This window comes from Phodopus roborovskii, unplaced genomic scaffold, assembly GCF_943737965.1.
Source record: "Phodopus roborovskii unplaced genomic scaffold, PHOROB, whole genome shotgun sequence".
In the NCBI taxonomy this organism is placed as follows: domain Eukaryota; kingdom Metazoa; phylum Chordata; class Mammalia; order Rodentia; family Cricetidae; genus Phodopus; species Phodopus roborovskii.
In genome coordinates, this window is record NW_026126583.1 from 3,611,334 (window position 1) to 3,678,534 (window position 67,201).

General features: G+C 39.3%; 2 protein-coding genes across 2 annotated transcripts in view; one reads left to right on the forward strand and one right to left on the reverse strand.

Moving 5' to 3' along the window:
• The first annotated feature begins 30,612 nt into the window (after positions 1 to 30,612).
• On the forward strand, positions 30,613 to 37,802 carry LOC127236283 (serpin B4). Its single transcript, XM_051203895.1, has 8 exons — positions 30,613 to 30,691; positions 32,438 to 32,614; positions 33,095 to 33,151; positions 34,362 to 34,490; positions 35,202 to 35,319; positions 36,180 to 36,322; positions 36,587 to 36,742; positions 37,398 to 37,802. Exons 1-8 carry the CDS (start codon positions 30,656 to 30,658, stop codon positions 37,800 to 37,802), a joined length of 1,221 nt encoding a protein of 406 aa, XP_051059852.1. The 5' UTR covers positions 30,613 to 30,655.
• A 16,442-nt stretch (positions 37,803 to 54,244) lies between these two features.
• LOC127236285 (serpin B13) overlaps positions 54,245 to 67,201 on the reverse strand; it is an 18,123-nt gene continuing 5,166 nt past the window's right edge. Inside the window, exons 3-7 of the mRNA XM_051203899.1 lie at positions 62,552 to 62,677; positions 62,074 to 62,191; positions 60,550 to 60,692; positions 60,224 to 60,379; positions 54,245 to 54,693 (exon numbers count right to left, since the gene is read on the reverse strand). Of these exons, the coding sequence (XP_051059856.1) occupies positions 54,292 to 54,693; positions 60,224 to 60,379; positions 60,550 to 60,692; positions 62,074 to 62,191; positions 62,552 to 62,677 (945 nt within the window). The 3' untranslated portion in view covers positions 54,245 to 54,291. The remainder of the gene's footprint in view (positions 54,694 to 60,223; positions 60,380 to 60,549; positions 60,693 to 62,073; positions 62,192 to 62,551; positions 62,678 to 67,201) is intronic.

Consider the following 67,201-nt stretch of genomic DNA (forward strand, 5'->3'; position numbering starts at 1 on the left):
GGACCCAGTAAGAAATGAGATATTGAGCTACTAACCAAGCCAGAGCTTACAAACCATCAATTCTGTTGTGTTTCTGGATAAATATCACTTACCAAAATTAAATCAAGAACAGATAAACAATTTAAATAGAACAATATCCCCTCATGAAATAGAAGCAGTCATCAAGTCTCCCCCCCCCCCAAAAAAAAGCCCAGGGCCAGAGAGTTTCACTGTAGAACTCTAGCAGAAATGGAAAGAACAGCTAATACCAATACTCCTTAAGGTTTTCCACACAATAGAAGCAGAAGGGTCATTACCAAACTCTTTTTATGAGTCTACAATTACAGCGGAACTCAAACCACACAAAGACACAACTAAGAAAGATAATTACAGCCCAATCTCTCTCATGAACATTGATGCAAAAATACTCAATAAAACACTGGTAAATCAAATCCAAGAACATATCAGAGAAATCATCCACCATGATCAAGTAGGAATCATCCCAAGCATGAAGGGATAGCAACTAAACACACGAAAATTTATCAATGTAGTCCACCATTTAAACAAACTGAAAAAGAAAAAACATATGAACATCTCACTAGATGCTGGAAAAGCCTTTGACACAATCTAACACCCCCTCATGATAAAGGACTTGGAAAGATCAGAGATAACAGGAACATACCTAAACATAATAAAAGCAATATACAGTAAACAAACAACCAATATCAAACTAAATGGAGAGAAACTCAATGCAATTCCTCTGAAATCAGGGAACAAGGCAAGGCTGTCCCCTCTCTCCATATCTCTTCAATATTTCACTTGAAGTTCTAGCTAGACAAAAAAAAAAAAAAAAAAAAAAAAGGACATAAAGGAGATACAAATTGAAAAGGAAGAAGTCAAACTTTCACTATTTGCAGATGATAAGATAGGTTACATAAGTGACCTGAAAAACTCTACCAGAGAACTCCTACAGCTGATAAACATCTTCAGCAAAGTAGCAGGATAGAAGATTTCAAAAAAAAAAAAAAAATCGGTAGCCCCCTATATAGAGACGATAAATGGGCTGAGAAAGAAATCAGAGAAACATCACCCTTTACAATAGCCACACACAACATAAAATATCTTGGAGTAATATTCACAAAACAAATGAAAAAATGATATAATAAGAACTTTGAGCCTTTAAAGGAAAAAATTAAACAAGATAACAGAAAATGGAAAGATCGCCCATGATCTTGGATAGGAAGGATCAACATAAAAATGGCAACCTTGCCAAAAGCAATCTACAGATTCAATGCAGTTTCCATCAACAACACAGCACAATTCTTCACAGACCTTGAAAAAACAATACTGAACTTTATATGAAAAAATAAAAGACCCAGGACAGCTTAAATGACCCTGTACAATAAAGGAACTTCCAGTGGCAAAGTCACCCCTGACTTCAAGCTCTACTATAGAGCTAAGATCCTGAAAACAGCTTGGTATTGGCACAAAAATAGACAAGTAGACTAATGGAATTAAATTGAAATCCCTGGTATTAACCTACACACCTACAGACACCTGATTTTTGACAAAGAAGCGAAAATTATACAATGGAAAAAAGAAAGTATCTTCAACAAATGATTCTGGCACAACTGGATGCTGGCATGTAGAAGACTGCAGATAGATCCATATTTATTACTGTGCACAAACTGAAGTCTAAACAGATCAAAGACCTCAACATAAACCCAGTCACACTGAAACTCTTAGAAGAAAAGTAAGAGGTACCCTTGAACAAATTGGTACAGAAGACTGCTTCCAGAACATAACACCAGTAGCACAGACACTGAGATCAACAATTAATAAATGGGACCTCCTGCACCTGAAAAGCTTCTGTGATGCCAAGGACACAGTCAACAAGACAAAATGGCAGCCCACTGAATGGGAAAAGATATTCACCATCCCACATCTGACAGAGGGCTGATTTCCAAAATATACAAAGAAGTCAAGAAGGTAGTCACCAAGACACCAAATAATCCAATTAAATAGTGGGGTGCAGAACTAAACGGAGAATTCTCAATAAAGGAATTTAAAATGGCTGAAAGTTACTTAAGAAAGTGCTCAAAATACTTAGTCATCAGAGGAATGCAAATCAAAAAAAAAAAAAAAACCTCTGATATACCATCTTACTCCTGTCAAAATGGCTAAATTCAAATAACACCAAAGACAGTCTTTGCTGGAAAGGATATGGAGAAAGGGATACACTCCTTCACTGCTGGTGGGAGTGCAAACTCATACAGCCACTTTGGAAATCAGTGTAATGGTTCCTCAGGAAAACCGAAATTACTCTACCAGAAGATCTAGCAATTCCACTCTTAGGCATATACCCAAAAGATGCACTTTCATAAAAAAAGGAAATCTGTTCAACTATAATCATAACAGCATTATTAGTAATCACCAGAATCTGGAAGAACTTGGAGGCCACCTAAATGTCCCTCAACTGAAGAATGGATGGAGAAAATGTGGTACATTTACACAATAGAGTACTACTCAGCAGAAAAAAAACCAAAAAAAACAAAACAAAACAAAAAACCAATAGAATCTTGAAATCCACAGGCAAGTGGATAAAACTAGAAGAAACCACCCTGAGTGAGGTTACCCAGTCACAAAAAGATAAACATGGTAATACTCACTCATATATGGATTTTAGACATAGAGCAAAGGATTACCAGCCTACAATCCACACTGCCAGAAAAGCTAGGAAACAAGGACCCTAAGAGAGACATACATGGTCCCCCTGAGAAAGGGAAAGGGACAAGATCTCCCAAACAAATTGGGAGCATTGGGGAAAGGGAGAGGGGATTTGGAGAAAGAGAAGGGGAGAGGAGGAGGGAAGAGGAGGACATGAGGGAGCAGGAAGACTAGAGGAGAGCAAGAAAAGAGATACCATAATAGAGGGAGCCATTATAGGTTTAAAGAGAAATCTGGCACTAGGGATATGTCCAGGGATCTATCTACAAGGGTGACCCCAACTAACAATCTAAGCAATAGTTGAGAGGCTACCTTAAATGCCCTTCCCCAATAATGAGATTGATGACTATCTTATATGCCATCATAGAGCCTTCATCTAGTACCTGATGGAAGCAGAAGCAGACAGACCCACAGCTAAACACTGAGCCAAACTCCAGGAATCCATTTGCAGAGAGGGAGGAGTGATGAGCAAAGGGGTCAAGACCAGGCTAGAGAAACCCACAGACAGCTGACCTGAGCAAGGGGGAGCTCATGGACTCCAATCTGATAGCTGAGAAACCAGCATAAGACTGATCCAGACCCTCTGAATGCGATGTTAGTTAGGAGGACTGGGCAGTCTACAGGACTTCTGGTAGTGAATCAGTATTTATTCGTAGTATAGGAGTGAACTTTGGGAGCCCATTCCACATAGAGGGACACTCCCTCAGCCTAGACACAAGGAAGGCCTCACCCAACCTGTGGAGCAGAAAAGGGATGGGGGCAGTCAAGGGAGCAGAGGATTGAGAGGGAACTGGGATGACATGTAAAATACACTTGTTTCAAATTTAAATTAAAAAAGAAGAAAGAGAAAAAAACCCATCAGCAAACTGCTGTTTCCCAATTGGATGTTTCACAGAGAAGGAACAGACTAGAATTTCTTCCCCTATTTACATAGTGCAGTAAATAGAGATGAGATGTCAGCCCTCACAGTTTGCATTTGCTGGTTGGCTTAAAGAATAAAGAATCTCAAAACAATTAGAACCGGCTCTTGGAGGCTAAACAGTGTTCAGCACTGAGGTTCTGTGATTGTATTTGGACAATAGTTCCAGTTTCCCAAACAACTTCACAGAGAAACGATACTGGTGCTTTTCTGCTAAATCTAAACACATCTGATGTCTTTGTCTCTGGTTACTTATTTCCCCATTATATCGTAGTTATTTATGGTAGATGCTGCCAAAGGAATGTTAAACAACATGAGGACACAATCTGCCTGTTTACCTAATTATCTTTACAGAACCCGATAATTGGCACTGCCTTATTTCCTTTCTGTTGCTGTGACAAATGCCATGACTTGAGTAGGAAAGGGTTTGTTTCCTCTTACAGCTTACAATCATGAAGAAAAGTCATGGCAAGAGCCCAAAGCAAAATCCTGGGGGCAGGGACGGAAGCAAAGACCAAGGAGGAACTCAGCTTGCTGGCTTGCTCCCTGAGGCTCGCTCAGCTCAGGTCCAACTAATCATTAATTCAGAAAATGCCCTCACAGACTTGCCTACAGGCCAGTCTTGCCTACATTGCCAGTGGCCAAGTCAGAGGAGCAGCAAATGGCTTCATGGGACTGGCCTACCAGCATGCAAGGTGATGATGGATAAGTCTCAGATAGGTGAAGCCCCTCCCCCCCAGGGCCACAACCCCAGAATGTCTCTTGCCACCACTGTGATTTACCTGCTTGCCCTCTCCATTTTTCTCTGGTATCTGGTATAATGTGAATGGGTGTAGGGAGATCCTCATTGCCCTTAATGTAATGTAAATATCTCTGGGGAACATCCTATTCTACTGGGCATTTTTACCTATGTCTCATTATAAAGATGACTTCCTCCTAAGCTGTACTATTTAACTGAGGCAATGTTTTTATACAATAATAGTGTTAATTTAAGTAGGATGTTGACGATTGAGGGTCTTTAATAAATATAGTAAGGGTTTATGTTAGAGGTTAGCTTAGTGAGAAAACTCATATAGGTAAAAGCAAGTTATGGTGTTTTACCTGCCTCTGTTAAAGCAAGCACTGCAGAGGATAGAAAAATATCACACAGCTAGTTCTCTTGAGGATCTATACAGACTGTGGCTTATACTAATGATTAAGAAAAACAACTGAGTCCCAGAAACTAAGTTAGCTCCCATTGTTTTAATCTTACTATTGAGAATGCATTCAAGGGCTTCAGTGTGCATCATAGCTAAAAACCAAGCTTTACAATATGACCTAAGGGGGCTGGAGAGATGGCTCAGCCGTTAAAGGCTAGGCTCACAACCAAAAACATAAAATATGACAAGGTTAGATTAAGATGTTTTTGTTAATAGTTTTGAGGTTAGAGGGACTTGTTAAGGTCAGTGGCCAGGAACAAAGCTGTCCAATTGTTATTAGCTGATGTGCCTTTCTCATTAGGATGGGTTGCTGACCAAAGACAATGATTAACTCCTCCTACCCATTTCTTCTCTCAGCTTGCTGATGATACAAGCAACTGTGGCTGAGTAGGTATGCACCCTGAGGATTTAAAGTAAGGCTGACTGTTTTTCTTCTATAAAAGTTTAGATTTGTGATTCTTTGAAGATTTTTATATAAGATTGCCTTTTGAGATAAGAAATAAAATAACTGATCCTTTCTTTGTAACCACAAAATGCAGCCTGCCAGTAAAAGAACTGGCTGAGGAAAAAAATACCTTGTTTGCATATGCTCTATTAACCTATAACAAATTGCTTGGGCATGGATGTATGTGGGGGTCTCAGGACAACTTGGTTTTCACCTGTAACCTGTAAAATGTGTACCAATGTAGGGGATATGGAAAACATGCTTTACTTGTATTCATTGTAATAACTCACTTGAAGAATAGAATGTAAACACGTTGTAATTTTTGTAGAGCTTAAAGGAGTCTACTGGAATATCTAAGCTGTAGGGGAAAAATAAAGGCATGAAAGAAGGAAAACACCAGGAGAGACATAGAAGGAAGGCATCAAGAGAGACAGATGGGAAACATCAGGGTAGAAGACGAGAACAGAAAAGAAATAGAGAAGAACAAGCAATGGAAAGAATGATAAAATGAAGAACTAAGCTTTGACCCTCAGAAAAGTCCTCGTGTTTCTGTTTGTCTGTCCAATAGCTGTTCCGCATCTCCTTTTCAGTTTCTCTGACCTGCTGAAGTCTTGCCATTCATCAGTACCGTAGGTAAGATCCTGTCGTGTTGGTGATGTGTGAGTGAGTGTGCATGTGTTCTTCCCTTTTTTGTATGTATGTATGTGTGTGTGTATTTGTGTGTCTTCTTCCCTTTTGTATATATATATGTGTGTATTTGTGTGTGTGTTCTTACGTTTTTCATCCTCCCCCAGAGAGTTAAGTTTAGCACCCCCCCCACCAGCCCATGAGAATTACATTTTAATCTCTCAGATAGAAAAGTCAAATTGAGTGATAGTCCTTCTACTTTGCTGGCTCCCCCTCAGACCCTGGTCTGCTGGAGGCTGGTCCTCAAGGCAGTGGTAGAGAATTCATCACTGAAGTTCCTTCTTCCCAAATGACTCTAACTTGTGTCAAGTTCACAAAACACTAACCAGCACAGGCTCAATGCAAGTGTGCAAAAACATATGGTTAGTTAGCAGCAATGACCTGCATAAGCAACTGACAAAATTGTGATTTGAGCAAAATGGGATCCAGTAGAGCTGGTTACACTAACACCAAACCTGGTTGCCTCAATGGTGAGAATTTTCTGGAACAAGCATAGCAAATTCTCTTCACTTACTTCAAGGTTAAAAGGAAGGATTTCAGCTTATAGATGTAGGAGTTTGGAGAGATCCAAAATCCATGGGGACCAGACTGCTCACGTTGCAGAGGGAGGACAGAAGCTTGGATGACTAGATCAGATATGTTGATGAGGGGGCTATCGAGGATGGGATCCAGTGTGGGGGGCGCTCTACCACACCCACTGGGTCTCCCTGACTTGATTAGGTGCTCTGTCTTTTCTTTATAAACACAGATTCTTCTCTCATACAATACATCCCAAGCCCCCTCCACTGCCTTGTTCCCCCCACCTCCCTCTCCCTAAGATCCACACCCTTCCATTTTCTCTTCAGAAAAGGGCACTCTATTTTCAACAGTGCCTGTGTCCAACCAAATACCAACTGTAGAAAGTTGAGGTCATAATCTTTCTCACTTAAAACATTAACACACACACACACACACACACACACACACACACACACACAAAGCCAGGCAGTGGTGGTTCAGGCCTTCGATCCCAGCACTCAGGTGGCGGAATCAGGCAGGTCTCTGAATTCGAGGGCAGAATTTCAGGTCAGACAGGGCTACACATAGTGACCTTGTCTTGAAAAACAAAACAATGTTAAAAAACAAAAAGAAGACATTCTGTGATGTTGTATATCTCATAGTGAAATTGAAGGAGGGACTACAAACCCACTGTTGTAATTTATTATTGGTTGTTTATTTCTGTTCCATCATCATCATCATCATTATTATTATTATTTAGAAACTATCCATAGTCATGATGCTTTTTGAAACCTCTTTTCAAAGTTTATATTGAATGTCAATGTTCAATAAGTTATTTTCCGAATCAAACATTCTGAGTTTTATGCAGTTACTCAGGTACATCAATTACATCAATTTTTTTTTGTTTTTGTTTTTTAATTTTTTTCTTATTTTACATATCGATTCCAGTTCCCTCTCCCTCCCATCCTCCCATGCTTCCCCACAGACCCCCCCCCATTCCAATTTGAGTTTTAAGGAAGTGGGAAGAGTCAGCTATAGAGGGAGACGGGGGTCCATGTGGGTCCATCACATGCTGCTGATATTCTGGATAGTATTGAGTTGTATACCCAGTGGTGATCACACTGGACTCTGCAGCTGAGTCTCACTCAGGCTCACACAGACGGCCCTGATTGAACTCTCTGGAAAACTAAATAAAACCAAAATGAATAAATATGAGAAAGACTCATGGCTGATCAAGGAGAGGTAGAAATGAGAGAGGGGAAGGAATGAAAATACATAGTAGACAAGTATGAAAGGATGAAAGACAAAACACTTACAAATAAAAACATTTTGAACTAGAAAATATGAACCATTGACAGGTACCTGAAAAGGCTATGAATATTTTTTCTCACTACATGATTATGTGAAGCCTGCTTTTTTTCATGTATTTCAGTAAAAAACAACATACTAAAGCAGACTGAATACACATGCATATATGTAAATCCAGTCAGACATTGAACTAAATAAAACACAAAAAAAAAGACTTGCAAAACTACAAAGCATTGCCTCTTTTCCTACTTTTATGTTTGTTTGTTTGTTTGTTTGAGGAAACAAGTTCTTGCAATAAAAACATACATAGTTTACATGCACAAGATGCTTGCGTTATCCCGGTGTTGATATGTTTTAGTCTTGTGTAGTGGCATACAACTGTAATCCCAATACTCAGGAAGCTAAGAAGGATTGAATTAAGTTAGGCTAGACTTTATAGCAGGTTCTGTGTTGGTCTGGACTGTAAGAGACCCTTTCTCAGAATTAGTATGTTATGTTTTAGATACCTTTAATAGATCTATAGTAAACCTTTCTGCTTAAGTTCCTACTACAATGTCTTTTATTAGAAAAATACAAACATGTGGAATGTATACTAGACCGTCACTACTAAGAGAATCCTGAACTTATGATGTTGCATTGTCCATTGCTCTCTTCCCTCGTGGTGCTCTGCATATTACTCTCAAACTTGCCCTCTTCCCACCACCCGCTCTCCTTCGAAGTTTATACACTTTGGTCTAATATTGTTATGATTGTTCTCAACTTTTATATTGTTTTAACCATTTTCCAGCTAGATAACACTTAAATTTGTACCTTAACATGATTGCTTCTCCACATTCTATTCCTGTTAATGCTAGCCACCTAAGTTTTTTCTGTGACTTGAAAACTAAAGCCACACCAAGTGGATGAATCATATGCACACTAAATCCCACCACCTGAATCAGGTGAATCCTTGGAATTTATGCCTAACTTATTAACGACCAGCCTGGGAATGTTTGCTTCTTATCTGCTTCTGGAAGTTCTTGTCTTATCAACCCTCCCATCTACCTCATTAATTAAGAATCTTTTGGTCCACATTATTGCGAACATTCCCAATGGGCTTGCTGCTGCTTGTATTTCCAACCATTTATGGTTACCACTCCAAAATGCAGATCCATTCATGCCCCCCACCTGTTTAACCTGTTCAATAGCCCTGTTCTATAGTTTTCCAGAAGAAAACGCACCTCACCAAGGCACAGGGCATATTTGTCACCGGACAATCTTCTCTCCCAACCTCCTCACCCATCTGAGTATTCCGTCATGCATTTAGAGCTAAACAGAATCATTATTTCTCCTTCTCCTTACACAATATGCATCACATTTCCCTCTGCTGTAATGCATGTCCCTGCCAGACTTATTCATTTGTTGAACTCCAGGTTTCCTACATTCTTCCACAGAAGAGCCTTTGGATAGCTCCAATGCCATCAGTTCCTCACTTTTTATTTATGCAAAGCATCACTATAAGGGAAGTCTAGTAGAGGAGTACACAAGGTTTTCTTACACAGTTTTGGGCAACTTCTATGGATCTGCATTTCAATGTTTTGAAGAAGAAGCATAGCTATCTGCATTTTCATCCTATCTGGTTCAGAGCGTTAAGGCGCTTACAGCCAAGTCTTCTGATTTGCTTTCAATCCTGGGAACCATGCAATAGGGGAGAACCAACCCTTGCCAGTTGTCCTCTTACTGCCATGCATGTGCTGTCTTAATTGACTTTCTATTTCTGTGTTACCAAAAATAGTTTGGGGAGGAAGGGTAGCTTTCACTTTATATCTCAGTCCATCCTGGAAGGAAGCTGTGGTGGGAGCTCAAGACAGGATCCTGGAGGTGAGAACTGAGGCAGAACCAAGAGGGGGGTGATGTGTACTGGCTTGCTCCTCATAGCTCACTCAGCCTGCTTCTAAGTTAGAACCAAATCTCTGAACAATCGGATGAGATGGTTTCCATCCAAGACTGTCAATTGACCCTGTCAGCCTCTCTCCCAGGATCAACCCTTTCTTAATAATCCAGGTGCTTCTCCAGTATGGGTGTGGAGGGAAACAGAACCTTGTTCTTGCCTTGCAGTGGACAAAGCAACTTGAGTGACCTCTAAAGCCTTCATTAAAGAATGAACATCTGGAAATGATTGGTATGCACATATCTACACACATACATGCATATAAGGACAGCTGGAGCTCATTCATGGGCACACATAAACATCCACCTCACCTAACTTCTAAAATTTTGTCTGTACTCTCTAACTGTAAAAGTCATGACTTTTAACAAATTGTGAACTCTACCATTTTAAAATAAAAACTACATGTTTCATGTAAGTAAACCCATCTGATATCCATAATGTTAAGACAAATGTAAAGTTCCTTAACATTTGGATGTTTTAATAACTTCAAATTGTTATGTGAACCTATGAGAGTATGCTAAAGGGTCTCAAGAATTCATTTAGCTATGAAGTGGTTATTATCACTCACTGATACAGAAAAAAATAGATTCTGTGCCACCAAATCCAGCTGCTATATCCTGCTGTTCTGCCCAGGGAAGAAAGAAATGAAGGAAGGAAGGAGAAAGAAAGAAAGAAAGAAAGAAAGAAAGAAAGAGAGAGAGAGAGAGAGAGAGAGAGAAAGAAAGAAAGGAAGGAAGGAAGGAAGGAAGGAAGGAAGGAAGGAAGGAAGGAAGACAGAGACAAAGAATGGCCCCTCTCCTTCAACCTTTAAGTGGTTACATAGTAGAGGAGAACCTATCTTGGGCTTGCTGCTCCCAAAAGCCACTGGTTAAACAGATGAAAATTCCACAACAAATTTTAAAGATCTCTGATTTGATTTGATTTGACGTTATGAGACAGGTTTCATTATGTATCAGCCTGGCCTCAAACTCAATATCCTCCTGCCTCAGTATCCAAAATTCTGGAATAACAACTAGAAGATGTTGTATCCCCTGGAACTGGAGTTAGAGAGCTCACATAGTTCTTTTAGGTATATCTGTTTAATTGCATAGTGTTCTCTGGAACCACGGACATTAGACCACAACAAAGAAGCAGATCCATCTGGAATCTTCTAAGTCCTGTGTCCTAAGTGTGCTATGTCTTTGGTATATGGGCCTACCTTCAACCCATAGGAAGTAACCAAGATACATCAATAATCTATGCTGTTTCAGGAGTCACTTGGAGTGCCCTGACCATCCAATCAAACAGCTTTTTCATATCTGGTTCTGGGAATTCTATTAGTCTATGGTTCTTGTGAGGATACTTGTCAGCCCAAATGACTTAACTTGCTTTAAAGTGTGTGTGTGTGTTGTGTAAATATATAATAGTATGATTCCATGAGGCTTTATCAGACAACCTTGGTATTATTTACTCCTAGTCTTTTCCTTCTGTACTGACCTCCATCCCTTCACCCACTTGGAGCCCCTCCCCATTATTCTGTTTCCCACTTCATGTCACCTATACTCCTGCATTCCCCACCCTCCCACCGTCCAACCTTGGATCCTTTATATTTCCTGGTTTCTTTGGCTACTCAGTGTTGTATACGCATATCTGAGGATTTTGAGTGAGGAACCACAGATGAGAAAACATGTGGCTTTTTCTTTCTGGGTCTGCATTACCTCACTCAATATAATATTTTCTAGTTCCATCCATTTACCTATAAATTTTATTATTATATAATAGTATTCTATTCTCTATATGAATGGCATTGTCATTATCTATTCCTCTGTTGAAGGATCCTTAGGTTGTTCCCATTCCCTGTCTATTATGGAGTGGGATATGAAGTCCTTTGGAAGTACGTCAAGGTATGGTATGGCTGGCTTATGTGGTAGCTTTATTTGTGGCCTTTGAGAATGTTTCATTCTCATTTCCAGGTGGTTGCACCAATTTGTATTTCCACTGACAGGGAATGAACGTTATCTTTTCTCCACAACCTCACCAGCATCTCTTGTCAGCTGTTCCAATGATCTTAGCCATTCTGACTGGAGTAGATGAGATTTCAGAAGTGTTTCAATTTACATTTTTCTAATCGTTGATGATGGGGAACACTTATTGAAGTAGCTTTTTGTCATATTTATTTCTCTTATTGAGAACTGTTTAGACCCTCAGTACATTCTTAAAGTGGGTCATGTGTTTCCTTTACTTTGTATCTTTGAATTCTTTGTATGTTTTGGGTATAATCCTCTCAGAGATGTATAGCTGGGAGAGATTCTCCCCCATTCCATGGGCTTCCTCTTCATTTGATTGGTTTCTTAGTTCTACAGAAGCTTTTTGTTTTTATGAGTTGTTCACTTGACTAATGAACTTCTGTTCAGAAAGGCCTTTCCTACACCTGTCTCTTGTAGGGTGCTGCCTAAGTTTTCTTCTAGTGGTTTTGTTTTTTTCAGGTTTCAGACTGACGTTTTTAATCCCCTTGGATTTACTTTTTGTATAAGATGATATGAGTCTAAATTCATTCTTCTGTATGTGGACATCCAGTTTCCCAAGTACTGTTTGCTCAAGGTGTTGTCTTTTATTCCAGTGTGTTTTGACCTCTATCAAATATCAGATAACTATAATTACAAATACTAATACTTGGGTCTTCTATTTTATTTATTGGTCTATATTCCTGTTTTTTTAACCATTTCCACATTTTTAAATTTCTCTATAGCTCTGATGTATCTTGAAGTTGAAAATTGAAACCCCTCTAGGGTTCTCCATTTTCCTCACGATTACTTTGGCTATCTGTGGTTTTATTTTGTTTCTATATGAATTAAGGGATTTTTTTCATATTTCTCTGAAGAATTTGTGGGTATTTTGATTGGGATTTCATTGAATCTGAAGTAGAAGGTAGAAAGGACTAATTATTACCTACTGATTAGTTGATTGGTTTCCATAAAACACTGCTTGTACAGCCCATTTCTAGCCCTGACTTCACCTGCTACTCAAAACAGAATGACCTAGAGAAATAGCTAAAACAATGGGTTGTTGGCCTTAACAACCTGACCACAGAGCTTATACCTGTCAACTGTAATATATGCTTTTAAAACAACCTGCTAATTGCTACGTAGGTTTCTATGTAATTTTGCTTGCCTGTTCATGTTGCCTTGTAATTTTAGAACATAAACTGAGAATGCCAACTGGATGTGGAACGGGGGCCTTTCAGGAGTCCTCCTGGCTTCAGTCCCCTCGTGAATATATCTCCTCTCTTCCGCTCTCATTGTCAGAGTGCTTGTTTCCGAAAGATTCCCACAAAAAGTCTATAATTTGCTTTCAATAGAATGGCCATTTTCACAATGTCAGTTCCGCCAACCCATGATCATAGAATGTCTTCTGCTTTCTAGTGTCTTTCGCAGCCTCTTTCTTCAGAGACCTGAAGTTCTCATTTTAGAAGTCTTTCACCTCCTTGGTTAGGTTTACTCCAATATGTTACTATCTTTGATGCAATTGTAGATGCGAGTATTCCCATCATCTTTTTTTTCCTGTGTGTTTGTTGATGGGGTATGGAAAGTCTACCGATTTTTATAAGTTTATTTCATACCTCGCTATTTTGCTCAAGTTCTTGCTAGAAGTTTCTAGTAGAATTTAGGAGATATATTAATATAATACCATGTCTTATGGATAATTTGATTTCTATTCCTATTTAATTCCTACTCTGGCCTTCTTGATCCAGCCAGTGCTTCCAGCATTATTTTTAAAAGAATGCAAATGGCAGCTGACTCTGTCCTGTTCTTGACATTAATATGATTGCTTTGAGTTTTTTCCATTAAGGATGATATTAGCTGTGAGTTTTTCATATGTAGCTTGAATTATGTGCAGGTGTGTTCCTTGCAGTCCTTGTCTCTATGACTTGAAAACACATTGGACATTGCCAAAGGCTTTAACTCCATCTATTGAGATTATCATGCTATTTTTGTCTTCTAGGCTGCTTATATGATTTACTGTATTTATCGACTTGCATATGTTGAACAAACCTCACATTTCTTTGATAAAACTAACTTGACCATGGTGGTTTGCTAGTATTTTAGTGAAGATTTTTTAAATCTATGTTCATCAAAGATATTGGTCTGTAGTTTTCTCCTTTCCTCTTATTTTAGGGTTGTGTCTTTACCTGGTTTGGGGAATTGATTAATTATGGCTTCATAGAATGAGTTTGGGTGTACTGTTTCTCTTTTTTGCTCTCTTTTTCTTTTTTGATTAATATTTGTATCTTTTTTAAAAATCTATTTATTTATTATGTATACAGTGTTCCACTTGCATGTGTGCCTGTAAGCCAGAAGAGGGCACCAGATCTTATTACAGATGGTTGTGAGCCACCATGAGGTTGCTAGGAATTGAACTCGGAACCTCTGGAAGAGCAATGCTCTTAAACTCTGAGCCATCTCTCCAGCTGCCTCGTCTTTCTTTTTTTAATGGTTAAGATTGATTTTAGTTCTCTGAAAGTCTGGTAGATATCTGCTGCAAATGGGCCTGGGCATTTTTAGGTAGGAAGACTTTGTATTACAGTTTCAGTTGTTTGCTATGTGTCTGTTTATATTGTTCCCTCCCAACCCCTCACCCCAATTTCATATGTAGGGCAATGCCATTCAGGTGGGGTCATGTAGATCTGACAGGTCATTTGAAGTAGGGACTAGGGCTTCTCTCCTGCCTCTAGGTTAAGGCAGTATCCCTCCATGTGGGATGTGTTCGCAAGGTCCTTTTGTGCACCAGGGATACATCCTGGTTCCACTCTCTGAGGTCCCTTAGACTGCTCAGTCCTCTGGCTGAGTCAGTCCCATGCTGGATTCCCAGCTATCAGTCTGGGGGCCCGTTAGCTCCTCCTTCTTCAGGTCAGCTGTCTCTATGTGTTTCTGCAACCTGGTCTTGTCCTCGCCATCTGTATCTGTGTTCTAGTTGGACTCAGTGTTTAGGTATGGGTGTTTGCTTCTGTTTCCAACAGGTATTAGATGAGGGTTCCATGGATAAGTTAGCTGTAGCCTTTCCACGGATGCTCAGATTGTTAGTTGGTGGCAGTCTTATAGGTCTCGAGACCTTTCTTTGGGTTCAGTTTCCTCTTCAAACCAATATTGGCTCCCTCTTTTATGTTCTCTCTCTCTCTCTCTCTCTCTCTCTCTCTCTATCTATCTATCTATCTATCTCTCTCCTGTCTTCTATTCCTACCCTGACTCAATCTTCCTAGTCCCACATGTTTTCCTCTCCTCCCCCTCTCTTTCTCCTTCTTCTCTCTCCATTCACTGCCCCCCTTTTTTATGGTCTCTCTCTCAGTCTGTCTCTGTCTCTGTTTCTGTCTCTGTCTCTGCCTCTCTCTCTCTCTCTTCTATTCCTGCCCTCTCTTCTATTCCTAGTCGCATTGTATTTTCCTCTCCCCCTTGCTTTTTCCTTTCTCTCTCCATTCACTGCCCCCCCACTTCCCCCGTGCTCTGGGGGACTTGTCCCTTCCCGCTTCTGTGAGGGACTTTATATAAATCTCTTAGAATACACCTTGTATCCTAGTTCCTCTGGTAGTGTGAATTATAGGCTGGTGATCCCTTGCTCTAGGTCTAAAGTTCATATATGAGTGAGTACATACTATGTTCCTCTTTTTGTGACTGGGTTACCTCATTCAGGATGGTTTCTTCAAGTGCCATCCACTTGCCTGTAAATTTCAAGATTCCATTATTTTTTTCTGCAGAGTAGTATTCCATTGTGTAGATGTGCCACATCTTCTTTATACATTATTCAATTGAAGGGCATCTAGGTTGCTTCCAGGTTCTTGCTATTACAAATAATGCTGTTATGAACATAGTTGAACACATGTCTTTGTTGCACGGATGTAGATCATTTGGGTATATGCCTAAGAGAGGGATTGCCAGGTCCTGTGGTAAACTAATTCCCATTTTCCTGAGGAACTGCCATACTGATCTCCAAAATGGCTGTATGAGTTTGCATTCCCACCAGCAGTGGAGGAGTGTTCCCCTTACCTCCACATCCTCTCCAGCATGAGTTGTCATCGGTGTTTCAATTTTAGCCATTCTGTCAGGAGTAAGATGGTATCTCAAAGTTGTTTTGATTTACTTTTCCCTGATAGCTAAGGATGTTGAGCACTTTCTTAAGTGTATCTCAGCTTTTTTTTTTTTTTTTTTTTTTTTTTTGATTTCCTCTATTGAGAATTCTTTCTTCAGTTCTGTACCCCATTTTTTAATAGGGTTCTTTGGTGTTTTGTTGACTAGTTTTGGCAACAGACATGGGTCTATCTGCAGTCTTCTACACACCATCATCCAATTGTGCCAGCACCATTTGTTGAAGATGCTGTCCTGGCCCCATTGTATTCTTTTTGCTGTTTTGTCGAAAATCAGGTGTTCATAGGTGTGTGGGTTAATATAAGGATTTTCAATTCAATTCCATTGGTCTACCTATTTTTGTGCCAATACCAGGCTGTTTTCAGAACTATAGCTCTGTAGTAGAGCTTAAAGTCAGGAATGGTGATGCCTCCTGAAGTTCTTTTATTATATAGGGTTGTTTTGGCTATCCTGGGTCTTTTGTTTTTCCATATAAAGTTGATTATTATCCTTTCAAGGTCAGTGAAGAATTGTGGTGGGATTTTAATGGGGATTGCATTGAATCAGTATATTGCTTTTGGCAAGATTGCCATTTTTTACTATGTTTCGCTCTTTGCTATGTGGCCAACTTTAGAGAAGGTTCCATGTAGTGCTGATAGAACATTATATTCTTTTCTGTTTGGATGGAATGTCCTATAGATGTCTGTTAAACCCAATTGGGTCATAACTTCTGTTGGTTCTTTTGTTTCTTTGTTAAGTTTCTGTCTGGTGAGCCAGGTGGTAATGGTGCAGGCCTTTAATCCTAGGACTCAGGAGGCAGAGGCAGGCAGATCTCTGTGAGTTCAAGGCCAGCCTGGTCTACAAGAGCTAGTTCCAGGAAAGACTCCAAAGCTACAGAAAAACCCTGTCTCAAAAAAGCAAAAAACAACAACAAAAAAGTTTCTCTCTAGTGGTCCTGTCTAGTGGTGCGAGTGGGGTGCTGAATTCTCTCACTATAATTGTGTGAGGTTTCATGTGAGATTTGAGTTTTGGTAATGTTTCTTTTACAAACATGGGTACCTTTGTATTTGGAACATGGAAGATGTTCAGAATTGAGACTTCATCCTGTGATGAATATGAAATAACCTTCTTCATCGCTTTTGATTGATTTTATTTTGAAGTATAAATCATTAGATATTAGGATAGCTACACCAGCATGTATCCTGGGTCTATTTGACTTCACTCTGAGGTAACATCTGTCTTCCAAGTTGAGGTGTGTTTCTTGTATGCAGCAGACAGAGGTGAATTCTGTCTTCATATCCATTCTTTAGCCTGTGTCTTTTTATAGTTGAGTTAAGACAATTAATATTGAGGGAAATTAAAGACCATTGACTTTTAATTCTTGTTTGTTTTGCATTTGTTTGTGGTGGTAGTATTATATTTTCTGTAGGACTGGGTTTGTGGATATGTCTTGTTTAAATTTGGTTTTGTCATGAAATATCTTGTTTTCTCCATCTATAGTAATTGAAAGCTTTGCTCCTATAGTAGCCTGGGCTGGCATCCGTGATTTCTTAGTGTTGGTAGAATGTCTATCAAGGACTACTGGCTTTCATAGTTTCCATGGAGGAGTCAGGTATAATTATGATAGGTTTCCCTTTATATGCTCCTTCGCCCTTTACCTGCTCTTAATATTCTTTCTTTATTCTGCATGTTTGGTATCTTGATTACTATGTAGTGAGGGGACTTTATTTTGTGATCCACTGTATTTGGTGTTCTATAAGCTTCTTGTACTTTCATTGGCATGTCTTTATTTGGGTTGGGGAAGTTTTCTTCTATGATTTTGTTGAATATGTTTTCTGCACCTTTGAGTTAGGTCTCCTCACCTTCTATACCTATTATCTTAGGTTTGGTCTTTTCACAGTGTCCCATATTTTCTGGATATTTTGTATTAGGAATTTTTTGGACTTAGACTTTCTTTGGTCAATGAATCTATTTCCTCTAGTTTATTTTCAGCACCTGATATTCTTTCTCCCATCTCTTGTATTCTGTTGGTTATGCTTGCAGTTCCTCATCATTTACCCACCTTTTCTAATTCCAGCATTCCCTCAGACTGTGTGTGTGTGTTTGTTTGTTTGTTTGTTTTGTCTCTATTTCAGGTTCCAAACTTTATACTTTTTAATTGTTTCTTGAAATTTTGGGGTTGTCTTTTCTTTCATTTCTTTAAATGATTTTCTCATTTCCTCTTTTCGGGTCTCTATCATCTTCATGAAGTTGTTTTTAAGGTTGTCCTCTTCTGCTTCATCTGCGTTGGAATGTTCAGGTCTTGCTGGTGTAGAGTCCCTAGACTCTAGTGGAGTTATATTGGTTTTTCTGTTGTTGAATGTGTTCTTATATTGCCGTCTTCCCATCCCTTCTTCCTGTGGGTGCAGTGGTGTCTCTTCCTCTCCTGGTGGGTACGGGTCCAAGGTTCTCTTCAGGTGGGTGAAAGCAGGTCCAATACTCTGATGGGTCTCACTATATGTGCAGGCTTGTCTGAGACACTCCCTCTCCCAGTGTGTGGAGGCAGGACGAGCACCATGATGTCAGTAGACTCTGGATTGCTTGATCCACCTGGAGTCCAGTTGACCGGCTAGCAGGCCCCAGGCCAGGAGATCCCAAAGAGGGCAAACGAAAGCCAGGCCTGAGACAGGGACTCCCTGATCAGCTCTCTCCTGAGTGGGGGTGGGGGTGGCAGGTAGAGGGGTGAGGGGTGGAACTCAAGTAGGAATGTTTATTGCATTAGTCTTCATAATTAAATAATTGTTTAATGTTAGGCATAAACATTAGTTTACCATTTTTGCTATTGCCCTTTATAGAAGATGTTCTTGGTCTCAGCAGCAACAGACAATGGGCAGTAAAGTTGAGGAACAGATTTTATAATGTTGGAGCTGCAATGATGATAGAAACTTTCTCAGGAGTGCCTGGGAAGAGGTGTGGTAGGCACAAGGCCATTTCCAGAAAGGCAGAGGCTGCTTTGGGATGGGTGGGAGGCAGGATGACTGTATAGGCAGGCTTACAGTCTGCCCCTCCAGAGGAGGCTTAACAAGTCATTCTCTGACGCAAACAGAAACTGTAATGAGATGCACTGTGCCCACCTTCTACCTCCACCGTGACAATCATTTATCTCCTCCCCATCTCTATGAATCCACTTACTATGGATTCCAATTTATGTAGCGTCATACATAACTAGTCTTCAGTGTTTTACTTACTTTACTTAACAAAATGTTTTCAGGATCCTGCTTGTTTTAGGTCACCCCTTTCAAGACTAATATTCCGTTCACAGTGTGTATAGACTGCAGCAGGGTCCTCTCTTCTTCAAACGCATATAAGACACCTGTGAACAGTGCTATATACCTAAACTATTGTGTTCCTGCCTTCAAAACCTTTGCGGGTTTCCAGAAATGAAGTAACTATGTTATATGGTGGTTGTTTCAGGGTTTGAGGAAACACTTTGTGGATTCCTATAACCGCTACACCAATTGCCCTCTCCTCCCCAGAACATGGGTTCATGTGATCACTCTGCTATTACTCCTGCCTTTCATGACAGCCTAACAGCCTACTGTGTGTTTCGTGGTCCTAACTGTGGATTTTTATGTTGATGTTGCCTGTTATTTTAACTTGATAATTATCAATTTACTGCCTTATAATCTAATAATTTTCACCTGAAACATTAAAACATAAATTTTGTTTATATTAGTGAGGTTCCATGTAATGTTTGATGCTTTTGTACTGTATGTAATGTTCATATCAAGTTAAATATATCGATATCCACAAATAGTCATCATGACTACATAGCGAAAGTGTTCAAAATCCTTTCTTTTGTGTTTATAAAGTTCACTACATGGTTTTCTGACATCGCTGAACTGTGCACTAGTACCCACAGCTTCTCGCTCATACGTCATATGTGACTGGAACTTAGTCTCCACTGATCAACCTTTCACCACCCCTCCTTCAATCCTACCGTCCGGAGCTTTTGACCTTCAGTTGCCACCATCCTAGTCCCAGCTTCTATGAGATCAATTCCTCAGATTCCACTTAGGAGTGAGACCATGACATCTTTGTCTTTCCAGGCCTGGCCTAATTCTCCGGGCACACCTATGTTGTTGCAAACGACAGGTTTTAATTCTTTTAAGGATGGATTGTGTACTGTCGAATGGCTATTATACAGTGTTTATCTTCTTTACCCTTTTATCCATTGGTGGGTAGATTCATTGGTTCCATATTACGAAAATGCTGCAGAAAATAGCTGACATCTTCATCCTGACTCATTTCCTCTGAATATATACTCGGAAGTAGAAATGCTAGGGAAATTCCACACTGTTTACCACAGTGAAAACCCAATTTGCATTCCAACAATGTGCGTTTCTTTCTAACCGAAAGCCATAAGAACGTGCTACAGAAATATTCCACCTAATGTGGTGGTTTATATAAACAATTATTTTACAACATATTTACATGAGACACAAAAAAAATAATTAATTCTGTGGCCAGTGAGAAGTCTCAGTAGGTAAAGGTTTGCCACCAAATCTGATGCCCTGAGTTCAGTCACTGGAAGCCATATAGTAGGAGAGACTTAACTCCAAAAAATTATCCTCTGACCTCCATACACATGCATTTGTACATTTATACACATGTAAATGAGCAAGCACTTACACACACATATACACATACACACACACATACACACACATGCACACACACATACACACACATGCACATACATACACACACATGCACACACACATACACACACACATGCACACACACACATGCGTGCACACACATACACACACACAAATATAATTGTAAAATTCTTAAAGTACATGTCTACATGTCATTACAAGGAATTTTCTTCTTGGGTAACAGATGATGAGAAGTAAATTCTAGAACAGATTTCCAGAGGGAGCAAGTGCTCCTTTTTATTGTTATTATTATTACCACTTTGGCCATATCCTTTCTGTGGAGATGTGGTGTCTGCATTTTCTCATCTACACACATGGCAGCAAGCTTGCACATGCTACTGTATGAGAAGCTCCCACCAGGTCACCCTTCCCTTTTAACCATGGGGCACCCTGTCCCTTCCATAGTCTGAACAGTTTGTGAATATTTTCAGTTCATGGTGTTTCCCCTTCATCACTTGCTCCTTTGCCACACAGCTTTTTAGTGCAGTTTGACATAATCGCAGTAGTCAGAATCTGTTTCCCATGCTTTGGGAGTTACTACCAAAATATCTTTGCCTGGACAATGTCTTGAATTGCTTCCTCTAAATTTTGTTCTAGAAATTTCAAAGTTTGGGATCTCACATTTAGATATTTTTTAATAATTTTTTACTTTGTGATAAATATATAATTAGATTCAATCCCAGTTCCCTCTCCCTCTCATCTTCCCGTGCCCCCTTCCAACCTCCCACCCCACCCACCATTCACTCCCCAGGGAGGATGAGGCCTTCCATGAGGGATCATCGAAATCTATCAAGTCATTTGGGATAGGACCTAGGCCCTCTCCCATGTACCTAAGCTAAAGGAGTGTCCCTCCATGGGGAATGTGCTCCTAAAGTCCATTCGTGCACTAGGGATACATTCTGGCTCCATGGCCAGAGGTCCCATAGACTGCCCAGTCCTCCTAGCTGACACCCTCATTCAGGGGGCCTGGTTTGGTCCTATGCTGGTTCCCCACCTGTCAGACTGGGGTCCTTGAGTTCCCACTTGCTCAGGTCAGCTATTTCTGTGTGTTTCCCCAGCAAGATCTTGGCCACTTTGTTTCTTACTCCTCCCTCTCTGAAACTGGATTCCAGGAGTTTGGCTCAGTGCTTAGCTGTGAATCTCTGCTTCTGCTTCCATCAGCTACTGGATGAAGGCTCTAAGATGGCATTTAAGGTAGTCATCATTCTCACTATAGGGAAAGGGCATTTAAGATAGCCACTCCACCATTGCTTAGATTCCTAGTTAGAATCATCCTTGTGGATCTCTGTACAATTCCCTAGTTCCGGATTTCTCTTTAAACCTATTCACATTTAGATTTTTAATTCATTTGGGGTTGTTTTGTATATTGTGAGAGATAGAGAGCTAACCATAATCTGCTCATAGATATCCCCATTCCCCCAATAACTTATTGAAGGCTTTTCCTTTATGTAATGTATATACTTGCTGGTTTGTTAAATATCACTTTCTTATATATGTGTATTTCTTGGTTTTCTATATTGTTCAATTGATCTATTTTATGACTGTTTTATGCTGGTACCATAACGTTTATGTTGCTATAACTTTGTAAAATATTATTTTTTTTTAATTTCTGTGGCCTTGAACTTCTATCTTTTTTACTGTTTATAATTTTTACTATAATCAAGAGCTAGTTGAATTTCAGTTTCATTATTTTGTAACCTAATAAATTATCTATCATTACAATATTTTGTAGTCACTTAAGATCAGTATTACATAACATTATTAGATGGACTATTCTCTATATATCTTGTAGGTCCAGTTGGTTTCTCTAAATAGAATATTTAAACACAAAAGTAAACACCAGAATTCTCACAACAAAAGAAATACAATTAATAAGAGAAAAAACATAAACTAGAAAGAAGATATAAAATCAATAAGAATCAGCTTTGAAATTACTCAAAACAATGAAAATTGTTAGAAGAGGGTTTCAGAGCTGTTCCAGGATGGACAGGGAGCAGGTTAGTGGGTGGGTACTAACATGGAATGCAGGCAATAGTAAGTGGGTGCATGGTGCTAAGCTCACATGGGCAGAAAATTCACATAGGACATGAAGGCAGAGGGTATGAAATAGAGCCTCATGTGTTACATAACTTTTTGGAGATAGTTGAGCAAATATTTGTTCACCCCACATAGGGCACTACCAGATCAAAGAAATTATGCCACCAGTCCTAGCTTGGTAAACCAGTGAGTTATGGTGCAGTGGGTAACTCAAAGACATCACTGAAGAAGCCACTACAAAATGGGTGAAGATCACAAAAGCTGAATCAAATTGCAGTCATCTCTGAACATCTGCTAAGTTTCGTAAACTTCCTGGGCCTTGTAAATTCCACTAGTTTCCTGAGTCTTCTGAGTGTTTCTCATTCCCCCAGAAGGGAATGTTGCAATTTAGAGGAAATAGCTACATAACATTGTGTTTCCTGGATCTTTGGCACATGAACAGTGATGTGTATAGATATTAACATAGTTATTGGGGGAATTTCATAGTTATATAAATCAAAGATAAAAGAGAACTTAAAGACGAAGGGGTATCTACATGTGCAATTCTTGACAGTATAATTCAAGGAGGGATTTGCAGGAGATCCGAGAAGACAAAGGGCTGGACTTGGTTAAAAGTCTGTTGTGAGTGGAAATGTTAGCAGCCGCTTAGATGTGGGACCTGGCACATTAGCTTCTCTATAGTTGTAAAGAAGTTAGAGAGCAGAAGCAGTAAAAGTAAATTATTTTATTTTCAATCTTGCTAGAACTGGCAAGATAAATACCCTTTTCTCCACATTTCCTGTAGCAAAGTTCACAAATATATGTGAAAGAAAATCAGGAACTTTGCACATATTATAGGTAAAGTGTCAGCACTGTGTAAAATCTTCCTGGAGAGAGGATTTTATCCTTTGTCACCAGGGCTCAGTCTATATCCACAAAACATTCACCAATGACTCCAATCCTTTAACGCTAACAGTTTACTGGTTTCTTTCCCCAAGAAAAAGAAAAGCTACCTGATCTGGCTGGAGTTGGTATACACACTTGCCCAAACAGTGTCTGGAGAGAGACCTTAGGGTTGCAGTAATTGACAAGTGTGTTATGTCTAGAACCTGTCCCACTCAACACTTCCCTGTAGACAGGCACAAGCACATTCCCTGTAAGAAGGAAGTCATAAAAAAAAATGTTCTCTTTAATTTGCAGCAGACAATGCTGGGAACACCCCACGCCTTTCACTGGGAAGTTTCCAAACAACTTAGGAAACATTTCTTAACCAGCCCAGCAGTTTGTCACAATGTAGTATGATCCTGAAAGTGCAACTCTTGAATTTAAAGCAATCCTGGATTCCCGCATCCAGTTAAGTGAAGCCAGCTTGTGAAATACAACAGATGCAAATTGGAAGGTCTTCATCTACAAAAGCGCCCGAGGAGTGTGCGATCATCAGGATCATAATCCTGTCTGTGGTTCCCTGGAGCACTCCGGGAACAGAACAATTGCATGGGGCAGACTCTCGTTTGAACTAACTCAACTCTGTCTGTATTTAAGAAAACTCCTACGCATTCTCCACTCCTATTATTTCTTCTGACTTGATGTCTACCATAGACTAGCCCCGCAAAGCCTCAGTTTGTCTTAGTTTATATGTTTTTATTTATTTATTTTTCTCCATTTGCAGGCTGAACTGGGCCTTTTTGACCACTTTCTCTCTAGGATTCGGGTAAACCCATCCTGCCCCATGAAGGAAGCCTCACTTTATCTTGTGGTTGTAGCTGTAGGTGGAGACCCACTTGGTTAAGAGCATAGTCTTGGGTTTCTCCTGCCTGGTCTTGACCCCTTTGCTCATCACTCCTCCCTTATACCCGAGTCTGATAACAGGAAATCAGCATAGGACAGACCGACCCAGAACCCCTGAACATGGGTGTTAGTTAGGAGGACAGGGCAGTCTATGGGGCCTCTAATAGTGGATCAGTATTTATCCCTAGTATAGAAATAGACTTTGGGAGCCCATTCCACATAGAGGGATACTCTCTCAGCCTAGATACATAGGGGAGGGCCTAGGCCCTTCCCTGAATGATATGACAGACTTTGAGGAATCCCCATGGAAGGCCTCATCCTCCCTGGGGAGTAGAAAGGGGATGGGCTGGGGTTTTGTGGGGGTAATAGGAGAGGATGGGAGGGAGATAGAACTGGGGTTGGCACGTAAAACAACCTTGTCTCAAATTAAAATTAAAAAAAGAAAAATTTTTAAAAAGAGCATAGTCTTGCTATGTGGAATGCCTCATCATGAGTAGTTTCTTCTTCTTCCTCCTCTATATTTGGACTAATCCTTTAGTTAATTTACACTCTATTAGTGTATGCCCCGATTCAGGGATTTAACACATACTTATTGAAAAATGAGATCTGAAAACATACTTGGGGATTTGAATAAACGGAAGAATAAAATGTTTCTGTTCCATTTTGAAAACCTTACATTTCTTCCTTATATTCCCCAAGTCTAACCCATGTCCCTGTAGTGCTGTGGTGTGCTGAGCGTACAGTCTCACTTCTGATCCTTTAAAGGGCCCACGACACTAACAAGGCTTCATGACAATGTGTGGAGACCAGAAGCCTGAATTGGAAAGGATGTGGCTGTGGAAAAGCACAAAAGGCCTCAACCCTACACAAAGAACTAAGGCATCGGAAGATGGTGTTCCCTGTGGAAGAGCACGCCAATGCCAGCCACACCGGAAAACAGTATATAGAACATTATACAGATTGAGCAGCTTATATTTAGGAACCTATGTGATTATACATATATACATACATACATGCACGCATATAGTAACAATTAGTGCAAAAAGAGACCATACGTTTGAAGGAGGATGGGTAGGGTATATGGGGAGGGGCTGCATGACAGAAAGGGAAGAGAAATAGTTAAAAACTTTAAAATATGATTCAGATATTGTAGGAAAGAGTGTGGCATTTTCTAGAAATAGTTATACAGTTGTTATATGACCTAGTTATTATACTCTGTGTGTGTGTGTGGTATGCATGTATGCATGTGTGTAGGTGCAAAGTTGTTGCCACCCATCTGGGTACATGTGAATAGACCAGAGGTCAAGGCTTTCCAGACTGAATATTGAGACATTATCTCACTGAATATAGAGCTTACCATTTGGGGTATACTGGCAGGCCACCATGCCCCAGGAGTTTGCCTGTCTCTATCTTACAAACTCTGAGATTAACACCACAGAGTCACATTTTTACATGGGTTCTAGGATCAAAACTTATGCTCTCATGCTTGTGTAGCTAGCACTGCTGAATAGTCTACCCAGCACTTAGGCTTTCGGATACATTACAGAAAAAGTAAAGATATGCTCCGACAAAAATGTTTTTGAAAGATCACCATTGTCCATAACACCAAAAATGTAAATAGTGTGAATTTTTACCCACTGATGAATGGATAAAGAAAATGGATTTCATCTATACAGGGGAATACTACTCTGCTGTGAAAAGGAATAATAATAGATTAACCTTAAGTTAGAGTAAGTAGAAGAAGCTGCTCATAAAAGGATAAATGCTGTACAATGCTGTGTACATTCTATGTTTAGAATTAGTGATTCCATTTAGACAGGAGGTACATTAGTGCCTTCTATTATCCAGGGAGCAGGAAAAATAAAACAGGGATTTCTTTTCAGATGTGATAAAATGGTTGTGAATGGCATTGTGTTGTGATACTCTAAAGCTCGCCAAAACACACAGTCTGAAATGACGAGTCTTATGGTCGAGGAATTACATCTCAGAACAGTTCAGCCAAAAAAGGCAATGAGATGCTGAGTTACCCTGTGACAACACCTCTTCTTGGGCACAGGCACCTTTCAGGCTGCAACGAACTCCAAGAAAAAACACTATTTCCTTCCCATATGACTTCTCCCTCTTGAACTTTCTCATTTTTCCTCCATCTCAGCTTGATAGAAACTTTAGAGAAACCAAGACTAGTAGTATAGTTTGAAGGCTGAGTCTTCGCTAAGGTCTTGGTATAGGTCTGGTCACTGTGATATTGTAACTGAGGTGCCATGGATGTTACCTCTGACCTCTGACCTTTTGCGGAGTTCTCTCCATCATTGCTTATATCCTCCCAGAGAGCATAACCTTTTCTGCTCCCTGGTTCATGATTCAAGCAGTTTGCAGCACCACGCTATACTGCCCTTGCCAGGGCCCCAACCAAATGGAATCCCCAGTCTAGGACCTGAACTTGCAGAAGAGTGAGTCAGAACACACTTCTCTTTACCTTACAAGCAGACTCTGTTAAGCCTGTCTTTAGAGAGTGGCAAAGCTGACTAATATGCTGGGCAGGGTTTTATTGTTGCTCTGGGCTCCACACTCAGAGGAGAACATCCTGCTTCCATCCCACTTATTTTCCCATGTGCTCTGTCCCTAGTTGTCCCAGGATGTCTGCAGGTCCGTCTGGTCTCATGTGACTTCAGAGAGGACAGGTCTAGGGACAAACTACTTGACTGTTCTTGATTCCAGATCAGGACCAGAAAAGCATTCGGGGTATGGAGAAAAGGGTCTTATCCCTTTGAGAAGAGGAATTCTGATGCTAACAAGTCAGATGTGAAGCCTGCCTTATTTACTGTGAAACTACTCACGAGCAATCCCATAACTGCAAAGGTTATTGTAGAGCATGTAGTTTATGTCTGCTTGTGAGGTAAAGAGAAGTTTATTCTGACTCACTCTTCTGAAAGTGCAGGTCCTAGACTAGGGATTCCATTTGTTTGGGCCCCTGGCAAGGGCAGGGTTTAACCACTTTTTGCTTCAATTAAATGACCAACACACCTACTTTATTAACTTGTAAGATACAAGTAAGCAAACATATATTCTATCTTAATAAGGCCAACATTCACTACTATTAATCTATTAACAGGAAATCCATGCCTACGCAGACAACAGGACTCCAGAGACAATGGACTTCAAAATGGCATTCCTGTTACTTTCATCTTTTCTCATTTACTCTGCTATTTATATATTTATTAGCACATATTACTCATACAAAATACTGAATTCCACTACATTTCATTCATAGATACATAAATGGCACTTGATAGTATTTACTCTTCTATCACAAACAATTATCCTTCCTAATCCCCAGTAGTTCTCCCTCCTACATCCTCCTCTGTGTCTCTCTTCCTCTGTGTCTGTCTTTCTCTATCTCTCTGGCTCCCTCTATACATATATATCTGTTTCTCTATCCTTCTCTCTCTCTCTGAGAATGTGTGATTTTTTTCTGAGTCTATTTCCCTTCACACGATGATCTCTAGTTTCATACATGCTTCTGAGACCGACATAATTTTATTATTCATAATATCTAGTCATCCATTACATATGTGTACCCATATTTTCTTTATTCCTCCATTGTTAGATACTCAGACTGATTCCATCACTTGGCTGTCATGAATACTGGTATGGTAAACATGGGTATTCGGGTGTCTACTGTGAGCTGACCTTGATTTGTTCATGTGTATACCCATGAACAGTTTAGCTGGATCACACTGTAATTTGAGTTTGGGGTTTGAAGGGACCTACATACTAACTCATATTCCCACTAATATTATACAAATCATCCTTCCTTCCTGAACCCAGCCCAGCATTCCCCTGTTTTGTTTCCTTGAAGACAATTATTCTGACTAGAGTTAGGATCTAATTTTGATTTGATTTGCATTTCCATGTTAGCCATTGAGATATATTATATATAGTGTATATATGTATATGTATATATATATAATATACACACACATATGTATACATATATATGTATATATATATATATATATATGCCATGTGTACCTCTTTTGAGAACTATATGCCCCCTTTACTTCACCATTTCGTTATTGAATTATTTGAAGGTACTTTGATGTTTAAGACATTAATTTCATACCACATTATTTGCTGGTAAAGATTTCTCCCCATTTTGTTGCTGTTTCTTCACTCTAGCAATCATTTCTTTTGTTGCTCAGAAGTTTTGTTTCGTGCATTTTACAGTATTACCTCTGAGCAGTTATATTTCTGTTTAGAAAGTTAGTGCCAAGGACTAGAATTTCAAATGGCTTCTCTGTTTTCATTCAGCATTTTGAAAGTGTTAAATCTTGTATTAGACGCTTTTTATCCATGTTAAGTTACTATTTTTCTTGAGACAAGGTCTCTCTTGTTGGCCAGGCTGGCCTCCAAGACAGACTGAATCTGAGTTCCCTGTCTCCACCTACCAAGTACTGGGATTTCAGTCATCTCTTGTCAAACCTGGCACGAATTATTCATACAAACAAAAGAGTAGAAGTCAAGTTCACATCTTGGGCATGTGGATCTGCAGTTTTCCTAGCGCCACTTGTTAAAGACATTACCTTTTCCTCAAGTGTGCCTCTAGCACTTCAGTCAAGGTTCAGATGGTGACCCTGAGAGCAGTTATCTCTGCAACCTCTGTTCTATTTGTGTTAGTCTTCATGTCTGGTTTTTTTTTTTGTTTTGTTTTGTTTTTTGTTTTTTTTGTTTGTTTGTTTTTTTGTTTGTTTGTTTGTTTTTGCCACTACCATGATGGATTTTTTTCCAGTTTTTTTGAGACAGGGTTTCTCTGTATTGCTTTGGAACCTGCCCTGGAACTAGTTTTGTAGACCAGGCTGATCTTGAACTCACAGAGATCTTCCTGCCTCTGCCTCCTGAGTGCTGGGATTAAAGGTGTGCACCACAAACACCTGGCCATGCTAGATTTTTGATATTGATATTATTAAGTAAGCAAGGTTGGGTATTACAGTGTCTCCATTATGTTTTTTCCATTACTTTGTCTACGGAGTACTTTGTAGGTCCATTTGAATTGTAGGATTGATTCTTTCTAGTTCTATGAATATTATTGTTGGAATTTTGACAATTATTAAATGGAATATTCAGAATACTTTCTCCCTCTCCATCCTGTGGTGTGTGTGTGTGTGTGTGTGTGTGTGTGTGTGTGTGTTTGTGTGTGTGATTGCATTGAGATTTTCCAGTGTATTGGAATGTAAATGTTGAAAGACTTTGGAACTTGGGTTGGAAAAACCACTGAGTGTTCAGAGCTTAATCTAGTATTGTTAGAATTTAGATGATAATGCTGAGAGATGGGGGTCTGATTTGTGAAGTTTCAAAGGGAAGTTCAAGAGTCCCCAAAAGACTCTACCAAAGCTCTTTGTGTGATATTTTGTGTATGGTCAGCTGTAGCTGAAGAATCAGCTGTGATTAAGAAGAGACCAGCATCATCAAGGATCACAAATTTGGAAATCTTTCCTTAGGGTCAGCACATATAAACTATGGTCCAAGGTGGAAACAACGATGCATTTCCTGCTTGCAGCCAAACTTAGTAATATGTGAGAATCATCCCTCTGGTGCTGGTTTCAAAGGCATGAAATTGTGTCATGGAGAGCAGCTGAGACTTGGCACTGGGAGAGGCCTGGGTGAAGGTACAACCTCAGTGGCAGTAGACAGCCACGACTGAAGGGGTCATGGAGAGAAGTTGAGGCTAGCACCATGTATCAGGATCAGAGTATCGGAGGAGATCCCAGGAGAGGCCACTAGTAAAAGTCAAGTCCAGTAGCTGCAAGAGATTCCAGCGTCCAGAAAATGCCAGTACCATGGGATAACGATTGGAACAGCAGAAGCTGTGAAGTGGAACAGCCTGAGTGTAAAAGCAAGACAGTAAGCAGCACTCCTCCATGGCCTCTGCATCAGACCCTGGTTCCAGGCTTCCTTCCTGCTGGCATCATGCCATAATCCCTTCACTGATTACTGTGATATGACGAGGATGTTAAATAAACCCTTCCTCCCCATATTACATATGGTCATGGTGTTTCATCACAATAGAAATTCTAAGACACTAAGCTTTCAAAACATTCCCCAGTGATCATCTGGACTTGAGTGCTGTCTGTTTGATACACCTTTAATATGCCGGCTTTCTCTGTAATTATATTGAGCCTTCTGTCTTCTTTTGGCGAGTTTGCCAAAGGACTTGTCAAACTTGTTTACCTTTGTCTCATTGATCCTTTTCATTGTTCTTTCAGTTTCCATTTCACTAAATCCAGCTCAGTTCTTGGTTATCTCTTCCACTGGTTTTGGAACTGCTTTGTGGGATTTAACAGAAGTCTACAGAAATAGCTGCAGAATGCACACCCTATGTATCCAATTGAATTCCTCCAAAGTAAGTCATGAAGCAAGTCTCAAAAATGCAAACGTATTAAAATAACTTCTGATAGTCTGTTGAATAGTGGTTGAATAAAACTGAAAATCAGCAAGAAAACGATTGAATAAAACATTTTTGAACAATTATGAGATAATCAAAGAATTCAAGAAAGAAATTTGAAAATTCATATAATCAAATGAAAATTGAAGTACACCATATTAGACTCTGTAGAATACAATGAGAGTTATTTTAAGAGAGGAGTTCGGAACCATAAATATATACATTGAGTAATCAGTAATACCGCATATAAATAACCTAATATTTCAATGTCTTCCTATTATTTCTTGCATGTTTGACCCTGACATTCATGATGCAGAATCAGTGTATTAACAGTGAAGTGAGAGCAAGATGTTGTGTCTCAACAACTCAGATAACTTACTGTGTCAGACAGAACAGGTCGCTCTCCTGTTTGCTTTTCATAGAAAGCTGCCCTGCCATTCTAATAGACCCATTTGTTTCAATTGCTCTTCTAGTTGCTGGAATGTCAAGGCAATAATGTAAGTAACTTTCTCATGTTCTTTAAGCAACAGAAAACTCCAGGGTAGCTTCAGGAGGCTTTGGAGTAACTGTGGCAAGACAAGGTGTCATGTTATGTCTTTGTACTAGAATGATAACTATCTTCCTCTCCATATAGAATAATTACTAGAGAAATTGACAGGATTAATGAACTCTTTCATGATGAAAACGTGGATAAGGCAAGCTTTTTAGTCGTGTGGTATCCTTGGTGTGCCTTAAAGACAATTCAACAACCAATAGTTTTATTGGAAAAACAGAGTTGTCAGGAACATAGCAGGGTTGAAATTTTAAAGTGATGTCATTGTTACTAGAAAGGTACCTCTGTGCAATTCTTATGAGTCAGTGATTGATGACAGTTAAAAATCAATCTATGGTGTGTGCTATGAAAAAGGAAGTATAGTGGTAAGATATTAAGCCAGTCTTTTCTCACAACTTTGCATGCCTGGAAAAGCTAGCCTGGTTACGAAATCTGAAGTTGATTTACTTGAAATACCACTGAAATGATGAGGCAGCGGTGAAAAGGAGAGAGGTATATATTCCAGAGCTGAGAAGTCACACTCAGGCTCATATACTTCCTACCTACTTCTTCCTTCAGAAACACAAGTAAGTGCTTCCAGCCACTGTTGCTAAAATGTATGAATTACTTCTGAGGATAACAATGGTGTGGTCATTTCACGTGTGTATGTCATTTTGCCTGATTGTATTTTTCTTAAGCTGCCAAAGAAAAGTTAAATGTTTCCTTCACTTAATTTGCTATTTAAATAATTTATTTCTAAATAAACATAAATATTGTCCCAAACGTGCAGGGATCGTGTCTGGCAACTACAGCACGTTAAAGGAAAAGTTGGAAGGTGCTTTCCCACAGCTAACTGGATGCTAGCTTCAGAAATCTTTATCTTGAAATGTATTACAAAACCTTTCCACCCAAACCAAGTATAACTGGTGAGATAGGAAAGATAAAAGGATTCTCTGTTAGCTGTTCGAAAAGTCTTAACGATATGGTTCCCATGACCTCTAATTGGGAGATTAGCATTTGTACATTGTAGAAGCCTTGAAAATGTTAATAAATGTATTTGTCAGAATCTTATAATACAGGTATGTCATTTCCTTTAAGAAATGTTCATTACAGAGGGATGGTCCCTTTAGTGAAAGTCATTTTCACTTTGTGCTGACTTCATGCTGCTTTAGGGGTTTAAGGTCATCATGCATTTGTTTGCTGAAGCAACTACAAAATTCACACTTGAGCTGTACAGGCAGTTCAGAGAAACACAGGACAACATCTTCTGCTCCCCAACCAGTATCATGACAGCATTAGCAATGCTGGAGCTTGGAGCCAAAGGGAACACTGAACAACAAATTGAGAAGGTGGGTGTAATCTTCATTTTGTTGACCAGTTTGAACGTGCATCTCCATCACTGTCAGTGTACAGATAGATGGTGATAACGCCAGAAGCCTGAGAGGAAGAACATGATGTTGAGTAGGCATTGCCATGACTGTGAGCACAGAACTGAGGGAGGGACACACCCTTCCCAAACATGCTCCAGTTGCTTCCTGCACATCCTTTGGGGGCAGGATGATTGCCTTCAAGAGCCCAACAACTACCAGTGAACATAAACTGGCTCAACTCTGATGGATGTGAATTGAGGTGTTCTCTGGGCAATGAGTGGATGAGCATCTATTCACATGACATGGATCAACTTTTGGTGTTTCTTACAAATTCTTGTGCTAAAGTTTGGAGGATTTTTTTAAATTTTTATTTGTTTTTCAGGGTTTTGTTCTGTTTTTGTTTTGTTGGACTTAGAACTTTAAGAAAAGTTTTTGTGTTCCATTTGCTGTGTCTTCCAGGTTCTTCAATTCAATGGAGCCGCAAAGAAGACAATGGAAAAATCTGCAGACTGTCATGTAAGTCCAGGGCACCTCACGTGGAGAAGAACTTCAAATTACTAACATTATAATTTAAAGTGAACATTCATAGTTATAATTTAAAGTGAACATTCATAGTTATAATTTAAAGCATTATAACTTAAAGTAAACATTTCACATTTAGAAATGCAATCTGTGCTGGGCAATGGTGGCATACACCTTTAATCCCAGCACTCAGGAGGCACAGACAGGTGGATCTCTGTGAGTTCAAGGCTAGCCTGGTCTACAGAGTGAATTTCAGGACAGGCTCCAAAGCAATACAGAAAAACCAAAAAGGAAAAATAAAATCAATCTACAAGGGAATTTCCAAACAAAAGAGATGAGGACGTGGAGTAATATCAACATTCATTTCTCACAGTCATTATGCTCAGGAGTTTGTTTTATGCATAGAAGTTCAGCACTGGATCTACATAAGATGACTTAGATTCAGCTCTAGCTCTGCCCCCACAGATGAAGAACATGTGAAAAGCACAGATGACCTGAATCCTTGGGACTATACTCTAGTAAGGTGGGATTAAAAAGGACTATGACTCAACATATACAAACACAAATTGTCTGGTCTGCTATAAATAAGAAAGCATAATGAATGTTAGCTATTGTTACTGTAAAATAGCAGTAATTGTCTTCACAATAATGTACTAAAACAATTTTATCTTAATTGAATAGATTAAGAGAAATATGTCCTCATTCAAGTTCATCTTGGAAAATGATTGTTATCACATCTATATGGATTTAGAACTTAACCCTGCTGGAAAAGAGAGGTGTCCTGATTCAAAGTTACTTAAATTGAAAACTTGGCTCTGTAGCATTTCTTTAAAGAGGCCACTAAATTCTCTGCACTTCTTTGTATTAATCGAAATTATACTCAGACTTAAATTACTGATGTATAGTCCAGTCCTTAAATGAATAGTAGGCATGTACTACTTTACATGCCAAGAATATCCACCATGAAACAACTTAAGCCAAAACAGCCTAAAATCACTGCATATTTAGTTCAAAAGGCAGCAGATTGGAAAGAAGAAAAGCATTTCTGGAAGTTGAATGCAAAGTGGGAATATTTAAGATAAAGTATAACAGATATTAGAGAATATTCAAAAAGTTGTCTTTGAGATTACAGGTATGTATTTACTTTCAGTTTAGTATTTACATTGCCAAAAGGATTCAATTAACACCCTTTTTGACACTGAAGGATGAAGAATCAGAAAATGTCCATCGCCAATTTCAAAAGCTTATGACTCAATTGAACAAATCCAATGATACTTATGACCTGAAGTCTGCCAACAGTATCTATGGAGCAAAGGATTTCCCATTTCTCCATGTAAGTTTCACCTGGGCTTATTACCTTTAATCTGCATCCTAGGTCCTATGTGTCTGAATGGCCATGTGTAAGTGTGAAGCCAGACAGATTCAGAGAAGCAACATTTGCAAAGGGAGCACCAGCCCCATAGTCACATTTCTAATCCACTGGATTGTCCTAGATCCTATTGATGTATGTGTAAAACATAGGCTTAGGAACTGTCCCATGAGAGAGAACATAGGTCAGGCAAGTTTGTCATGAGATATTCATAATAAGCCAGCACTGACTCAGTCACAGGTAGTATGGCCAGGGATTTATGGCAAATGCAATGTTTCTGGAATGGGCAGGTTTAGGGAAATTTTGGAAAGAATTAGGAAGGTACCATGGAATATAGCATTTCCTGTATTGATGATATAATCAAATAAGAAATGCAATGGTTGAATTTAGCAGTAGGATAGCTCAGGAGTAAATCAGCTCTCTTGGTACAACTTACTATTAAATTTGTAAGTCATGGCCTCTTCTCCACCTGCCTTTTGCTGTATGGTATTGACTTTAGTGACATCCTTATACCAGCCTTCACTGTATTCTCATTGCCTACATAGTATCACCTAAGTAAAAAATCTGCAGATGTGGCCAGGGTCTGCTATCAGATTACAGTATCATACAAATAATAAAATTTAAGTAATGTTTAAATGAATCTTAATTTCTTTTGTATTTCTTCACATTTCAAAGGACTTTTTGGAAGACATTAGGAAGTTTTACCAAGCCAATGTGGAGTCACTTGATTTTGGACATGCTGCAGAAGAAAGTGAAAAGAAGATTAATTCCTGGGTAGAAAGCCAGACAAATGGTATTGTATGGGAGGGTCGCTGGAGAATGTTCCAGAGATGATGGGGTGATCTCCATAAATATGAAGTGAGCCAGGAGGAAGTGTGGAGAAGCTAGCAGAAATCCTATCAGTGGAAAGAAGTGAATCATCTACATTTAGCTTAGTTAGTGGTATTTTTGACAATCTGAATTCACCTCCCCAACATATTTTGATATTGTGTCTGTTTCTTTACGCCTTAGCCAATTCTGAAGAGCTAAGAGAAAATTTTAGAAAAAGTACTTTTCTCTTTTTCCAGTGAGGAAAACAAGGCACATGTTGTCATCTTAGATCCTGTCATCTACCCTGACCTCCTGAGATGATTTATCTCAGTCTTCGTCACCTAGAGCAGAGCTCTCAACAAAGCTTCCCCTCTGTAGACACCAACCCATATCTCAGTGTCCTGACAGGCCACGCCTGCAGCAGCCCAACATGAAAGTGAACAGCTCCACACACCTGGAGTAGTGTTTGACATTATCAGAAATGTGCTTCAGGTGATAGAGTTCTCGTCATCTGTTAAAAGAACAACCAAGCCTTGGATAGAAAAACGCTTTGGGTAGTGAGCCTTAAATTGTAGAACAAAACAGCTTGTCAGTATTCACTGAGTTTGCCATAATCATCCAGACAGGAAAACTAAAAGCCTTTCTTATGACAAAAATTGATATGTCCATCCCAAGTAGCTCAAAGGCTATGAGGAAGGCCATGTCTTACGAACAAGTCAATGAGTCCTTCCAGTAATGACTTGGGTGAACAAGTGATAAGCGAACAATGGAGAATTCTTGAGAGCGCCCTTCAGAAAAGCTCCTTCTACTTTGATGATAGACATTTTGTTCTTTCTCTGGAAGGCAAAATCAAAGACTTATTTCCTCATGGGAGCCTGGGCAGTGACACTATACTGGTTTTAGTGAATGCAGTGTATTTCAAAGGACAATGGGATCACAAATTTGATGAAAAGCATACTAAAGAAGAAAAATTTTGGCTGAACAAGGTATTGTTGACATTTAATTTACATAATGTCTTGTAAGCCATATGTAGATAATTCAAGTATAAGTGATGACATGGAAAGCACAAAATAAAATACGTCATATGTTTTTATCCTTGTAACTTTATTTAACTAGGAACAATTTAAAAGAACTTTGTTTGGACTTCACAAAATTTCAGGGTTATCTCTTCAAAGGATGTTGATGTGTTTGGGTGGCTCAGCATTATCTATGCTGTCTTGATGTGTGTTTGACACATTGCTTTGTTACAGAATACTAGTAAACCCGTCCAGATGATGAAACAAAAAAGCAAGCTTAACTTTAACTTCCTCGGGGATGCACAGGCCAAGATTGTGGAAATACCATACAAAGGCAAAGAACTAAGTATGATTATCCTACTACCAGATGAAATTGATGGCCTGAAGAAGGTAAAGCTTGTGTCTCTTACTCTTCTTCCTGTTGTGTAGTTTCTTCCTAAGCTCTCAAATTTAAACAAGACCGCAATGAAAATAATTAAACATGATAATAATTAAAAATTTTAAAGAAGATATGGCATTTCATCTTGTATTACAAGTATTCTACACACAGCCTGGAACACACTAAAGGCTTGCCTAATTAGTAATTAAGAAGAGTTATATACATTAAATATCAACTTCATGCCAATAATAAGGAACAAGTCAAATTTGGTTGAAAGAAATAAATTACAATGTATAAAATGTTTATAAATATTTTAAATAAAAAAGTAAGACCTAGAGCATTATATAACAACTATAGAATGTATTGATGTTGGGGGAAACATAAAGAAACCTCTATTAAAAGTAATAGGTGACTGGTGCATAAACAATAATGTATATAATTTATTATGTACAAATTAATGATTCTGTTTTTTAATATTGGTAATAATAATATCTAAATTCAAATTATCTAAATGAATAATATCTAACTGAATCATTAGTATTTATTGTATTTACAAAATACAATTCTTAGCGTATTTATTGCTAAAGGCTTCCCTTTAATTCATTGCTCATGTGAGTTACAGGCTTTTCGTTAATCATGGCAATTTCATTTCTTCTATTTTTGTAGCTTGAAGATAAGCTCACTGCTGATAAGTTAATAGAGTGGACAAGCCCACAGAATATGTACGTGACAGAGGTGCATTTATCATTACCTCGATTCAAAGTGGAAGAGAAGTATGACCTCCAGGCTCCATTGAAACTCATGGGGATGGTGGATGCCTTCACTCCACAGAAGGCTGACTTCTCAGGCATGAGTAGCAGTCAAGGTCTTGTGGTGTCTAAAGTTTTACACAAGTCCTTTGTTGAGGTAACTGAAGAGGGGACAGAAGCTGCAGCTGCCACAGGGGTGGAAGTCTCTGTAATGTCAGCATTGAGAAGCGAAGTTGTTATTTGTGATCACCCTTTCCTGTTTTACATCAAGCACAAGAAGACCAACAGTGTCCTCTTCTTTGGCAGAATGTCTTCCCCTTAAGTTGATCCACCGCACTCCTCAGAAGTTAATAGAGGTGCTGTAGTTAACTGGGGCCTGGATACAACAGTTTCTGTTGATTCATTTCTCCTCCCCATCTCAGAATCATCACTAACAATGTAGTGTGGAAGCAGAAAAATCTCTATTGTTTGCTTTCTATACACCCATGTAAACCTAGTTTCTCCATATAAACATTCTCTGGCCAAAAAGAAAAAAGAAAAAAAGTTCAGTAAAGGGATGAGGGGATATTTTAATATAGTTTCTTTTAATCTAACATCTATCTGTGACCTGTTTTAAATGAGCTAAAAATAAATCACACATTCTTTTTAAACTGATTAATACAAACGCCTATGTTTTTTTGACTTGAGGAGACATCTGCGGCTCTTCATATGTTTCTAATTTTTATGATTTTATAAAATGTCTTAACAATAAAATAATGATTTTTCTACTTATTTAATTCATTGTATTTTCAACTGCAAGAAGTCAATCATACACAAGGAGTGTAAGTTGGAAATATATTAATCATATAGAAGGAAATATTCAAAACAAACTCAGCTATTCTAAGATGGAGTAGTATGCAGATATATTTTTATACATGCTTATCTTATTCTTTTTAATGGCAAGAAAACTTTATGTGTTTCCTGTTTATTGTAGTGCCAAGAACTCAACTCCAGGCCTTTTGCATACTAGAGATAAATTCTCTACCACTAAGCCAAGCCTCCAGCACAAAGAAAATTTAAACTACTACAATGTGAAAGAATAATTTTATCAAAGATAAACAGATAAGAAACATATTAATATAATTTATTATATCAGGCCAGTCAGTGGTGGCTCACACCTTTAATCCCAGCACTTTGGAGGCAGAGGCAAGTGGATCTCTGTGAGTCCAAGACCAGCCTGGTCTACAAGAGCTAATTCAAGTCCAGGCTCCAAAGCTACACAGAGAAACCCTGTCTTGGAAAACAAAATTAATAATAATAATAATAATAATAATAATAATAATAATAATAATAGTAATAATAATTTACTATATCAGTAGCCTTCAAAAAAGATCCCTAGAGATCTGTACTGTCTAATTTAGTAATTTAGTAATCATTAACTAGCTGTAATCATATATAAATTAAATGAAGTCACATTAAGCAAAATTAGTACATTTTCTTATCTCACTAGTTGATGTGTAGTATCTTTCACTATGCAAATTTGAACACATCCTAATTCCATAATCAGAGTACTCTACAGTTCATCTTAAGAGCCTAGAAAACTATGTGGAAAAATTTAACAAATGTCTCTTAAAGGGCTCCTAATAAATAAAAACAGAAGGGGTTGATTCTTTAACAATTAATGTAGAGCTACCCAAATTTCAAATCCAAACTCAGGTTGAATAGGAATCACTAGAAACATTGAACCCAGAAAGCTGTAAGAGAAAAGCAATGGTTTTTAACTTTTAACAGTCAGATGGGTTCATTAAAAGAGTGAGTGGGTCTATAGAGTGTGGCATGCTTTGTGTCTTTACCAAGAACAAATAATGACCAGTACATGTGTATATACATAGAGCCTATCTCTGGAGGAATACTTAGACTACCTCACACCAGCAGAGCAGACAGAAATGGGGAATCTGGGATGTCTATCTAATGACCAGGGCCCTGTGGAAATGAGAATGTTCTCACAGTGTTTTGACAAAAAGATGCTCTCATCATCTCTTTTGATCTACTTTGAATGCAAGTTGCCAGAGCAGGAAAAACCTGCTGGCCTTCTCTGATCCTTTTCTCATCCTTTAACCACCCATTCTGTGTACCAAACTTTAAAGAGGACTCTCTTTTCCTCAGCTCAGAATCACTGACTTGCAGAAAAGTATTGGGCTTGTCTAACTCTACAATTACAAAGAGATTAACCCCTCCCCCCCCACACACACAGCAACAGCATATACACCATGGTACCAGGTCAGGTAAACTTCGACTTCCAAAATCAGTAAAAATCCAACTTCCTGTTCATTGCTCTGGAAATCCACATTTAGTAGGGACATGAAGACTCAGGAACAAACTCGCTTAGACGAGAAGATGTCACCTATGTGCTTAGTCTAGGGAGAGTCACAGCTATCTGGAGCAACTTGATAAACATCAAAAAGTTTTGTTTTATCTTGCTTTTTGTTTTGTTTTGATTTTGGAAGTATAAGTCATTTGTAGTTATTCAATTAAGCGTATTTTAAAATTAGGAATTTTGTATTTTAGTAATCTTTGGAGCAGCAAACACTGCTCAAAATTAGAATGTTTGTATAAAATTAATTCTATTTGTTCATAAATCACACAATACCCTTATGGGATTCCACAACTGGGTGTTTGTGGGGTGGCAGCTTCCTTCACGTGGAAGACATTCAACTCTGTTCTTGACGTGGCACAGAGGAGCCGTCTTCCCTGATGGTTTCTGGAGGAGATGGTTACTTCCAAGCAAGTTATTATCCATCTTAGAATTCATGAATAAGCTTGGATTCTTTAAGATTTCATCCGGCATATGCAGCTACTCTATGTGGACTACTGAATCTCTGCAAAGGAGCTTTGGTATTGTGTGAGAAAATTAAAATAGAAACAAACCAATATCCCTTCAAACGGCTGCCTGATGTGGAGTAGAAAAGGACAGTTCACAGAACAAAGCAATGGATTATACACGTTATTATAATCTTGGCTATATGCAATTTTTCTTTTCTGATTCTTCTCTTACCAGGCAAGTTTTCAAACTATAATTTGTTGGTGAACAGACCTGTCTAGCCAGAGGATGTTCCAAGGTGACTAAGCACAGCTTACAATCAATGTACTGTTTGTAGTGATCACACCAGTCACAGGGCTTTGTATAAAGTGCAAACCCTATTCCAGGAAGTATTTCTCATTCATCCCCCAGTCTGTACTCTCTCCTACCTCGACCTCTAACTGAACTAACTACAAATCTCTTTGGGATCAGAAACATTAGTGATGTTCATCTTCTTAGTCCCTTTCTAGTACCAAACTGAACATCTTTCAAGGCAAGAACTGTCCAGGTTGCGTTTTCTGCTGGGAGTGTTTAAAAGACATACATTGAATCTAATTGAGTTAGATCTATAGGTTCTGGTTATCTATGGAAGCACAAAAAATACATTTGGACCTATAAAATTGAGACTCTGTCTTGAAACACCCTTAGAGAAGCTGTCAGCTTACAGAGGAGAATTGTGAAAATGCCTGGATTTTGCATAGCACACTCCAAAGTGGTAAGACTGACTAGGAGCTGGAATGTTTGAATATCATTAAAATACTCCAGAAAATGCTCTGAACTCATGGGATTCATTTGGGATTAGATTTCTATAAACCTGTGTAGTCTGAGACTCAAAGGTCAGTCCTCAGTCCTGTATGGTTTAGGCAGAAATCCTGCCTCAAAGAAAAACTAACAGTCCATTTTCCCCATCAAAAGCCATCAGAGTTCAGACAGCAAAGCTGAGCAGAATTACCTGCCACGCAAGAGAATGAACTAGTGAGAAATCACTCATTAGTTGACTTGTGCTGTTGTTTGCATACAAAATACCACCAGGTCCTTTGCTAAAGATATAGCCCTCAATGCACTGATGAGTGCATACTTTGTTGGCAGTATAAGGAGATGGTAGCAACTACCAAGTACTGTCAGAATGGAGGAGCTAGGGACAGAGTTAAGAAGAGTGTACCTTGTATATTGCCCTGTGCTCACTCTCTGTTTTCTGGCCATCATTAGGTAAAAAGCTTTCTTCAGCCCTGCCCTTCTGCCATGATGTTTCTGCCTTGTCATGGGTTATAAGCAATGGACCAGGAGCCATGGACTGCAACTTCAAGCCAGAATCAAGCCTTTCTTTCCTTCTTCTCAGTAGTGTCTGACTGGTATTTTATCTCAGTGATGGAATACTGACTAACACACAGGGAGAGAAAACCAGGAGTTCTGAGGGTTCAAAGAGCAGGTTCCATGAGACACCTGAACTGGTGTCAAATCTTTCTGCTATGCTGTTGATCTCCTGGGGCTTCTGTGTCTCATTTGAATAAAGGAATTGAACCAGCGGGTTTTGATGTCGTTGGCGTCCTTGTCATAAGCACACCTGCAGATTACGTGATGCTTTCCAAGGTGAGTGCTGCTATCCTATGGAATCTGCATTTTGAGCTACCTTTGTGTGATTAATGGGAGCTGAAAGTAGCACTTTGGTTACAAGTTTGCATATGTATAATGTGTGATAATGAACATGTACATGAAGGCTTCATGCAGTCTCTGTTTCTTATAGCTCTTAACCTGCATTTTAAAACCTTTACTTTTATTCCAAATTTATTGTTTTGATTTACAAATGAAAATTGCACATATTTAAGATTTAAAAAAAAAAAACATTCTGCTGCTGCATCCGTGTGCTTTTCATGTACTGGTACACAATAAATACATGCAGCTTTATTTCATTTAAAGTAATTTGGCTACTCAGAGCTGCTGGCTACCCTGTAAAAGTTACTTCTCAATGTCCTTTCATTTGGAAGTTCAGGAATTCAGATGTTCAAATGATGTAAGAAATTTCCGGTGTCATATTCCTTATGAGTCCCTCCTAAATACCCGTAGAGGTCAGGTCACCCCATGCTTCTGATCAGGAAGTGATCAGGAAATTTTCCCAAAACTTAGTCACACAATAGAAAAATAAAAATAAAATTAGAAAACACAGAAACTGAAATGCTTCCAAACAATGAAGAATAATCAAAATGTTAAATAGTTGGCCAAATATAAAAGATACTGTGGTCAATTTTTAAAAGGTAACGATCTAAAGCAAAAAAAGAATAGTTAAATACTTGCTGTGGAATATACATTAAATGTGGAAATAAAATCCACACACAGAGGCCACCAGGGTGGAAGGCATTGCTGTAAGCGAAGGTGTCTGGTGTTATTTAAAGGCAGCGAGTGATAAGCTAAATGTGTATGCTGTAACCCTGAACAACCATAGGTATGACAATGGTGAGGATAAAAGTAAACACTGAAAGTCATGAAAAATGTCCCGAAAAGAAGAGGACACTGAAACAGTCAAGAACTGGCCATAGCAAATGTCTACCACGGTGTGCATTGTCACTACATCACAAACAAGAGCCCAGTGCAGCTTCTCTGACCCCATTTTTATTCTTCTCTGGTCCATTACATCCCAAACCTTAGCTTCTCCTCCCTCCAGTCTTCCAACCCCTGCCTACCTCTCCCCTTCCCTAAATCCACTCCTCAATTTCCCTTCATAAAAGAGAATGACTCCCAGTGTCATCAACTGAACATGGCATCACAAGTTAAAATAAGATGAGGCTCAAGCCCTCATATCAAGGCTGAATGAGGCAGCTCAATAGAAGGAAAAGGGTCCCAAGAGCAGACGAAAGAGTCAGAGATGCTGCCTCCACTCTTGCTGTTAAGAGGCCCAAAAAACACCAAGCTACACAACCATACATGTATGGAGAGGACCTATTACAGATCTATTCAGGGTCTGTGACTGTTGCACCAGTCCCTATAAGTCCCTGTGATCCCTGCTTAGTTGACTCTGTGGGCCATGTTTTCATATTGTCCTTGACCTCTCTGGCTCCTACAGTCCTTCCTCTCCCTCTTCTGCAGGGTTACCCTGGCACCATCCCTGATTTCATTCTATACTACAAAGCTACAGTAATAAAACCCAAATGGTCAGAGAGAGGCCCCAGCCAAGGCTGGAGCCACAGGGAGTATCAGAGAGAGGCCAGAGCTGCTGGGATCATCCGAGAGAGGCCCAAGCCACCAGGAACAACAAGCAGCCCCCCAAGAGTGTCGAGTGGCCACTAAGAGAGATGACAGCAGCAGCTTCCAGCAGTGGCTTCCAGAAGCTATCTTAAGAAGTTCCTCTGGGAATAATCACCTGTGTCCCAGACAGCAACCACTGACATTTCTCAGTAAGAGATACCTGCTGCTGCAGTGGCCACCAGAACCTCAGCCCCACATTTACCTAGAGGAAGGATTACCAGACCCATGACCCTGCCTCCACCTGGAAGAGCAATCACCTGATTTTTTATAAAGAAGCCAGAAATATGCAATGGGGAGGGGAGAAGGCATCTTAAAGTGTGCTGGTCTAACTGGATGTCTGTCTGCATGTAGAAGAATGCAAATAGATCCATATTCATACCCTGAACAAAACTCAAATTCAAATGGATCAAAAATATCAACATAAAACCACATGCAGTGGGCCTGATAGGAGAGAAAGTAAGGGATGGCCTTGAACACATTGGCACAGGAGACAACTTTCTGAACAGAAAACCAATAGATCAGACTAAGATCAACAATTAATAAATGGGATCTCATAAAACTGAAAAGTGAAAGAATGCTGTCAAGAGAAATCAATCAATCAATCAATCAATAAAAGCCTAGAGATTGGGAAAAGATGTTTACCCACTCCACATCCAACAGATGCCTCATATCCAAAATATATAAAGAATTCAAGAAACTAGACATCAACAAAACAATCTAATTTTAAAATGAGATACATATCTAAACAGAGAATTCTCAACAGAGGAAACCAAAATGGCAGAGAAACAGCTTTTAAAAAATGTTTAACATCCTCAGCCATCAGGGAAATGCAAATCCAAAGGACTCTGAAATTCCACCTTACACATGTCACAATGGCTAAGATCAAAAACACAGATGACAGCTTTTGCTGGAGAGGATGTGGAGCAAGAGGAACAAGCCTCCATTGCTGGTGGGAGTGCAAACTTTTACAGACATTATGGAAATCAATAGGGAAGTTCTTCAAAAAATTGGGAATCAATCAACCTTAAGAATGAGTTATCCCACTTTGGGCATTTACCCAAAATGATGTTTCATCATATTGCATGTTCAACTATGTTTATATCAGCTATATTCATAATAGCCAGAAACTGGAAACAACCTAGATGTCCCTCAACCGAAGAATGGGTAAAGAAACACAATGAAGTACTACTCAGCTCTTAAAAACAACGTAAAATTTGCAGGCAAATGGATGGAACTAGAATAAAAATCATCCTAAGTGAGGTAACCAAGACTTAGAAACCTAAACGTGGTATGTACTCACTTGTAAATTAACATTAGCTGTTAAGTAAAGGACAATCATGCTATGATCCATAGACCCAAAAAGGATAACGAACAAGGAAGGCTCAAGCATCTCCCAGGGAAGAGATATGATGGATTTTGTGGGTAGACAGGGGGTAGGTGGGGATGGGAACAGGAGGAATCAGGCATGGGGGTAGAAGGTGCTGGGTGGAGGGAGGGAAAGAGTCCTGAGGGAGACACTGGAATTGGGGGAGGGGTAGTGGTGGGGGCGAGAGTCCCTGGAATCTACCAGAGCGACCTATCTAAGACTCCTAGGAGCCTGAACTGGTCATCTTCGATACCTAGGTAAGGCTTCCAGCAGTAGGGCTGGGACACCAATCCAGCCGCAAGACCCTCGACCCATAATCTGTGCTTCCTGTGAGCTGTGCTGGGACGGTGGTGGAGCAGAACATGGGGAAGTTGTCAACTAATAACTGTTGCAAATTGAGGCCAATGCCACGAGAGGGAACCCACGCTGATACTACCTGAAGACCAGAAACATGGTTCCTAATGATATGCTCATAGTTTGGTGCCTAGCCCAGGTGTTATCAGAGAGACATCGTTCAGCAGCTGATGGGAACAGATGCAGAAAGCCCCCCAAAATTCCAGTTTTTGATGCTTCCATCACCACTGAGGAAAAAAAACAAAAAAACAAAAAAAACCTTCCTCTTCCTCTCTTCCATAATGTTAAGAAAGCACTGGAGCGCCCTCTTTTGGTAGCCAAGGGAAATTCAAAGTGAGCAAGCCTTAACCACAGCTGAAAACTTAACCTTTGTTCCAACCTTTAACCTTCTTAGAAGTCAAAACCAGTTGACACTCTTGAGCTTCTCTGACATTCGTGTACCTGTCTCCGTCCTCTTCATAAGACCTCGATGAATAACAATCTCTCCCCACCCTCGTGGAACATTCCAGTCTTCAACAATCACATACCACCAACTTTTGCGTTGCTAGGATCTTCCAACTTCCAAGAGTCATCACTGTATCCAAGTATATGACATGTTTTAATTTTTCATTATCAATGTGATGGAAAGTGTGAATCATGGATAAAACATGAAGAGATACATGCTGTGCTAACACTTGTAAACAAAGGCCTGAATGGCTGCTGACAGAGGATAAACTGAGCTTTAGGACAACATCTATCGTGAGGTAGAACTGTAATAACAGAGACCAATAAAAGCATTAGACATGCCAAAGATAACCCCACATTTTACATGTCACACAGTGTCAAGGCTGGTGTCCATTCAAGTAAGTTCCCTTCAATCATGAAGACTGAGGCAAGCAATGTTCACATGAAATGCAGTCAAAGTTAACCCTTCCCTCACAAAAATCCACAAAATTTCCTAGGACTGAATGTAAAAGTGAAACTATGAAACCTCTAGAAACAAAACACAGGTAGCAGTGAAGTTGAAATAGGCAAAACAAAATGTTAGATAAGACCTGGAAAGTAAACATTGCAAAACAAAATCCCAATAAGTTAGACCACAAAATTTAAAACTATTTTGCAGAAAAGGACCTTGTGGACACATCCCCCATGGAGGGATACTCCCTTAACCTAGAGACAGGAGAGAAGTCCTAGTCCCTACTTCAAATGACTTGACAGATTTACATGACCCCACCTGGATGGCATTGCCCTACATGTGGAATTGGGGTGGGGGATGGGAGGGGAGGGTGGTCAGGGTGCATGTGAGTGAGGGAGAGGGTAAGAGGAAGGTAAATAGGGAAGGAGGAAGGGAGAGAGAGGGAACTGGGGTCAGCAGGTAAAATAAAAAAAATTAAAATAAAACACCATCAGGAAAGCAAAACCATATATGATTTTGTATATATAGACTCAAATTTTCATTATCCATTCATCTGTTGATGGGCAGCTAGATTGATCTCAATTCTACACGACAGTGGTTAAGACAGCAAAAACCATGAGGGTACAAACAGCTCTACGGTGGGGCATGGTTTTCTCTCCAAAGCTAGTAAGGCAATTTCACGCATGTCAAATCTCCCGACTCTGATGTCTAAACCATATTTAAAGAGTCTAATTAAAGATTGTCTCCCACTCTAATCGTTTCTTTATATTAACAACAATTAATTGAAGATGTTCACTTCTTTTGCAAAACCCCTGCTCATTAATGACTGAATAAGTAGAAGAATGGGTGGATGTACCACAGGAGCCCTGAAGTCTAGAGTCTGTCCTAAAATTCTGCCTGCCGTGGGAACATAGTAATGACGTTTACTTGCATGTCACTAAATGTAGCGTAATGATTAAGCAACAGCAGGTGGGGGGTGTTTGGCAACCTGCTCTACTGTATATTCAACTCGAAGATAATCTAAATAAAATGTGTATGTTCTAAATTCTACTTCAATATCTTGGTTGATTATGTTTTCTTCCTGCTTTCTGGGAGTCAAACAAACAGAATTATTAACTCAATTTTTATAGCAAGTAGCAGAGCAAAGGAGATGGTGGAGGATTCAAGCATGAACATGAAAGAGAAAGGCAACAATATTTATTGATATTGAGGCATTTATTAATTTTGAGGCATTTTCTTTAGCGCTTTTGTATTAGTTACCTTTATTGTTTCTTAGACAAACTACCTGTTAAAAATAAATTTTTATAGGAAGAAGGGTTTGTTTTGCCTTACAGTTTGAGGGTACTGTCCATTAGCAACAGGAATGCCACGTTGAGGCCATAGTGAGGCAGGTAAACAACAAACAGGAGGTAGGGTCTGCCTAATAAACCTCAAGGCCCATCACCAGCAACTTACTTCCTAAAGGCTCCACAACCTCCCAAAACAGCACCACTAATTGTGGATCAAGTATTCAAACACATGACCAAATGGAAGATGCTTCACACTTAAGTTAAAATATGTATGAGTAAATAATTATATTTAATCTCCAGAACTATCTTATATGATATTTTTGAGTAATTTTCATTTTATGGATGTCAAAATTAAGACATACTAGATCATATGGCACACGGTAAGTGGTAGAATTAAAAATCAGACTTGGGTAATGAACGTCTGGAATCTTCCTTTGGAAGCATATCTTCATCCTGTCTCACAGTCCTAATCCTCCCATTCCACAGCACCCCATTCCTTTAGCCACTCTGCCCATTTCTCAGAAGGATTTAAGTAGCAAAGAATGTAATATGGCCAGTCATTTACAAATGACCCAAATACTTCTATAGGTTGGGTGTGACTTGTCACCACCCAAGTCAAGACATTGTTTTAAATCACCTTGCAGAAAGAATATTTCTCAGTCACCTTGGGACTTACTTCACTTCCTGAGGCTCGGAGCTCATTTTGATGAGTTCGTGTTCCTTCACAAACACATTGTTATACATAAATCTGGGTCAATTGCACTTCATCCTTTCTAAACAAAGCTGTTTTGTGGGTTTTAGCAAAAGGTGCCGGAAGAATGATTTGATAATATTAGGGAATGAAGAATAAGACATGTGTATTAGCCTCAAGAGCAGAATAGATTGTCAAGGGATAAAACTAACTAGCCTGTGTTCCAGGGGTAAATATGTGTAAGCAAAAAATGATGGACCAATGAAGAGAAAACAATTCTAGCTGTATACCCAAGAGACAGGGTAGGGGGGCTTCTGGGAAATCTCAAGACAAAGTCACATCTAGGTAGTGCATTTCCTTCAGGAGATGCTTCCAGATTCATTCTATCTTCTCACTGCCTCTAACCTACATCATCTGAGCACAGTCCAAACAAAACAAAGCTATTCTGAAGATGTGGTGTGTCCAATATGTAAATTGTCTCAAGTGAAAGCAAGCTAAAATTTTCATTTAAAAACATCACTTAATTTGCAAATGTTTACTTCCTGCTTTCATTCTCTCTGCAGGTGTAAATGGTTTATGCCCATTAAAAAAAATAGAAGCTAAGACTTTCATTCTCTAAATTGTTAGCTCTGCTACCCTGCTACCCATGCCAATAATTCCTGCAAGTGAATCTGCTTTCGATTCATTGTTCAAAGCAGCTAGAGCTTCAGATACCTCCCAGAACATTCCCACATTGACAAGATTTATTCAGGGAGGTTGTATTTCCTTTGTGGATCTTTTGATACCCACTAACATTGGCTATATTAAGAGAAGTTTCTTTAGTGACAAGAAAAAATACATCTAGTTTTAGTCAACATTACTGTGTTCCACCTGGAAGCCCCCAAGGAAAGAAAATGTCTCTCCCATAATCTTCACATGAATTCCCATCTCCCATCCCCATCTCCAAAGTAGATTTCTGTGCAGAATGGCCACAATGATCAACTAGACCAGTTGAGAGCCTTGCTATGATTTGCAGTATTGCCAGCTGAGCATCACCTGGTACCCACATTTGTGCAACAAGAAGCCCTCTGCTTTTGTCAGATGGTATGCTGCCCAACTATGTTACTTGGGTTTTCCCAATTGACACTTTTGTACAACTTGCAGAGATGCTCATATCCACTGAAGACACTTGGAAGCCAAAGGAAAGGGAGCTCAGTTACAAACGTGTGGGCAGAGTGAAGAGACCCTTTATGTGTAGCTGCTGGCAGAGTATCGATAGAAGTCCTGGGTGGCAACGGTAGCTGCCAACACTCCTATTACATCTGTTTACTTATTAGCCTGTCCTTATTGCATTTTGAGTCACTATGCTTCACAGAGGTCGATTACTAATAACAATGATGAACCACACCTTCTCTTTCCTCCCTGCCTTTGTAATAGGCTGGGAAGAGGTAGCCATATGGACGGTAGCAGCAGCAGACCAGGTTTTTTCACCTTCTCATGCTTAGCCTGAGAAGATGCCTTTCCTAATTACTCAGGACCTTGTGTAAGTAGAACATTTATCCCTTACAAGCATACATGCAAATCCCCACCAACAGGTAGTACTTAAGTGAATCCAATAAGATTATACACCATGTTGAAGTGTATTTTCCCCAGGAATGTGTGCTTTATTTCACATCCAATGTACATAAAAATAGATGGGGAGGGGAAGTATTTTACAAAACATCATTGAAATCCCCACAAATTAGGGATAGAAAAATGAATATAATAAGGAGCGTTTAGAAAAGTAAGTTTCAAACTTGTGAAAACCCAAAAGAAACTAATTTAGAAAAATGAATATATGAGTATATCAGCATGGAAGAATAAAAGTAGTATGTAAAAATATCATAATTCTACAAGTTAACAATAAACAATCGGGGTGAAATTAACAAAACATCACCTCTAACAGTATCAGAAGGCATGTATGCTGAATAAACATACTTATCACATAGACATATTTATCAAAAAATGAAATTGCTAAATAAACAAAGAGCTATTTGACATTTGAGGATTAAAACACTCACCACTGACAAATAGCAATATAAATCAAAGGAAAGAATGAGAGCACAAAAGAAAAAAATATATTTGTATGTTAATATTTTTATTTAAATTTGAAACAAGCTTGTTTTACATGTCAAACCCAGATCCCTCACCCTCCCCACCTCTCTTGTCCCCCTCCCAACCCCCCATCCCATTCCCTTTCTGCTCCCTAGGGAGGGTGAGGCCTTCCGTGGGGAATCTTCAAGGTCTCTCATATCATTTGGAGCAAGGCCTAGCCCCCCCCCCATGTGTCTAGAATGAGGGAGTATCGCTGTATGTGGAATTGGCCCCCAAGGTGAGTACTGGGGCAGCCAGTGTTATGTAGAGAGACCCTGTCTCAAAAATAGAAAGAGAGAGAGAGAGAGAAAGAGAGAGAGAGAGAGAGAGAGAGAAGGAGGGAGACAGGGAGGGAGGGGATGAAGAGAGGAAAGAAGGAAGGAAGGAAAGAAACTATGGCAAGATACAATATCATTCTCTAGAATAGACTTGTTTAAAGATTATAAATATTGACAAAGATGTAGAGAAAATAAATCTTTTTATGTTTTAATTTTTAGATAGCATCCCACTGGCCTCAGCTCTCAGAGGTCTGCCTGCCTCAGCTTTCCCAGTGCCGAATTCAGGTGTGCACCACCATGCCTAAATTAAATCTATTATTCTTGGTTGAGGATTGTAAAGTAGGAAAATTAAGCATTTCCTCAAAATAGTAAACATAAGGATGGCATATGGCCCAGCATATGTTCATGGGGGGAAAAACAGTATGCCCAAAATGTCCCTATCAGTATTATTAATAATAGCTGATAATTCAAAGGTAAATGTTTATCAACTGATGAATGGCTAAACAAAATCGGGTACACCTGTATGAAATATTAAACATAATAAAGAGCTAAGCACTGATATATTAAATGACCTGGATGAGTCTTAAATTGTTGTGGTAACAAAGAACCAAATAGCAAAAGACAGTCTATTACACAATGTCACTTATGCCATGTGTCCAGAGTAAGCAAATCCATAGACCAGACACGGAGTAATGGTTGCTTTAGTTAATGGACAAAGGAATAGGAAATGAATATTAATATGCTTGGTGTTTCTTTCAGAGATATTAAAATGATTTAAAAGTAATGAATGCTTATATTAAATTACATCTTTAAAAGCATATATATATATACACACACACACATATATATATATATATATTCTTTTTTTTTTTTTTGGTGGGAGTACAAACTCATACAGCAATCTTGGAGATCAGTATGGCGGTTCCTCAGGAAAATGGGAATTAGTTTACCACAGGACCCGGCAATCCCCCTCTTAGGCATATACCCAAAGGATTCACATCCATGCAGCAAAGACATCTGTTCAACTATGTTCATAGCAGCACTATTTGTAATAGCAAGAACCTGGAAGCAACCTAGATGCCCCTCAATTGAAGAATGGTTAATGAAGATGTGGCACATCTACACAATGGAATACTACTCTGCAGAAAAAAATAATGGTATCTTGAAATTCGCAGGCAAGTGGATGGCACTTGAAGAAACCATCCTGAATGAGGTAATCCAGTCACAAAAAGAGGAACACAGTATGTACTCACTCATATATGGATTTTAGACCTAGAGCAAAGGATCACCAGCTTATAATTCACACCACCAGACGAACTAGGATACAAGGTGTATTCTAAGAGATTCATATAAAGTCCCTCACAGAACTGGGAAGGGACAAGTCCCCCAGAGCTCAGCTGAAGTGGGGGAGGACAGCGAATGGAGAGAGAAGTAGAAGAAAATGAGGGGGAGGAAAGGAAAACATGTGCGACCAGGAATATTGAGCCTGGTTAGGAATAGAAGATAGGAAAGAGAGAGACAGAGACAGAGACAGAGAGAGAGAACATAAAAGAGGGAGCCAATATCGGTTTGAAGATAAAATTGAACACAAAGAAAGGTCGAGAGAGCTAATATATATTTTAAAGGACTTTAATGAGAAACCTAAAAGAAGCCATAGGGTTTGGTGATATTCATCTATTACATATTTTATAAAGAACTTATATCAGGAGTATAAGTTTATCAATTCCATAATAAGACAAGAAGTTAAGCTACCTGTTTAAAATGACCATTTTTTTATTACACGTTTCAATAAAGAAGGCATACAAATAGCCAAATGTACATAGGGGAAATTCTTGCTTTAATAAATCATTAGAGAAATGCAAGAAAAAGTCATTATGGAACATGTCACACACAAAGGTAAGACACCAACTATCAAGAAGCAATACTGATGCCAGAAAACATGTGAAAACAATGAATCCTTATGCTCTTCTAGTAGGAATGTGAAATGATACCCACACCGGGAAACTGTTTGATGGTTTGTTCAAAAGCCGAACATGTTATTGCATAACCCAACAATTCTATCCCATGAGTCTACTCAAGCGAAAAACATATATACTTGTAAACATCTTCATATGAATATTCATAAGGTAATATTCATAATGGCCAAAATTTGGAAATAAGCAAATTATCGGCTGGCAAATGGATAAATAAAAGGAATCTTTCCCATGAAACAGAATACTATTTATCAATATAGGGAGATGAAAAATTAACACATACTACAGAAGTATGAGCCTGACAAAAACATTCTATTAGATGAAAGAAGCCATGCATGAAATATAATCTGTTGTGAGTCTGCTTATGTGAGACATAGAAATCAAGAAGCTACAAAGCCAGAGAAAAGTGTGACTACATGTGGTTGGAGGTGAGGACAGCTAGGTAGAAGCATTTTAGGTGGAGGAAATGATCCAAAACTGGCTTATGATGATAGATGAGCAACCATAAAAATTGACCAAAAAAAAAAATCAATGAATGCATAACCTGTGTAATGATAGCTTAAAGGAAAAAAATTAAATAAGTCAGCAATGTGACCTTACTAAACCGATAGAACTGAAAAACTGAAGCGTGGGCATGTCTGAAGTGTGGTGATAGCAAACTACATAGAGCTTCTCAAAGGCAACTTTAAGAAAATGTCATCTGGTTATCAATAAACATGTCAAAGCAGACAGGGGAAGCCCATGAGATCTCAGCCCTAAAATAATCACAGTGAAATAAGGGACAATAAGAGGGGAGAGATAATCATCTCCAGGGAAGCCCACCAACTGATATTACCCAACACCATAAAACATACGTATGAATGGCATTATATAGACTAAGTTATATTTAGGAATGTATATACATGTACATATATGTATGTAACAAATGAAAAGGGAGGCTGTGGATTTGAGAGTAAGGAGAGTATATAAAAGGGTTTGGAGGGATGGAAGGGAGAAATACTATATATAATCTCAATAATAAAAGAAGAAAAAATTTTAAAAGGAAATGTCATCTGGCAATAGCCATCCCTCAGTCAAGAATCCAACAGAAAAATTCATGAGGGCAAAGAAAGGAAAGGACCACTCTTCTAAAGGATAGTCCAAATAATTTCTTTCTAAAACCTCAAAGAGTAATGGGGTAGCAGTTCTGATCAGATACATTTACCTTGGCCATTGTTTCTGATACCAAACTGATTCTGAAATGAACATAAGGGAGATAATGTGAATAGAGGATGGAAACAAGGAAATCTCTGTCTGACATACTGTTGTTTAATTCTGGCATTTGACTTGTATTCCATTGATACAGTTCCAAATTCTCTCTCCTGAGTTCAGGCCCTCAGTATCTATTAGGAAAGGGAAAAAGAAACATGTGAGCGGAGTAATTTATTATTTTTATTTTACTTGTGTTTATAATATGCCAAAATACCAGAACTGGATGAACCCTAAAGTTCCTCCATCGAGTCCATAATTATTTAAAAAAAAATAAAAAAAAGCAATTCTCCCTCTCAGTGCACAAAAGAAACTTTCAAAGGAAATCAGAGGAGAACTGAGCTGGAACTGACTGAACTCCTGCGTGGCATACACACAACCGGGGTCTCTTTCAAACAAATTATGAAAATATGCTATTGCTGTCATTGTGTCTGAAGTCAGAGTGCATCAAACTCAGAAGCACAGGATCCCATGGTCTGTCAACCCCGAGCGCCGCTTGTTGGAGCCAAGTCCCAGCTTCATCATCTCAGGGAGAAGAATATCTGCCGAAGAAGAGGATGCTGTCGGACTGTCTGTGCCTGATGAGGAACAAGAACGGGTGGTCGCAGTGCACAAGCTCACTGCCTGCAGCTGACGAGACCATGAAGCCCATGCCAGTGCCTGCAGTGGCCTCAACACCTTCCTCAGTCACCACCACGAAGGACCTGTGCAGAAACTTCTGGGCGTGCAGCCCGGAGTGAGCAGACATTCCTGAGTAGTCTGCATGCGCTCTGAAGGCACTGCGCATGCCCATAGCTTCCAGCACGGGCTGTAGCTCATAGCTCTCTTCCACCTGCATGCGAGGCAGGCGCAGGTCCACTTTCCTTTGCTCCAGGTGTCCGGGGCTGGTCCACTCTAGCAACTTCTCAGGGGATAGTTTATCGATTATCTACAGTTGGAAAAAGAAATGCAAGAACATATTAAAAGCTGCACACTGGCTCCAACCAGCCAGAAAGTATTACTGTTAATAACAAATGCAGAATTTCCAATTCAGTCTGTTGTCTACATAAGACTGTTGTCTGATATTCTCTACTATATTTCCCTATATTACAGTGTCTGTATATAGCATGAGGAGAATTTTTCAAACTAAAAACAAGATATTTAAAATTCTTCATTTCAATTTCTGCTCTCTTCTAGTTTCTATACATGTATGAATATATGTACTCACAGTGAATATCTATTTTATTGTATTTAACTTCACACCACATGTCTCATAAGCTGATAGAGTTAGCTAACAATACTGTCAAGTTGCTATGTGTTAGACAACAGTCAACGCTATCCATCCCCATTACAGACATTTAATGTGTATGAAGCATTCCAATATAAGGTGATAAATTCTGCAGAAAGAAAATTAACTGGGAGCAGAGTTATATGTAGGCTGAAGCTTCAGGCCCAGAGCAGCTTCAGTGAGAGGCCCGAATCCCAGCCCAGAAGCCCATCAGATGAAGGCTGGAGCTTCAGGCCCAGAGCAGCATTGAGTCATGAGCCTCAGACCCAGGAGCATCTTTAGAGGTAGGCCTGGATCAGCAGCATCAGAGGGAGGTACAAGCTTCAGGCACTAAGCAGTATGATGGGAGCCATGAACCTCAGACCTGGGAACAGGGTCAGAGGGAGGTCCCAGCCTCAGCCCCAGAATCAAGGAATGATTTCCAGGAGAAAGACAGTAGTGGATTCCAGCAGTAGCTTCCCGAAATTCCTCTGGGAAAGAGAACCTGTTTCCTAGCCAGCATCCATTGACATTTCTTGGTTGGAGATGATCTGCTAGTACATGGACCACTGAACCCTCATCCCCATCTATGCCTCCAACAGCAGGAGTGTCCACCAGACCTGTAACACCACCTATACTTCAAGGAGTGACCACCTAAGCACTGGCCTACTTCCACCACAAAGAATTTTCACCAGAAACTCTGCTCTACTTGTGCCTGAAGGAGTAGTTAATGGAGCCCAAACCCCCAACTATACCAACTGGAGAGAGAAGCCCTGAATCACAAGCTCCACCTATACCAATTAGAGGAAGAAATGTATAGACACTCAAAAATATAAAGAGCAATATGACACCACTGGAAACTAGTGGTACCACAACAGCAAGACCTGAACATCCAAACACAGATGAAGAAGAAAATGACCTAAGAAATAACTTTATGAGGATAATTGAGGCCTTTAAAGAGGAAATGAAAATTCCCTTAAAGAAATGGAGGAAAACACAAATAAAAAAACGGAAGATATTGACAAATCCCTTAAAGAAAACACAATCAAACAAGTCCAAGACTTGAAAATTGAAATAGAAGCAATAAAGAAAACATAAACTGAGGGAATTCTGGAAATGGAAAAGTTGAGTAAATGATCAGGAACCACAAATGCAAGCATAAGGAACAGAATGCAAGAGATGGAAGACTCTTAGATGTTGAAAATGTGATAAATTCATTGGTAAGAGGGAATTTTAAATCCAACAAATCCTTAATACAAAACATGCAGGAAATATGGGACACCATGAAAAGACCAAACCTAAGAATAATGGGGATAGAAGAAGTCCAAATCAAAGGCACAGAAAATAAATTCAACAAAATCATAGAAGAAACCTTTCCCAAACAAAAGAAGGAAAGGCCTATGAAAATATAAGAGGCATGATGTTACCCTGTGCACAGTCCCCAGTTCTGTGGTACAATTACACAATGAAGTACTACTCAGCAGAAAAAAAAAAAAAAAAAAAAAAACACTGGAATCTTGAAATTGACAGGCAAATGGATGAAACCAGAAGAAACCATCCTGAGTGAGGTGACACAGTCACAAAAAGACAAGTACATTATGTACTCACTCATATATGGCTTATATATGGCTTTTAGACATAAAGCAAAGGATTACCAGCCTACAATCCACACCGACAGAAAAGCTCGGAAACAAGAACCCTACAAGAGACATACATGGTCCCCCACAGAAGGGGAAAGGGACAAGATCTCCTGAGCAATTGGAAGCATGCAGGGAAAGGAAAAGGAGTTATAAGAAAGAGAAGAGAAGAAGAGAAGGGGAGAGGACATGAGGGAGCAGGAAGATTGAGTCTTGGGAAGAATAGAGGAGAGCAAGAAAAGAGATACCATAATAGAGGTAGCTGTTATAGGTTTTAAGAGAAATCTGGCACTAGGGAAATGTTCAGAGATCTACAAGGATGACCCCAACTAACAATTGAAGTAATACTGGAGAAGCTACCTTAAATACCCTTCCCCAATAATGAGATTGGTCACTACCTTATATGCCATCCTAGAGCTCTCATCTAGTAGCTGATGGAAGCAGAAGCAGACATCCACAGCTAAACAGTAAGCCGAACTCCTGGAATCCAGTTGCAGACAAGGAGGAGTGATGAGCAAAAGAGTCAAGACCTGACCAGAGAAACCCATAGAAACTGCTGTCCTGAACAAGGAGGAGCTCATGGACTCAAGTCAGCATAGAACCAACCCAGACCCCCTGAACATGGGTGTCAGTTAGGAGGACTGGGAAGTCAATGGGACCTCTGGTAGTGGATCAGTATTTATCCCTCGTATATGAATGGACTTTGGGAGCCCATTCCACACAGAGGGATACTCTCTCAGCCTAGACAGATGGGGGAGGGCCTAGGCCCTGCTGCAAACAAAATGAGAAACTTTGAAGACTCCCTATGGAAGGCCTCACCCTCCCTGGGGAGCAGAAAGGAAATGGGATGAGGGTTGGTGGGGAGGGCAGGAGGATGCGGTAACTAAGATTGACATGTGAAACAAGCTTGTTTCAAATTTAAATTTAAAAAATTATTTAAAAAAAAAGAAAATACAAAAGACAGAACACCAAATAGACTTGTCCAAAAAAAGGTCCCCTAGCCACATAATAATCAAAACAATGAACATACAGAATAAAGGACAAATATTAAAAGCTGCAAAGGAGATAGGCCAGGTAACATATAAAGACAGGCCTATCAGAATTACACCTGACTTATCAATTAAAACAATGAAAGCCAGAAGGTCCTGATCAGATTATCCACACACTAAGGGACCATGGATGCCAGCCCAGCAAAATTTTCAATAACCATAGATGGAGAAAATAATATATTCCATGATAAAAACCAAATTTAAAAAATACCTATCCACAAACCCAGCCCTACAGAAGGAACTATCAGGAAAATGCCAGACCAAGGAAATCATCTATGTCCACAAGAACACAGGAAATAGATGAGCTTACAGCAGGAAATACGGAAGAAGGTAACTGAACACACAGTGCCATCACCACCAACAAAAACTAAAATAACATGAGCTAGCAATACTGCTCATTAATATAAATGGTCTCAGTTCACCTATAAAAAGACAGAAGCTAACAGACTGAATACAAACACAGGATTCCATCCTTCAGGATATATGAAACATACCTCAAACTCACAAACAGACATTATTACCTCAGAGTAAAGGGTTGGGAATTTTAACTAAATGGACCCAAGAAACAAGCTGGGGTAGCTATTCTAATATCTAACAAATTAGACTTCAAACTAAAATCAATCAAAAAAGTTAAAGAAGAGCATTTCATATTCACTACAAGAAAAATCCATCAAGAGGAAATCTCTATTTTGAACATCTATGCCCCAAATACAAGGTACCAACACTTGTAAAAGAAAGATTCCTGAAATTTAAATCAAGCCATAAACACTGCTAGTGGGAAACTTCAACACCACATTCTTACCACTTGACAGATCTGCCAGGCAGAAGCTTAACAGAGAAATAATGGAACTAACAGATGTTATGACTCAAATGAACTTAACAGAAAGGTAAAGAACATTCCACCCAAACACAAAAGAATATAGACATAAAGCAAAAGATACCCAGCCTACAATCCACAACCCCCAGAGAAGCTAGAACCCTCTTCCAAATATGGAAGCAGATGCAGAAATCCACAATTAACTAATGGGCCAAGATCCTGGAGTACAATTCAAGTGAGGGAGGAGCGACAATATGAACAAAGGAGTCAAGACCATGATGGGGAGACCCATAGAATCAGCTGACCCGAGCTAGTGAGAGATCACTGACTCAGATCTGACAAATGCAGAACCTGCGTAAGACCGAACTAAATTCCCTTAATATAGGTGACAATGATGCAACTGGTACAATATATGAGGCCACTGGCAGTGCGTCCAACATCTAACTCTAACGCTCAAACTGACTTAGTGGAGTCCATTCTGTATGGAGAGATACCTTGCTCAGCCTAGACACAGGGGTTTGGGGGGTGGAGAGCTGCCTTGGTCCTGCCTCAACAAGATGATGGGATAGACTTAGTAGACTTCCTAGGGGAGGCCTTACCCTCTCTGAGGAGTAGATTGGAAGTGGAGGGGTATAGGGGGGAAGCAGGAGAAGAGGGGGGGACTGGGATTGGAATGTAAAAAATAAATTAATAAAAAAGAAAATAATTAGCAATTGCTATGAATTTCAAACTAGGCACCTTCCTTACTGTATTCAATGTTGGAACTGCTGATATGACTAACAAAGCCAGTTTTCTCCTGATTCACCTCATTTCAGTGATGCCCAGAAAGATGCTTTAGTATCAGAATGTGTGTATGTGTGTGTTTGTGTGTGTGTGTGTTTCTTTCTCTCTCTCTTTCTGTCTCTCTGTGTGTGTGTGTGTATTTCTCTCTTTCTCTCCTCTCTCTCTCTCTCTCTCTCTCTCTCTCTGTGTGTGTGTGTGTGTGTGTGTGTGTGTGTGTAAAGCTCCAATACATGTTTCACTTTGTTCCAACTTATAAAGCTGTGAGCAAAGCCCCATAGCACAAATTAAGTTTACTGAATGCCTCCTATGCAATCCATGTGTTCTAGGCTGCACTTCCTGAGCCACCAGAAAATGTCACCTATCAAGTCCCAGGGAGGCCAATTTCACAGATGAGAATGCTGAAGAACAAGGAAGTTAGGAGGGTTTGTAGTTTTAAAACAACTTTAAAAATATGTATTTGAAACTACATATTCCTGGTGTCCAGAATACAAAACACTAGCCTTGTAATTGTTTTGAAAAGAAATGGGTGGACCTACGTCAAGAATAAGGTTCAAAGAATAAATTCAAAATCCAAGGACTTTGCTAAACTGCATGCAAAAGTTCCATATATATGCAATATGGTTTTCCAGGCAAAGAGTTCATAGACATTAATGACTCCTCAAAATGGTATAGATTCCTTAGAACCTACACTACTTAAAATATTCATTTTGCTCAGCTCAACACAACTGCAGTCTAGTTATTCTCAACAAAGTCTATTCCTCAATAGAGATCAGCTGGTAGCCACTTTCACAGAGAAATGCTTCCCAAGTGGCATAGCTAGGCATCAAATTCTGTTCAGAAGCCCTGTTCCCAGGTTCCCCAGTACAAAGGATCCAATATAGAATGTTTTTAAAAAATGGTATAGGCCAGGAAATGCCAAGATTTACCTTCTCCAGACCATCTATGTCATTGGGCAGAAGCACAAACATGCTGAGGTCGTTGTTTTTATATGGAATGCCCACAATTTTGGCCTGCAGGTCCTCTAAGAGTCTGAAGCTGAAAGAGCCACACTGGGTCATCATCTGCACAGGTTTACTTGTGCTCTGCAACGAATAAGCAGAGGCAAACACATTAATACCGAAATCACATGGCACCCAAGTAGCCAGTGAAAATAATACAGCTTCCAATAGCGTCAAGGATCTGAGTTACTGAATTTTAACTAAATGACTGCATGTGCCAGATGTGAACAGACCACACATATAAAGGACCATACCTTATTCAGCCAGAAGTCCTCCTCCTTGGTGTGTTCTTTCTTAAACCCCCTGTCCCACAGGCCTTTAAAATAAACGGTATTAATGAGCACCAGCTTGGTAGAGCTGTTAAAAGAGCCTTCTGGAAACTGGTCCTTGACTTTTTCTGAAAACAGAGAAACAGAAAAGACTGGTCCATCTTGCAATTCGCAAACTATATGTGTGTCGGGTATGGACGCAGGTGGACTTGGACAGCCATTAACACTGCAGCAAGTCAACACCTTGTGCACCAAGGATTTGCTGGCAGTCAACAGGGAAATTCTCATATAGTCTCTGTTTCCATGAAGTTGTACTTAGTATCAACTAAGAAATCTTTGGCAACTTATTTATACAATCTGTGCCTCAGTTTCCACATTTACAAAATAGAAACATAACATGCCTCTTGGAGTTGCTTAAATGAATAAGTGCTTTAACATGTATATACATGTTATTTTTACCTGGCATGCCTTCTGCACTGTTTCAGATTTTATTCTTCCCTTGTGATTCAGAAATGATTTATAAGAAACAGAATTTGAAGTGTATGTATGAGGGGGTACTCACCTGTGCACACCAAAGTTCAACATCAAATTGCCTCCCTCTGTCATACACCACCTTGACAAAGATGCTCCCTGAACCAGGAATTCACGAATTTAAGGAGGCTAGCTGGCCAGAAAATGTCTACATCTTTCCATCCTGAAGCCCCCAATGATCATCACATCTATGCTCAGCTTTTACATAAGCTCTGGGGTCTTAACTCTGGTTTGTACATCTCCTCAGTCCCAGAAACTTGTATTTTGGATTCTTGTTCAGTTCACACTACACTAAATACTGAAAAATTCTGTTAGTGAGGCTTTCCATATGCCCATGTTTTCTGGTTGTTTTATTTCTTTCTTTAAATAAAATACAAAGAAAAACATGTCATGTCACTGTCATGACAAATCTCATTAATAGTGGCAATAGGAAACTGTAGATATTACCTATTTCTCCCCAAGCAGTATTTTCATCTTAATATTTCTCTAATATGTCTAATATGTTTGACTCCTAAAAGAGAATGATGAGAGGAAGGTCGGGGAGATAGTCCTCAAATCATCCCTACAAGATGCTCAAGTGCTAGAGAGTGGCCCTAGCTGCAAGAAGCAAACAGAGCTATGTGTGCCTCACCTAACAAAGAGAGTGAAGACTCTATGCCATTTGCCGTCAGAGCTCCAGACTCAGAAAGAAAAGCTATTATCGCAAAGAATAAGCTAAAGACAAGCATGATGCCAGCCCGAGTACCGTAAAGGTAATGTGATTCACAGCTTGTGCAAGCAACTCCCACTGTTGCATCTCTTCCTGCATTCTAAAACCATCCATCCCCTGAAGTACTCCATCCAACCTGTATGCATATCTTGGTCTGTACCCATCTCTAGCGCCTTCCAAAGCTCATCTATACAGCCACAAGTCCAAAGCTTTGGTCACAGCTGGTAATCACAAAATGCTTTGTGTCGAAAAATCTATCCATACAATACCATTTGTTTGGCTTTCAACCCAGGAATTAATCTTCTTTCGACTTTCATCTGCAGCATTTATAAAATCAACAGGTTCCAGAGATGCATGGTAATATTTTTCAACATAATCTATGTATTTCTTTGGGAGAGACAGGGGAGAAATAGAAAGAGATTGAAGAATTTATTTATCAAGTCCAAATACATGCTAATAAATGTATCTGTTTATTAGGAAAAACTACTGTCAAAATTTGAATTTTTTAGGTCCTCACTCCCTCCGTGGGCTGTCATGTAGGTGCAATGTGATTAAAGCAAAAGTCAGATATAGGCTCCCTAAATTCATAAAGTAACTGCATGTCTGCAAAGCACGCAAGAAAGACTAGTAAAGCAGGACCATGGCAAGCAGCCAACTTGGCAGCATGGCCCCAGGACTCAGTCCTAAAAGGGATATTGGCCATTTTTTGTCATCACTCATACATATGGCAGACACAACAGAACTTACTTGAAGGAAGAGGTATGTTTTCTCTCCAAACAGCCTGTTGCTTATGTTCAGTTCATAACCACTAGGGAATTTTCTTATTTCAGTCAAAAGCTTTTGGAATTGATCATGGACTTCTGTCTTCTCAATCTTCAAAAATGAAGATAAAAACTCAGTGGGTTATCTTGGAAAAAGCCAGCCTAGATTCTCTTCCAAAGGGTTGTGGCTAGAGCCCTTCATCTGGTGAGCAAATCTGAGAGTAAATTAGAAATGTCCATTGGTATCTGGATGTCATCTGGCTTTATACAATCCCAGAAGCTAGTCATATCCAATCAGAACTTCACAGAGAAGCCTCCAGCAGCCCCAACACCACAGATCTGGTTATGGATTTGAGTCTCACTAAGTGATTCATACATTTGTTTTTATCTACCCACAGACTCAATCACTTGAGAAATGTAAATGATCCCCCAGATAATTTCTCACCACTAACACTTGGATATTTCTGTTTTAAACAGCGAATAATAAAAGTGATTCTTCATCAAGTAAGCAGTTATTTACCAGAGCTGCAAATTGAACTAAAATTAAATTTGTCATGTTTTTTTTTAAAAAAAAATTACCAAAATCTTCTGGGTATCTTCTATAGGGTGTACCAGTTGTTGGTCTTGTGCTATAGACATTGTGTGGCAAAGCTGGGTAAGCCAGAACACATTAGAACAGAGAAGAATATTGCCTCATAACCTGTTGAGTGGAGTCCAGTTGTTTTAATTCACAGATGATGCAAAGAGAGGACAGCTTAGTTCTGAAGTGAGTGGTCTACTCCTGGTGCCACATGAGAACTGAAAACCCATTTCTTGTACAACACAATGCCTAAAGGTTTATTCAGTTCTCCATTGTGTCTCTTATTTTCATTTCTCATGCCCAACTGCCTACCACAGACCCAGAAAAACATAGACAGCTGACTTTTGTAAATAATTAATAACTATTTGAAGACATTTGAATTGAAAATGCATATCCACACTGCTCTGGCACTATCTATACAGCTGACCTTTGCCGCCTCCTTGCTGTTATGAGACTAAGTGGCTAGCAATCAGTTTCTGGCTACTTGGGTTGGTAGGGGCATGTGGTGAACAGGTCAGGTGCATCACACCCTGCGGGAATTAAGAGCTCAATGTGCATTAATTTCCTAGTGAGTCATTTGTGACTAAGCTGACCTACAAACAAGGGAAAAGAAGAAAACCCTGTTTTCAAACAGGCTTGGGATTTTAGTTTACACTATCTTGGTAGTGGCCTTGAGTTTGTAAAATCCCAACATCCTATTCCAGAAGTGAACATGATATCTTCATCACAAAACTGACTACATTACAGGCTTGACTGTGTCCCTAAGGTCATCAACCAAATACAAGATCATGTTCCAGAATTATATGTTGTGAAGAAACAAGTCCCAAATCAAACTCATAGGAAAATAGCAAACAGCCACAACACAGACATAAACATTTAGGTGTTCACATCAGCTCTACCATACAGAAAAATTTTCTAGAGGATGCTGGTCCTTGAAAACATGTATAAAATACAGCATCTTCCACAAACGACGCTAGTAAAAACTGAATGGCTACATGTAGAAGAATGCAAATAGTTCCATACTTATCATCCTGCATAAAACTTAAGTCCAAGTAGATAAAAAGAAAACTCAAGATAAAACCAGATATACTGAACCAAATGGGAAAGAAAGTGGGGAATGGCCTTGAATGCATTGACACAGGAGAGAACTTCCTGAACAGGACACCAATAGCACAGGCACTAAGATAAACAGTAAATGAGACCTCATGAAACTGAGAAGCTTTTTTAAGGCAAAGGAAGTATCAATAGGACAAAATTGCAGCCTACAGAATGGAAAAACAATTTCACCAACTCTACATCCAATAAAGGGCTAATATACAAAATATATAAAGAACATAGGAGTTTAGGTATCAACAAACCAAATAGTCCAATTAAAATGGAGTTCGGGTCTAAACGGGGAAGGGAAACACACCTATATTGCTGGTAGGAGTGCAAACTTGTACAACCACTGTGGGAATATTTATGGTAGTTCCTCAGAAGATTGGGAATCAATCTACCTCAAGACCCAGCTATACCACTCTTGGACAAATACCCAAACAAATGTTCCATCTTATCACAAGGACACTTGTTCAACTATGCTCATAGTGGCTTTATTTGTAATAACCAGAAATTGGAAAGAACTTAGATGTCCCTCAAGTGAAGAATGGATCAAGAAAATGTGGTATATTTACTCAGCTGTTTATAAAAAAACTTACGTCATGAAATTTTCATGTATGGAACTAGAAAAATTCATTCCAAGTGAGGTAACCTAGACTCAGAAAGGTAAATATGGCAATGTTCACTTACATGTGAATACTAGCCATTAAGTAAATGACAGCGCACCTACAATCCTACAATCCATATACTGAGAGAGGATAGGTATAAAAGAAAGGGCTAGGAAGAATGGTCTCCCTGGGAAAGGAAAATAGAATATACTTTATAATTAGACTGGGGGTGGGTGTGGATAGGAACAGGAGGATCAGGTGAAGGGGGAGGAGAGACCATTGAAGGCGGGAATGCAGGGAGGGCATTTGAGGGGTGGTATGGGATCATAGTTTAGTGGGAACTCCCTAAAATATGTGGAAGCAATCCTAATGAGGCCTGCTAATAATGGGGAAGACATAGTCCCAACTGTCCATCTCTTGTCACCAAGCAAGGCTTCCAGTAGCAGGACTGGGTTACATTAATTTAGCTCTTGGATAGAGGTGTCCTAACCCTCAAACAATGCAGACTGTTGCGAAGGCAATAGAGTGTTCTCTGCAAACTGACACTGGGCCAAATCGCCAAGGACAACACCCATACAAATCATTAAACGTGGAAAAGTTGAGCTGGTGCAACATGGAAACTTCACCCCTGTGTTTTAGTGCCCCTAGTGTGGGAAGATACACTGCAGGCTACCAAAAGAGAAACATAAACACCAATCCAGACACAAAACATTTGACATACAATCTGTCCTGCCTGTAAGGTATGCTAAGGCAATGTTGGAACAGAATTTGTGGGAGTAGCCAAGCAATGTCTTATTTGACTTAAGGCTCACTCCACAAAATGGAACCCATTGCTGACAATTGGGTGAGCAAGAACCAAAGAATAGATAGCTTAAAGACCTAGGGTAAAACCAAACACCACTGTTCTAAACAGAGGAGTAATAAATGACTCCTAATGGTATTATGCCATACTCCTAGACTAGTGCCTTATTAATTCAACATCAGAGAAGCTTCCCCCTGTAGCAGATGGGAACAGATACAGAGACCCTTTGTTGGACATTATGCAGAGAGTCTTTTGAATACCCAGCTCTAAATGGGATGTCTCCAATAAATCCCTCTCTTCAGAGCTCAAACAACCCTAGGAAGAAGACACGGAAAGAATGTAAGAGACATAGGATGGCGGACATCATGAGAACAAGGAACTTCATCCATGAAACAAGGCTCATATGAACTCACAGAGACTGAAACAGAAATCTCATAGCTGACACAAGTCTGCACCAGGTTCTGCATATATATTATGGCTTCCAGTTTAGTATTTTTAGAGGATTCCTGGGTGTGTGACTAAGTTGGTCTCTTATCATTGTGCCTTCTCTTGGGACTCTTTTCTTTCTGTTGGTTTGCTTTGTTCAGCTTCTATGTGAGGATTCCATTTTATTCTACTATATTTTACTTTCTTATGTTTTGTTGTTTTCATAACTTAGCCCATTCTTTTCTAATAAGAGACAAAAAGAAGAGGACCTGGATAGAAGGGTGGGTGTAGAGGAGCGTGGAGGAGAAGAGGAAGGTAACAGTAAGCAAGATATATTGTATAAGACTCTATTTCAATAAAAGGGAGAAAAAAGAAAACATGTTTAAGAAAGAAGTGATTGCCTATGTTTCAGTTTGGATGAACTAACGCTCATATATTTGATTCACATTTAAATTCACTCCATGGTCAGACAGCTTGTCAGTGCTGAATTGGTGACCCTGAAGATGACTCTACACAATTGTCTCCATATTCCTCAGAAGACAAAAAAAAAAAAAAAAGGCATTAAGAAATCTTGGTAAAAAATTGTTCTGACATTTTTTAAAAGGGCAGTGAAGAAAATGGGGGCGTTATATTATTCAAAAATTAAGTGGCTGAGAATTTTCACCAATATTGAAAAGTATGAGTCCTTTTAACACGAAAATGTTTAATCAGCCATCCATACTAGGTTTTGAGGTAAAATAGTTAAATTAGATAAAGAAAACAAAAATTCTTGTTAAGCTTATTAATGGAATATAATAATTCAGAACCATTTTCATTTTTATTTTATGTCAAAAACTCATAAAAGGACTGCAAGATGGTTCATGAGAAGGTGAATGCCACCAACAAGCCTGGCTTGAGTTCAATCCCTGGGACCCACATATTTAATGAAAGATAAGTGACTCATGAAACTGTACCATGAAATGCATAAATGTTTCATCCCAAAATTACAACAAATCAAAATTACAGTATATAAAAGAAATCCATGATTAGACAATAGTGGTAATTTTTTAAATGAAAAAAAATAAGGCGGTAGATATTAGAACATGAGAGGAGAATCTTCCAGTGGCTGACAGAAACATAAACCTA

Coding starts and splice junctions, on each gene's coding strand:
- LOC127236283 (XM_051203895.1), top strand. CDS start 30,656: ATGCACACCCTATGTATCCAATTGAATTCCTCCAAA. Junction 33,152..34,361: donor AAAAATCTGCAGACTGTCAT/GTAAGTCCAGGG, acceptor TTGACACTGAAG/GATGAAGAATCAGAAAATGT. Junction 35,320..36,179: donor GGTAGAAAGCCAGACAAATG/GTATTGTATGGG, acceptor TTTCTCTGGAAG/GCAAAATCAAAGACTTATTT.